Genomic DNA, 72,089 nt, shown 5'->3' with positions numbered 1-72,089 from the left:
GCCAAGCCATGCCTTCCCTGGACCGGAAACAAGCTTCCGAGGACCGGTTTCTGGCATTCCAGCCATCTTCAGCGTGGCTTGCTTGAATCCAGTGGCAAAGTGAGCAAGGGACTCACATCTGAGCATACCCTGCCACACTTATGGCGGCCAAAAGTGGTACAAAAGGGGGTGGTAATGTACGGAGCAGCTGAACCAATCAAACACTCACACCCAGTCAAAAGATCTTGGTTTACTCCATCACCGTTGTTTAGCCCACTCTGCCACCCCAGTTCAGACATGGCTATATGCAAATCAGTCTGACCCTGTGCCTCATGGGAACAGTCCAGCCCAGACTGCCAAGCCATGCCTTCCCTGGACAGGACACAAGCTTCCGAGGACCGGTTTCTGGCATTCCAGCCGTCTTCAGCCAGGCTTGCTTGAATCCAGTGGCAAAGTGAGCAAGGGACTCACGACTGAGCATTCCCTGCCACACTTATGGCGGCCAAAAGCGGTACAAAAGGGGGTGGTAATGGACGGAGCATCTGAACCAATCAAACACTCACACCCAGTCAAAAGATCTGGGTTTAATCCATCACAGTTCTTTAGCCCACTCTGCCACCCCAGTTCAGACATGGATATATGCAAATCAGTCTGACCTTGTGCCTCATGGGAACAGTCCAGCCGGAACTGCCAAGCCATGCCTTCCCTGGACCGGAAACAAGCTTCCGAGGACCGGTTTCTGGCATTCCAGGCGTCTTCAGCCTGGCTTGCTTGAATCCAGTGGCAAAGTGAGCAAGGGACTCACGTCTGAGCATACCCTGCCACACTTATGGCAGCCAAAAGCGGTACAAAAGGGGGTTGTAATGGAGGGAGCATCTGAACCAATCAACCACTCACACCCAGTCAAAAGATCTGGGTTTAATCCATCACCGTTCTTTAGCCCACTCTGCCACCCCAGTTCAGACATGTCTATATGCAAACCAGTCTAACCCTGTGCCTCATGGGAACAGTCCAGCCCGAACTGCCAAGCCATGCCTTCCCTGGACCGGAAACAAGCTTCCGAGGACCTGTTTCTGGCATTGCGGCCATCTTCAGCCCGGCTTGCTTGAATCCAGTGGCAAAGTGAGCAAGAGACTCACGTCTGAGCATACCCTGCCACACTTATGGCGGCCAAAAGCGGTACAAAAGTGGGTGGTAATGGATGGAGCATCTGAACCAATCAAATACTCTTTGGAGCCCACACAGAATAGCACTGTTTAAGATATTAACTAGTAATGTGCCCACAGTTCGGTAGTATTTTTGAACAGATCAATTAGCACCCCATGAGGCCCAGGCGCTTTGTTATTTGGGCATCTTGTGAGGGCTAGGATGACTTTGTCTAGTCCGATATGCGACTGACGATTCCCCAGCCCCCTGACCCTGTTATAATTAGTCATTAGTTAGCCCTAGTCTAGGTGATGGGGATCATTTAAAAAATGACTAACATCAGATACCAAGGTTTGAGCTAATATGGGAAAGACGGTGTTGCTGTTGCGATCTTGGGCAAAATACAGCAAATTAACAACTTTTACAAACATTGTTGAATCTTTCTCTATGCATTCCCATCTTTATGCTCACTTTTTTAGCGGTGGGCCTAGCCTTGTATATGCGCCTGCAGGAGAGAATAGTCTCCATGTCTCTAGGTGGAACTTTCAGTGCTTCTTTGAGTTGTCGGTGTACCAAAGTGCAGTGACTGTCAAACCACTTTGTGCACTTAGTTGGCTATTTGGGTGCTGTAAATGTTAGCAGCTCTGAAATTTGCCTGCAAAATTCTAAGTATGCCTCCACAACTCTTCATGAGGGAGCATCACAGCCTTAACAGATATCAATTTCACTCATGCAACTGGGAAACAACCTTTACAATGCAACTTTTACAACGCACTACCATTACAACAAAACTTTTAAAACGCAACATCCATTACATCGCATGCCATTACAACACAACCATTACAACGCATGACACTAAAACGCATACCACTACAACGCATGTCATTACAACGCAGTCATTACAACGCATACCATTACAACACATACCATCACAACGCATAGTACCCTTACACTATCCAACACTTACCCTACTGTTGCACCCCCTGGAGTTAGAATAGTAATTTTTACCCCTACACTATCCAACACTTACCTACTGTTGCACCCCCTGGAGTTAGAATAGTAATTTTTACCCCTACACTATCCAATACTTACCATACATGCAATTTAATGTTATGCATTGCAATGGTATGCGTTGTAAAGGTAGTATGCGTTGTAACGGAATGCGTTGTAAAGGTAGTTTTTAACAATGTGTTGTAATGGCATGTGTTGTAATGGAATGCGTTGTAATGGATGTTGCGTTGTAAAAAAATGCGTTGTAAAGGTATGCATTGTAAAAGTATGCGTTGTAACGTCATACATCCCATGCAACTTCCTAGCAACTGTCTTAGTAGCTCCCCTGAATTTACTTCTGACCACGTACGCGGGAGTCCCTGATTTTTTTTACTAATCTGCACTTAGTACAAGTTGTATAGTTGCACAGGGTGTTAGTGCCAATTTTAGATAAAGAGTTTTAGGAGTACGATCACTCATCTTGGTGGGTAAAATAACAATCTATGATGCTAGCTCTTATCTCTGATGAGACGGCAATATAGTCAGTTAGGCTTCTGGAGCCTCTTCCCGTAAAGGTGAGCTGTCTGTCGCTAGGACCACTTGACAAGTCAACGGCAAGCAGTAAATTATGTTTTAACATAAGTGTATTTAAAGCAGTAACACATGAATTGTAATTAAAATGTGTGAAGTCCGGGGAGTCAATCTCCCATAGTCCACAAACAAGATTACTCGTGAATTGGAACAATCTCAGGTTAAAATCACCCCCCCCAACAATATACAAAAATATCCTAGAAAACTTACAGTGACTTTGTTAAGTGCAGCTCCCAAGGAGTCTATGACTGTGCAATCATTTGCATCGAAATTGTTGTGATAAAAGATAATCAGAATTACCATGGGCAAGGACCCCATCTTAATACATACAATTTGTAAAAAGGCAAGTCGATGGCCATATCCATTATTTTCCTGGGAATAGTCGAGCTTATCAAAGTTAATAAACCCCAACTATTGTGACCATGAGGGGTTGAAACCGCAGGAGTTGAGATCGCATAAAAACCGTTCACGAATGTACGTTTGCAAGTCTAAATCTCTTGCAAACAGATGAACTGATAATCACCAATCATGTCGAGCCATTCTGTATCTGAGAGTTTATGTGCAATCCCAGTTATTTTCCAGAATGAGACCTTTGAGTCCCACCCTTTATTTATGATTTCAGGTATTGAATTAGCTGTAGGCAGGGACTCAGCACTGGGAGTATGATGGACAACTGCAATCGACAAGGACTCTTGGGCGGTGAGATTAAGTGAGGTATCGATGATAGGCAAGGCTACAATGTTAGACCTGATGTAGTGGTTCTTTTCAGGAACAACAATTTCCCGTCAGTCGACTTCAGCAAGTGCTAAAAAGCAGTTATAGGTTGAGAAAAATGGAATGGTAAATTGGTGACTAGAGGACGAAAGAATTTCCAGATCAGAATGTGAGTGTTTCGGATAATTGGATCTGTAGAAGTAACTGAGTGGAACCCCTTTCACTCATTGATTGTAAATCTTACATGGGAGTCTTGGCAGGATAAGGCCAGCTATCTGAGCCTTCCTAAAGATAACGATAATGCAATCGCCCTGCTCTCCTTTTAGCATAGTGCCTATCCATTGGACTCTTTGGACGGTAATAATGTTGTTTGAGGTATAATTACTGCTCATGTCTCCCAGAGATGTACATAGCCAATGGATGAACTTGTTTTTAGGTTGGGCTTCCGTTTCCATCTGGCCATTTATCAGGGTAAACATTAAGAAAAATGGGGTAACCCGTAAGGTATGGACCTGGGTATATTATGATATAGAAACACAATGGTCCTGAACCTATTGATTATAATGATTCACTTAATCAATTACAATCTCCAACATTTTTAGTATAGAAAAATAACAACAAGTCTGCTCTACTATACTCAGTTTTCTTAGTACATAGTGATAAATCTCCACCAAGGGTAAAGAAAATGCTTTTAATTCATTAGTTCAATTTTGGCAATTCATTTTTATACGCAATATATTATTTCAAAGTAGATAAAAACAAAGTGGTTGCCCAAGAGGAGCGTGCAAAGAAAAGGGGGTGATTGAAGTGTGAAGTAAGTGAGCAGAAAGGAAATTCACAATGGTAGACAAAAAACATTCACATTATTTAACAAGCAATATCGGACATATGATTTGCCGTATTGGGTCCCTGGCCAAACATAAAATTCTTTTTTAGATTATTGTAATCAAAACATTATTACATCCAGACATATATGCCCAAAGATTTTTGCACTATATGAAAACTAGGGTAATTGGTCCAAGGTAAATGAAGGTAGCGTCGATGTTTCGGCTCGTCTTATGCCCAATCGGTGATTTGAACCTGGGGAGTGCGAGTCTTCATCAGGACTGGAAAAACAGACGGGGGCAACCAAGGGATAATGATAACCCCTTCCAATGGAGAACAATGGGGAGGAGTCCTTAGGTACAACTTCCAATCAAGTCTCCTTAGTGTAAGGTTCTCTCCTCACTTATATAGGGAGGGCACAATACTTCATGTCTGTACCAAGACGAAGTGATACCTTGGTCAATCTTCACTATTCGAATTCTTATTGGGGAGCTCCTTCTGATAATGTCAGGTAGCTTCTTGCAGGATTCCAAGACATATAGATGAAAAGGCCTTAGTTTATTGCTTGTACCTCATACGAGGTAAGCTCCTACTAATGAATTCAGGTAGCTTATTGCCGAAATATCAGCCGGTACGCATAGCCAAGCCTCGGTTAAGCGAGGACGCCGCTGGTAAACGAGCCGCGCCGCTTACCGCGGCATCTTCGCTAAACCGAGGCTTGACTATGCGTACGGGCTGATATTTTGGCAATAAGCTACCTGAATTCATTAGTAGGAGCTTACCTCGTACGAGGTACAAGCAATAAACTAAGGCCTTTTCATCTATATGTCTTGGAATCCTTCAAGAAGCTACCTGACATTATCAGCAGGAGCTCCCCAATAAGAATTCGAATAGTGAAGATTGACTAAGGTATCACTTCGTCTTGGTACAGACATTAAGTATTGTGCCCTCCCTATATAAGTGAGGAGAGAACCTTACACTAAGGAGACTTGATTGGAAGTTGTACCTAAGGACTCCGCCCCTTGTTCTCCATTGAAGGGGTTATCATTATCCCTTGGTTGCCCCCGTCTGTTTTTCCAGTCCTGATGAAGACTTGCACTCCCCAGGTTCAAATAACCGATTGGGCATAAGACGAGTCGAAACGTCGACGCTACCTTCATTCACCTTGGACCAATTACCCTAGTTTTCATGTAGTACAAAAATCTTTGGGCATATATGTCTGGATGTAATAATGTTTTGATTACAATAATCTAAAACAGAATTTTATGTTTGGCCAGGGACCCAATACGGCAAATCATATGTCCGATATTGCTTGTTAAATAATGTGAATTTTTTTTGTCTACCATTGTGAATTTCCTTTCTGCTCACTTATTTCACACTCCAATCACCCCCCTTTTCTTTGCACGCTCCTCTTGGGCAACCACTTTGTTTTTATCTACTTTGAAATATTATATTGCGTATAAAAATGAATTGCCAAAGTTGAACTAATGAATTAAAAGCATTTTCTTTACCGTGGTGGAGATTTATCACTCTGTACTAAGAAAACTGAGTATAGTAGAGCAGACATGTCGTTATTGTTCTATACTAAAAACGTTGGAGATTGTAATTGACTAAGTGAATCATTATAATTAATAGGTTCAGGACCATTGTGTTTCTATATCATTTAACAGGGTAGGCACATTTCTCAAAACAATGACCAGTGGGGAGGTCTCCGGCAGTAATTGATTGATAGGGAGGGCAGGGGCGTGAGGGACAAACATGTAGCTTTGTTAGAGACCTGTACTTGGTACTGTATTAATGTTTGAGTCCGACGGCGGTAGCAGCTTTTATTTAGTGGATGTATCTGGCCGATGAAGCCTAAGGGCAGACTTGATTGTTGCCTCCTTGACATTAGCCGATTGAGTTCTAGAACGAGCCCTTTGAAGTCCTCCAGAAATGACTTGCTTGCATGCAGGACTATCATTACTGTTAGAACATGGCGTCCCCCGTTTTGAGTTACCATTGACTTTAACATTCAGATCACTTAATTGCTCTTTTATGTCTTTTAATTTTAACTAAATCCCTTTTAGGGCCGCAAGAAGTGGATTAAAAAGTTTAGCACAGATAGACTCTATAATGACAATCTGACCCTCCAAATCAGCCGTCAAGGTCTTTAATGATGTAGCTGCCTTATGTTTGTCCGCCTGATGGAGATTTCCAGCCTGTACTTCATAATCAACCAGTGTATTATCTCGAGGTAGGACTGTGGGTAATTCATAAAACCCAATTTAGATTGGTTTTTCAGTGGCTTATTCATTTTGACTGGTTGCAGAGAATTGCATGTTCAATCATGGTGGGCCACGTTCTTGGGGTCCTGTGTGATGCCCAACATGCTATTAAAGACACACAGATTGTTTGCCCCACTGCTACCCCCAGCTGAACTGGAAGGAATGGATCCTGTTCTTTACTCGTGGGTAAGCCTACATAGTAGCACAAGTTTATCAGTACTGATAGAGCACGCAGGGACCAACTAGCTCAATTTTACCATACTCACCTTGGGCCCATATAACATTCACACTTTGAACTAATAGTCCTGCCTAATCAATTTACTAATTTAATCACTCTATCAGTTTGCCCAGAGGTCCGTTTAGAACTTATACCTGTAAACCATGCCTTACCAATCCTCGTCACCTTACTCTAAGTCCTGTGAATCAGAGGGAGTTAGCATAAACAGGCAATATTTAAACACATTTACTTTATTATAATAACCACAGACTCTGGAAAGTTTTAAACCTTTATTTATGATAGATTTTCTGAGTCAAATAAAAAGGGCCACAATCTTGTGACCATAAATTTTACAAGCAAGAATATTACCAACAGGACATAAAGTTTGTAAGAAATCACAGTAACACCTTTAAACATTGGTACCAGGGAAGGGTGAGAAAGGGAAATAGCACAAGGACATACCACATTTTATATTTACCTGAAATGGTGCAATGACAAATCCTGGTCATGGACTGGGGCAAAAATATGAACCATGACCGGGTCCCGACTAATCAGGTGCCCACGAGACAAGACAGGTGCACATCAGGACAGGTGACCTCAGCTAAGTGCAACGCCAGTGTCACACCCCTCTCTCTTGGAAAGCCAATTAGTACCCCGATTGGGTAATCGATTCTTCTGACAGAGTGCTCGGCCAGCACCTCTGCTCTCGATCGCCTATTGAGTGCGTTGGTTCAGTGACAGGTCAGCTCTTCGAACAAGTCAGACAATTTCTCTATCTGAGCCTACCTTAGTTATACCATTTTGAGGGCAATGTACCACCCCTAAATGTTGCAAATCTATGTGTTCCCCTTCAGTGATTGGTTGGAAAGAGGAGGAGAGGTCATCACACCATACTAAGATGATGTAATTTCAATTCGAATAATATTGATGGAATCCACAACCACAATATGCTTTCCTATGATTTTATTCCGCCCAACAATATTGGTACACATTTTGAATACATTGTATTTGGTAGCTTCCTTTCTAGAGGTCAGATGATCAGGTTTCCAGGCACATCGTGGGTAAGAAGTGGGCTGGCGGGAATTCAATGACAGTGCTTCAGCAAATTCAGAGTCAGAGTGCGCATGTGCAGAATCGTCCAAGATGGAAGATGTGTCATTAACCAGGCCCAAAGTACGAGCTAGTAGCAAAGTCAAAAAGAAACATATTAGAATACAGAAATAAATTAATGCACTGTATACCACTTACCTCTACTTTATTCCCATTACTTTATTTTAACTTGTGCGTTAATGATTAAGCAGAACGAACAAGTTTAGTACAAGCTACAGCATTAGCATTAGCATGTGAAATTTAAAGCAGCCATTTCTGGCACTAGTGCAAAGAAGCTAAGTTTTCCCACCAAGCAGAGAGGTACGTCATGCCACGTAGAAGGTTTCCCGTGTTTTCAACGGGCATTTAAATGCATTAGAGTTACTGTTAGTAAAAGCACATAGGCAAGCTTCCCCTAAATGCTAGAAATGTTGTGTAATGCAAATATTAGTAAACAAAATATGTTGGTTAATATATTACAAGTTATTTAGAGAGGACTGAATACAAGCAAGTTTTGAAATATGTGAAACCTTGATCCATCAATCCCCTTTTTGATGATATTTATTTCATCACAAATTAAGGAACCACATGCCAACTTCAACTCTCTCCCAATTCAATTTCTTCAATTACTTGGGGAGTTTTCTTTTTACCATTATTCTGTTAAACTTTCATTCTCTTATATATGTCTCCCTTTAACTCTTCCATTAGAATGTCATCACGTTTGCGTTTCTTCGTTTTCTCATTAATAGTGTACTTTTTCTATTTCTGCAGCATTTGCACCAAATCATTATCACCAATATTATTAGTGATATTCCCATTATTGGCATCAGTACTTTACCTACAATACTTCTACCTACATTAGATATCCAAGTACCAATAGAGGATAGACCATTAGTAAGTCTCTTCCATGCACCATCAACTTCCAGTGGTTTCAGTTCTTCTTCCAGATGAATAATGTTCCTTACAAACCTTCCAATGTCAACGCTTTTATCAGGTATGTAAGTGCAACAATGTTGCACATTCAACATTCTACAGACTCCGCCCTCTTTTGCCAATAAGGTGTCAAGAGCAAGTTGATTTTGGAAAACCATTGAGCTGACCTCAACCAATTCGGTATTGATCAATAAGAATCCTCCAGCAGTGTCAGTCGATAAGCGATCCACCACTGTAGACTATTTGCAAATTCTTTGAGTATTCTGAATAATTGACACTGAAGGTATCAATGCACTAAATATATCACCTACAATTTCTGCAAAACTAGCTCTTTCATAACGTGTTAGCTCATTTTCGTGTTCATTGATTCCAGTGATTCTTTTTACGTGGTATACTTTTGGGAATACTATTCCAAAATAGCAACTCCCATACCAATGATCAGGTAGCTTAAAGTAAGCTTTATTCCCACAAATATAATACATTCCAGGAAATACTGGATCTGTTCCCCCTTTTAGTCCCCAACCCCCAATTATGAGGAAATTGTGTTCACATTCACTGGAACCAATAAATACATTGTTATACTCAGTTTTCTTTCTATGGAGACAGATTTTTCCCATCTTTTCAAAGTCGAAAGACATAGCATCTATTTCTTTCATTGTTAGGAAAAATTCACCAAAGAATTGGGTATCTTTAGCACTAAGGACAGGATTAATTCTCCTATGTATAGGAATTTCAGAAAAAATACATCTATGTTAGAATAATAATACTGCAACCTCACAGTCTTATAAAACAAACTACTTAATATGCTACAGGAAATTCGATAAGTAAGGGGTAAATGATGGTTTGTAACACCTTCAGCTACAGAAGTAGGTAATTTCATACAGATATAACAATTACTAATTTGCATAGTGTCTACATAGGGGTTGATTCCGATTTGGGTTGGAAATTCATACCCGGAATGGAGTCCGACCGACACCTACCGGCACCCTACGACCCGCACAGTATGATGCAAAGCCTGTGATTTACAACTGAGCCGTACAGAAACCAAGCCGTACGACTGAGCCGTACAAAATTCTGCCATCCGGCCAGAAACTGGACACGAGCCGCACTGACCGAACCAAACCCGGAATGAACCCGACCGATACGTACCCACGATGTCTGAGCCGCACAGTACGATGCCAAGCACATTAAATCTGACCGAATCACACGGAGCCCAAGCCTTACGACCGACCCGGACCGAAAACGTACCTGAAGCGAGAGAGACTACGGCGATAGACTTGCATGCAACACAGAAGACAATCAGCGTGAAAGACACGGAGCAGCCTGCACAAGCCAACATGAGAGTCGGACTTGGTCAGAAGAACGTCTCCTACATGCCCACCAAAAACAATGCCAAAAACACAAAAAAAGGACCAGTCAAGCCATGACAAAGTCAATAAATACACACAAAAAAATAAAAAGACACACCCACAACTCAGCCTATGAAAAGGCTAAACTACACTACCATGATCCTTTGCAAATACTACAGAGCAGCCAGCACAGAACAACTTGAGACACCAACCACAGACGCACACAACTCACCCTTCACACAACCTACACACTATCAGCACCCCTCCAAAAGCTCTCGCACATACACCTACCAAAACAGACACCCACTCACCCACGCTCACTTGCAGCACACACATCACTCCTCACCACCACCCATCACTATGCCCCCTAAGAAGAATCCACAGTTCACAGACATTGAGTTAGAAATATTGATAGATGAGATCCTCAGAGTGGAGCCACATTTGTTTCCCACATTGGTTAAAAGGACCCCCATGTCACAGAAAACCAAGATGTGGGAGAGGATTGTGGACAAGGTGAACGCACAAGCACCAATGTATCGCACAGAGACCGACATCCAGAACAGGTGGTATGACGTGCGCAGGAGGGTCAAGAAGCTCCTCCAGAAGGAACACACCTTGAGTCAGTGCACTGGCGGTGGCCCTCCTGCCAAACCAGTCTACTTCAGGTCCTGAGAGGAGAAGGTGCGGGACATCCTACCACCAGAGAGCGTCCATGGCCTAGCAGACATACCAGAGCCTGGTGAGTGCACAACCAATATACTCAAAATTGTGTCGCAATATACACACATCACCGTTAAGGGGACAGTGAAACCATGCACTGAAAGCAAAGGCATAGTAAATAAACGTTAATCAGCCCAAGAAGTGTATGCTAGTCCGACAAACACAATAATGGCCACATCATAGTGAATTGTAACTGTGTCATGACATGTACAAAGCTACCAACAAATAGGGCAAGGCAGTGGCTCTAATCCGAGTTAACACTGTCAGACATCCCTGCCACCACAACCAATATCTCACAGTAAAGCTGACAGACAGGAAGGAATAGTGGGTATGCTTGTGGAGTGAGTGTATACAAAAACATGATGGTGTTGTTTTCACAGATAATGAACTTCCTCACAATTGCACCATCAATACCTCTCTGAACAATGCTCACCTCACAGGGGCTGGAAATGCACTTGCAAGTACTCTGGAAGTGGGCTCTGTTGTGGGCAGCAGAAGGCCCTGCTGGGAATTGGCCACCAACTACAACAGAACTCCATTGTCAGCCATCTTGTCAGCACAGGCACACACCCTCACAGGGAAGCAGAGTAAGACGGAGGGAAGTGAGGGCATGCTGGGAAGGGGGTGTAGCCAAGAGCATGCTGGGACTTGTAGTCACTCACAATACCCACCTACCCAAATGGCCCAGCAAGCTCACACTGAACCATGCTCACCTCAGAGAGTGGAAATGGACTGACAAGATATATGACACTGGGTTCAGTTGTGGGGAGCACAAGGCCCTGCTGGGAATTGTGCACCAACAAACACCAGGACTGCACTGTCAGCCATCTTGTCAGCACAGGCACACCCCCTCACAGGGAAGCAGAGTCAGAAGGAGGGAAGTGAGGGCATGCTGGGAAGTTGGTGTAGGGAAGAGCATGCTGTGACGTGCAGTCACTCGCAATACCCACCCACCCAAATGGCCCAGGAAGCGCACACTGAACCATGCTCACCTCACAGGCGGTGAAATGGGGTGGCAGGTACCCTGGGACTGGGCTCTGTTGTGGGGAGCACAAGGCCCTGCTGGGACTTCACCACCACCAAACAACAGAACTCCACTGTCAGCCATATTGTCAGCACATGCACACCCCCTCACAGGGAAGCAGAGTCAGAAGGAGGGAAGTGAGAGCATGCTGGGAAGGGGGTGCAGGCAAGAGCATGATGGGACTTGCAGTCACTCACAATACCCACCCACCCAAATGGCCCAACAAGCTCACACTGAACCATGCTCACCTCACAGGGAGTGGACTGACAAGATGTCTGACACTGGGTTCTGTTGTGGGGAGCACAAGGCCCTGCTGGGAACTGTCCACCACCAAACACCAGGACAGTACTGTCACCCATCTTGTCAGCACAGGAACACACCCACACAGGGAAGCTGAGTCAAATGTTAACAGGGATCACACTCCTGTGTCAGCCACCTGATGGCCTTTGAGTAACAATTTCCATGTACATGGAAATCCATACATGATCTGGGTATGTGCACACATCAACATGCACATTGAAAGGCTCCATGTTGGCAGGACAAAAAGTGCTACCACAACATCAAACTCTGTCTGTGACATTTGAAGACAATGCAGTGTTCAGGCATGAATTCTGACGTCACGTTGCAAATGTCATGTATATCAAACATTGTTACAAAAATCAAGGAGGGGTGAAAGGTCTACTCCTCATGTGCAACCTGGTTCATAACTGATTGTGTTGCCTCCATTGAAAGCCACACATATGTACACATGCGTAAAGTGTGACATCATGTTTTTCAGCATCAGTGTACAGTAACAGCAGCATCATTTGCTCCCCCTTGTTGCAAATATGCTTTGCCTCCACCTGGAGGTAACTTGGCTGGTTCCCCAGTAGTGCCCAGAGGAGAAAACTGAGAGTGTGTGTTTCTGCTCAAGTGCTGTGAGTAAAAAGCACACACAACACCCAAAGGCAAAGGAAACGTGTTGAACATTGTGATGTATGAAGTTACAAACAAAGGTGTTGTGTGTGGATCCAGCTACTGATCCACCACACCAGGGTTAGTCAACATGTAGCAGCCCCATGTGATCCTAGACCTAATATCTCCTCTGGATACTACTGGGAAAGAAGCATGTCTACCTCCAGGTGGAGGCACATCATATTTGCTCTAAAGGTGATCCAAACTAAATGCAGTTACAGAACACTGATGCGGCAATCCAAGCAGCACGTCCCCATTCGTGCATACGTGTAGGAGAGAATTTACTAAGGAATGAAATCATGTACATATCATGGCTGCACAGGATAAGTGATCCACTGCCCCCTCCTTCATTGTTAGTACTACACATTGCAAGATGAATGTATCAGTACCTCTTCCCCCTCCCTGTTGCAATATACATAGGTCAACCATTGATGTCTATAGTAACATAAATAACAATGTCTGTCTCTTCCACACTCAAGTGCCAGTGGGGATTCAGCACCAAGTGAAGATGAGTACCTGGCCCAGACTCTGGTGGAGGATGCGCTCTCTGGTGTTGATCTGGTTCTGCCCTCTTCGGATGACGACAATCATCCTGGAACCTCGGGTGTGAGTCATCAGGCAGACCCACCATCAGAAACACCTGCACCCCCAGCAGCCATGTCAACACCATCTGGCCACAGACCTAATACCCCCGCTAACACGGACCGACCTAGGAGACCAAGTTCAAACAGCACAGGGGACCTGGCCAACCAGGATGCTACCAGCAGTGTCACCAGTGGCAACAGCCAAAGGGGCCCCGGGTCAACTGTGCCTGCCACCACAGGTACAGCCCGTGTAACTATGGGTGGTGGAAGTGGTGTTAGGCAGAGGTCACGGTCTGCAGAGGGGCCTGGACTGCCTTATGACCCCCAACTGGTAAGCATCATAGATGCGTACCAGGATAGCACTGGAGGATTCAGCCAGGTAGTGGGGGTCCACAAGGACATGCAACATGAGCAGGCTGCCCATCATGCCTGCATGGAAGCCAAGTGGGACAAACTTACGGCGGTGCATATGGACATATTGACCTGTCTCTGCCTGATCAGCACTAATCTGTCTATACCTCCCTGTGTGCCCACAACATCTCATTCAACAACATCTGCAAATACCGCAGGGAGGGAGGATGAATCTGGTGGAGGGTCCGATGCACCGTCGGCGCCTGCTCCTGAGGATCCCCCCCAGTAGAAGAGGAGGGGTCATCCGAAGAAGAACAAGTGAGCCACAGGTGTCCCTGCACATCCCCCAGGAACCCAGAACCTGTTTTGGATGTTGGCCTTTGTGTGCAAAGCGTTCACCTTGTTGCACATGGCACAAGTCCCCATCATGACATTGAGGTTCCATGTTGTACCAATGTAGAATATGAATGTGGACTTCACTCTGGACATTTCATCTACCAATACTTCTAACTCATGTGTGAACTTTAGATTCAAAACCTCGTGTACAGCACTATCTCCACACATGTATGTAAATAAAATCACTGTTACACTATACTTGCCTATGTTGTGATTCCAACTTGGTATGTGTCATGGAGAAGATGAAATGCTGAAGCACACAGTGCATGCCGACTACTACAGCAATGTCATTACTGTTCTGTAACTCATGTTGATGTGACCCCTATGAGTTAGACACACCAATTGGGCTCCACAACACATACTCACCATGGACATGTGACACATTGCCTACAAAGATGGTTGCCAGATATACGGTGGAATGCACAGACACCACACCTTTCCACAGTCACTGCCAACAATCCCACAGGAGAGGTAACCATATGTCAGTTAGATGTGTGAAGACACATTACTAAGTAAAGCACAGGTTCATTACAAATCATAAACAAGTTTATTACTAACCAATTACAAGGTGAATCCACATGACAGTGGGCACAGGGTCACCAAGTGTGGTCAAATGGTGCTTAAAGGGTGGATACTGGATGTCAGTGTCAAACTTGCCTCAGCAACTGGCAAAGTACCTTGGGAAGGACAGAAATGAGACACAGTCAGAAGGACACCAGAACAGGATGGAAATGCAATAAACATGTCACAAGAAACCTACACACTAACAACTTAGCATGTCAACACCATTGTGGACTACAGACCATCTGACAGGACACACCACTGCACGTTTCGAGTCAAGTACCACACAGACAAACTCTAACAGCAACTGAGCTGCACAAACACATCACTGGCTCACTCAAGACATTGACATGACAACCCTGTGAACTCATCTTCAGCTGAAGAAGTTGTTGATGAGCTGTGTGCGGATGTCAGCCTCATCATCCTCATCACTGGCCTCGTGGCCCATGCCAGGATCCTCCACAGGTGGTGGATGTTGGTCATCGTGGTCCTGGATGAGAGGCACCTCCTTCCGTACTGCCTTGTTGTGAAGCATGCAGCAGACAGTGATGATTTTAAAAACGTTTGCAGGCTCATATTGGAGGGCCCCTCCGGTCTTTTCCAGGCAGCGGAAGCTGCTTTTCAGGAGACCATAGGTGCGCTCGATGACTCGCCTGGTTCTGCCATGTGCCTGATTGTAGCGCATCTCGGATGCTGTCACAGGGTTCCTCAGGGGTGTCAGCAACCATGGCGTGTTGGGGTATCCAGAGTCACCTACATACAAAGAATCACACATTAGTTGAGTATTGTAAGGGGGTGGGAGACAACATTGCAAAACACATACATGGTAAACAGTACACACCAACAAGCCAGGCATGCTGGTTTGGCATCTGTGACATCAAATACAGTATGCAACTCCTCCTCAAGATGTAGGCATCATGGGCCAAACCAGGGAAACGTACACACTGATGTGTAATCACCATGTCCGCCAGGCATACCACCAGAGCATTGATAGAGTGGTAATGTTTGCGGTCGCGGTATGTCTGTTCCTGTGACCGTGGTGGTATCGGGCCACCTGTGTGCCATTGATTGAGCCAATCACGTTTGCCATCCTCCCCAGTACATAAAAGGCATCCTTGATCTCTGCAAGTTCACCGGGTGTAGGAAACTTGAAGTAGGAGTCCAGGTGAGTCAACATCCCCTCCAAGACATTTCGTAGCACACGGCTGAACATAGTTTGTGACATACCACCAACACTAGCCACAGTGTGTTGGAAGGTACCGGTGGCAAAGAAGTGCAGGGCTGCCATCACCTTCACCTTTGGTGTCAGTGATTTCGGGTATGTGCGGACAGGTAGCAGATTTTGCCAACTGCTCCGCCAACTCATCAATCATGCTCCTGGGGAAGCGGTACCGTTGGATGCTGTTGCGTTCCACCATGGCCTCGAGGTCATGGAACAGTCTATGGACTGCTGGGGCCCTGCAGTACAGAGATGAGCAAAGTCACATCATATATTCAGCTATCCATGTGGCACTCACCTTGCAAAAAATCACATTTTCATCATAGCTATTCACAATTAACTAAGGTGTGTGTGGTTGGTTAATGACACATATATCACCTTCATGCCCATCATCTCACATATAAATCACACATGTGTACATTAGTTCCTTGGGGTGCAATGGCACATCATTGGGCTGTGGCACAGTACCCATGGACTGCTGTCACGTTCAAAACACACAACACACTGACAAGGGAGGACTGATGCTTCACAGGCATCACAACTCCATGTCAGGGAAATAGCTGTGGTCCCTGTACTGCCACATGTGCACTGGAATTACATGTTGTATCATAGACATCAAACAATCAATAATGAGTCACATAGTTAGTAGCCCCTGTGGTCCCCGCACGCCATACATGGATGCCCCTTACACACACACAAAAAGCATGAAATTGCATGCACAAGGCACAGGGTGGGCCCTGTCTCACATTGGGCACATGGAAACACAATCATCAGAGACACAACATGCACACAGACTGTGGGTAGATCATGACTGTAGCCATGGGTCTGGCTGTGACGTACATGACATGCAACCCCGTACTCATTGTGTATGTGACAGGTCATACACATCTCAAAACTGGTACTGTGTTCATTACTCATGCCCATAATCCAACACTTTGAAATTACATTTGTGAGGTGCACCACACCAAAACTAATCTGTCCCCATGAACTCCTGCCCAGCCTGGGAGTGGCTTGACCTAAGTGCCATTCAAGAATAGAAATGTTGCCCCCCTTACACACACAGGTGATACAGCCTTACATACCATGGGATGCAGTATGGGACATGCTGTGGTGTTGAAGGTGTGGCCATGGGAATGAAATCTGTGTTTAAACTGCCTGCAAGTCACACCAATGTGATCCAACATGGCTTACTTGTATGCTGACGCGCCGTACATGCATGGACCGAGTCGTGCTCACAAGTTGTCCATTGACTGCACGATACGTATGCATTACAGTCACCTCATCTGAACACATTGATGTCAATGGGCAATGCGTGCGCACGGCTTGGTTCATGCATATTGAACGTGTATGCAATCTGACCCGACGCGGGTGACTTATAAGCAGACGCGTCGTACAGGCATGGACCGAGCTGTGCGCACGCATAGCCCATAGAATCGTATCCGGACGGATGCGTCTTGTTAAAAAAATTTGCGCCAGATAGTCAGTTTACCAAGCCTTGCGCCCTCATTGGCAATGGGCTGTCATGGAGACGAACGCGAATTCAAAAAACGTTGAGTCGTGCGCTGGAAATACAGTTGGATGGGTACAACAATGTTGCAATCCTAGGTTTCCTGAAGGTGAATGATTTGAACGATACAGAAGACGTGTAGGAGTCTTACATTTCCATGGATTGGACAGATTCATAGAATGCAACCATGTCTGGCCTATCAGTGAGGGGAAATGTCACAGAATCTGCCTCTGCAGCACTGATCTAAGGCTGACAGGCCCCCTGGGAGGGTAACAAGTATTGATTGGTAGGGCAAATGCACAGCTGTTTTAGTTTGTGTTTGTCGAACAATTTAGTAGTGTTTATTGGTGCTCCAAAGGTGGCGTCGAGAGTCCCACGACGTCTGAATTACATAAATTAGAAGTGAAGCTAGTGGGTCACTAGTTTCATCCCTTTAGACACACATCTTCGTCTTTTTATTAGAAGAAAGGCTTCCACTCAATTTTTCTTAGTTCATTGTGTTTATTTGTTCATTTATATTAACTTTCCTTTTGTTTGTTTTCAATCATGGTATTGGATTGACTGCACAGTGTACACCCTGCAGTAAGGCTACAGTCCAACTTAGGGGGGGAAAACATGGCGGCCTCTAGCTAGAGCGGTTTGCTCGTCCATGACGGAGCTCTCGCTGACATGTCCCTAAGGTAGATTGACGTTACCTTTTTGATCCTGCGCGAGAGGTGGCATTGAGCAGGTATACCGGGAAGAAGGTCGGCGGTTAGCGGCGTTGCAGTGCAGCGTGGAAAGCCTCTGAGAGGAGGCTGCAGTGGAGGCGGAGACGTGTGCAGTGGGCTGCGGCTCGAGTTCAGGACTTGGCGGGGAAGAGGAGCGTGTGAGCAGCTGGGCAGGCGGAGCTCCGCTGGGCCACAGTGTGGCGTGGTCTGTCAGCCGAGCCGCTTGGGAGCCGATCTGAACGTGTATTCAGCAATTGCAGAGGCTACACATTTGAGAAGTGTTAGCGGTAAGGTGGCTGATTTGAGGGGAGAAGCGAGCGCTGTGGGGGCGTGCTGAGAGGCACCGGGTGGAGAGACGGCAAGAAAGCCGAGCAAGTGAGTAAGCTCTGGATTTGGCCAAGGGTGGACGGAAGCGAGCAGCAGGTGGAGTCTCTACACACAGAGGATCCCAGAGAGAGAGAGAGAGGTTGAGCTGTCCCGTGAGTAATTAAATAAACAGAGCTCACAGCCTGACAATAAGAGTCAAGAGTCAAGAGTCAATAGTATCCACAAAAAACAGTAAAACTGCAGCAACCTGCTTGGTGGAAGATTCTTATGCAGGTTTATGCAGGTTTATGCTCAGGTTTAGGTCCGCCCAGGATATATACATGATATTAATGGCATATCTGGGTTCCTCAGAAAGTAACAGTGCTGCATAAATATAAGGGTGGCCGGAGCTGATCAGAGCTGCTAATGTGTCGGGGCAGACTCTTCTCCTCGCACCACACCGCTGGGGCGACGCAGCCGTGGAGCTTCGAAGAAGTAGGAGAGCTGCAGCATACAACATTTCTTCAAAAAGAGTGGCAACAACTAATGGGTGCGGTAAGGGGGTCCAGCAGAGGGGGAAGGTGAAGGCGCCTAGTTCCTTGGAAAGTGAGGTTAAGTCTATCGATAGCCAGGACCTCACAGATATACAAGGTTTTACTCTTCACAAAATTTAGATTCTGCACCCAGACTCTTCAGATTTAACGCACAATCTAAAACCACTTGTCAGTCACTGAGTGAGGCTTCACATCCAACTATCACCAGAACCCTGGGGAGGCGGAAGGCTAAGGGGAAAGGAAAGGGCAGCAATAAAGATAAAGAATTAGACACCCCTAAAGACCTTAATGATACAGGTCAAGTACAAGGCATAGAAAAAAAGCCAGGGGAGCAGTCTACCACTGAGTCCGAGCCAGATTTTGAGCCAGATTTTGAGCAAGAAGTAGCAGTTGATAAAGAACAACCCCCAGTTTCAAGGGTATTAAAAAGGGGCAAGGAACGACAGCTATGATACACTGCTCCGAAGGAGCTACCACATAAGGCTAGCCTGAGCAAGGGGGGTTTTAAAACAAAAGATAGTAAAACCTCCCGAATCACACCCTCGTTGAAGTCTTATTTTAAGGTCCTCCCCCAGGTCTTAAATGTAAACAAAGAGTCCCGAAAATTACATTATACACAAACTGTACTCGTATCAGTCGAAGATATTGGCGTCACTTCTACATCTCCCACAGCTGCACTGGGTAATCTTGGTAATCTGAAGGAAAAGATTGGAGAAGCAGTAGGGGCAGGAGACCTAGCCAGGGCTAAAGAGATGGGTGATCCAGTTGAACGAGTCGATAACAACACTTTGCCGCCAGAGCAGCAAGAGCAGCAAGCCTTGACTGCAGGAACAGCAAGTGAGGTAAAGAATTTGGAGCAAGGTAATGGGGACTGTGAAACCACCGGGAGGGATGATACCATCCAAGCCATTCTTCTTAGTGTGAGAGAAGAGATCAGAAACGGGTTTGAGGAGTCTAAGAGGTGTTTTGAGGAGTCCAGACACACTCAATCAGAGATCCGTACAATGTGCGAAAATCTAGAGTCTAAGGTAGATGGTCTCTCATTAAGAACTGGTGGTTTAGAGAACTGTGTTGAGGAGCTCAAGGCTAAACTGGAGTCTGCTGAAGTGAAGATTCTGAATTTACGAAGGGAAGGTGACTCAGTCAAAGAGAGGGTCGAGTCTCTCGAAAATTTTTCCAGAAGGAACAACTTGAGACTTTTAAAAGTACCAGAGGGAAGGGAAGGAAGCGAACTAAAAAAGTTTGTTGCAACTCTACTAAAAGACTCTCTAAACTTGGATGAATCTTTGTCTGAGATAGAAACAGATATTCAGAGGGTACATCGGGATCCGTTCCGTCTTAAACCGGGTAGGGATAAACCAAGGAAGATCCTAGTGAACTTCTTAACGTATTCCTTGAAAGAGAAGATCTTGACTGCAGTCCTGAAAACCAAGACTTCGAAAGCTTCTGATTACTCCTTGGAAGTGAGATCAGACCTTTCCAGAACAACGCTAGACAGGCAGTGGGAGTTAGGTCAACGGATGGAGAAGTTTAGAAGCCTAGGAGCTACCGTGCAATTGAGATTCCCTGCCTTTCTAAGGATTATGTATAATAATAAAATGTATAACGTCAAGTCACCCTTGGAAGCAGATGAGCTACTTGTCACTATTAGTGAACAGGCAAACCCCTCTGATTGTGGATGAAATTCTTGTAAATATATGTAAATGAGTAAAGGGTAAGATAGGTAAGATAGGAAAGATAGAAAGAATAAAAATAATGAATTAAAAAAATAAATAAATAATACAATAAAAAAAAGGGTAACATAATGAAGGGGGGGAAAAAAAAAAAAAAAAAAGAAAAAACACGTGAAATTATTAACACTTGGGTGAGGATGCACAAATCTGTTATTAAAAAAAAAAACACTATTAGGTGATATATCATAAAAGGTTGCGAACTGGGAATCTCACTACAGACTTCCACCCTAGTATACTCACATAAAAATCTCTGTGGTAACAAATTGTAATGATGCCTAGTCTTTTGACCCCCATACTATCGCTCAAAACCTATACTCGGACTTTAGAGTATTACTAATCGCAATATATATATAATAGAATAATAACAATTAGATAAGGGATTTACAACTCTGTTCTATGTTTCACCACTGTTTATATTTTAAATACAGTGACCGGTAAAATGATTCATACTATTGATAATAGGGCATGGAGTGAGAGCATGTCAGAGACGACAAGCTGGCAAACCATCATGCCAGAGTAATTTGGGTGGGGTTTTCCAGGGGAGGGAGGGGGGGGGGGGGGTAATGCAAAATACAAAAGTCCTCATAACCCGAACTTTATATTAACAAATAAGATAGATCCAAATGTGTCTCAAAGTGACCACTTGACCATAATAGTAAGAGAAATGGCAAACGATAGGTTGCCTCCCAGAAAAATCAATAGAGTTGAGGGCTGGGAAATTGAGTTAAACAACTTTATAATCTATGCCAGACATTAAATTCCTATCCTGGAACGTAAATGGTCTGCGCGTTAGAGCTAGAAGAAATAGAATCTTACAATACTTAAGAGACTCACCCGCGCAGATCATTGCGATCCAGGAAACACATCTGAACAAACAGGAGATTTCTGACATACTTAAAAAACTTAAATGGGTTGATAAATTTATAACCACGGATCACAATGCTAATATTCGTGGTACTGCCATCATCTTCAAAAAATCAGCAAAGGCCCAAATCACGGCTTGGAAAACAGATGCTAGCAGTAGAGGGCTAATAGTCAATGCTCAGTTACACTCAAAAGCGGTTACCATCATCAGTTACTATGGGCCAAACCAGGATGACCCCTCTTACTTAAACATTCTGCAAAATCAGCTGATTTCTTGCTCTGACCCCATAATATGGGTCGGAGACTTTAATCTGGTCTTAGATCCAAAATTAGACAAATCTACAACCTCCAGGGCCGTAGTACATAGCAATATGAGGAATACACTGCATAGATGTATGTCGAATCTTGGGATAATAGATATATGGAGACAAAGATCTGGGAACACTATGGGAGTCTCATACCATAACTATAAATACAGGCATAAATCACGTATTGATTATGCCCTATTTAGTTTCTCAATTAAGGATCAAATTAAAAGCATAACATATCTGCCTATACATCTCTCAGATCACTCTGCCATTTTTTTCACTATAGAATCAGAGCAGAGGTCCAGTCACCTATCCTGGTCTTTTGACCGAACAATCTTATTGGAGGACGTGGAGAAAGAGTATTTGAGGCAGGAAACTGTTTTCTTTCTAGAGCAAAACTTAGGCTCTGCTTCTTTGGTTACTGTATGGGAGACTTGGAAGGCTTTCATCAGGGGTTGTATTACTGGTAGAGCCTCATTCAGGAGAAAGGAATATGAAGAGGCTATTCGACATATAGAGCTAGAATTAACACAACTAGAATCATCAGACCAGTCCCTCACTGATAAGCAAGAGGAGAAAACAGAACTAAAGGCCAAGCTAGACACACTATTGCAGGAAAGGATAAATAAAAGATGGCAGGCAAGCAAACTTGCACATTTCGAATACGGTGAATCCGCTGGAAAATTGCTGGCTTGGAAAATCAAAGCTGATCAGTCCGGAAACTTCATCAAGGAAGTGAGGGTCGCTGGGGAAGCCAGTAGTAGGGTAACAGATACAGCCATTGGGGAAGCCTTTAATGAGTTCTTCCAGAATATCTATACAGAGGAACTTAATGTTAATTCAAACGAAAGGAATGAATGGATGAATAATATAACTCTCCCAGAATTGGAACACCATCAAACTGAAAAACTAAATAAAGCTATAACAGAGATGTAAGTTTCTAATACTATTAAACAATTAGCACAGGGTAAGGCTGCGGGACCAGACGGTCTCCCAGGAGAATTATACAGGATCCTTAATTCTAATCTTACCCCAGTCCTTACGAACCTTTTCAATAACATAATGATTAGAGGGGAGACACCACCAAGTTCTTGGGGGGAAGCCAATATAGCTTTAATATTAAAAACAGGTAACGACCCAGCTGAGTGTGGGTCATACCGCCCAATCTCGCTTCTCAATAATGATTACAAAATTTTCACCTCAATCTTGGCTGCGAGATTGGGAAGCGAGATTGGGTCAATTATCCACTCTGATCAAAAGGGGTTTATTAGGGGCCGGCAATTGGCCGACCTAACCTACGACTTGGTGGGTGCCGCGGATATTGCTTCAACTTTTGGACTACCACTGGCAATCATGACCCTGGACGCTACAAAAGCGTTCGATAGAGTTAATTGGGCATATTTAAATTTAATAATGGAAAAATATCATCTGGGTCCTAATTTTTGTAGGGCCATAGGGTTACTGTATAACAACCCTAGAGCATCTCTATTAATAAATGGCACGCGAACAACTCCTTTTAAAATTAGTCGAGGAACAAGGCAGGGCTGTCCCTTGTCCCCCCTTCTTTTTAATTTATATGTGGAACCATTTGCGCAGTCTATCAGAGAGGATACCAATATTCCAAACTTTACTTTTTCGGGCTGGGACAAGAAGATCGGTCTCTATGCAGATGATATAATCATTTATACAACTGATCCCGCGCTGGCATTCCCAATTATTATAAAGAAAGCGGAGACTTTTGGAAAATTTTCGGGATATGAAATAAACGCTGGGAAAACCGAAATTATGGTTTGGAACATTCATAACCTCCAGCTCCCAGTAAAATCTTCATTGAGGTACTTGGGTATTACAATTACTAAAGATTTAGAACAGTTGGCTCAAAATAACTTAGCCCGTATTTCTTGAGAATCCCAAACCTTGATGAAAGCTTGGTCCTTTCTCCCGCTTACCATCTATGGGAGAACCAGCTTGATAAAAATGAGTATCCTCCCGAAATTTACTTTTATTTTTAATTCCATCCCGTTTGTATTTGACACCAAAGAGCTCGCAAAATGTCAGCAAAACATTAATTCATTTGTTTGGGGGTATAAATCCAGCAGATTAGCCTGGAAAAAACTGAGAAGGAGAAGAGAAAAAGGGGGGCTCGCATTGCCAGATCTGGAATATTATGCTTGGGCATTTCATCTGACCCACTCAAGGATGTTACTTAAGACCCCTTGGGACAACGCAAATGGGTGTATGTACAAAGCAATGCTCACGGGTTCGGATCTACCAGTGAACGGATTTCTCTTTAAGTTCGGACACCAGAAGTTCTTTAAAAAAATTAGACTAAAGTCACTATTGGGTGCTTTAAAAGGATGGTCTCAAATAAAGTCTAAGATTGGGATAGGATATCTTTCCAAACATGCCCCGATTTGGGATTTACCGGGACTAGCGCCGCAAGAAGCCAACACAGTGTGGGGGCAATTGCAAACAAAACAGGTGATGGACAGAATGTGGATCAATGTCACACATTCACCCCAGTCCAAAGATCTGGGCCCAAATCCATCGTTTTTTGGCACTCCACACCACCCTGGGTTAGACAATGGCGATATGCAAATCAGCTCTGACCCTGTGCCCCATGGGAACAGTCCAGTCCAAACTACAAAAGCCATGTCCTTCCCAGAACGGAATCAAGCATCCGAGGACCGGACCGGTTTCGAGGTAACACCTCTCATCAGCTCGGCTAGCTTGACTCCAGTGGTGTGGAGTGCCTGGGACCCACGTCTGAGCATCCCCAGCGCACTTGTGGCGGCAATTGCAAACAAAACAGGTGATGGACAGAATGTGGATCAATGTCACACATTCACCCCAGTCCAAAGATCTGGGCCCAAATCCATCGTTTTTTTGCACTCCACACCACCCTGGGTTAGACAATGGCGATATGCAAATCAGCTCTGACCCTGTGCCCCATGGGGCCCTAAGTGCGCTGGGGATGCTCAGACGTGGGTCCCAGGCACTCCACACCACTGGAGTCAAGCTACCCGGGCTGATGAGAGGTGTTACCTCGAAACCGGTCCGATCCTCGGATGCTTGATTCCGTTCTGGGAAGGACATGGCTTTTGTAGTTCGGACTGGACTGTTCCCATGGGGCACAGGGTCAGAGCTGATTTGCATATCGCCATTGTCTAACCCAGGGTGGTGTGGAGTGCAAAAAAACGATGGATTTGGGCCCAGATCTTTGGACTGGGGTGAATGTGTGACATTGATCCACATTCTGTCCATCACCTGTTTTGTTTGCAAATGTCAGACATACAGCACAAATGCACATTCATATGGGCCCACTACCTGTGTACCTCTTTTACCTTTGTGATGACTACATGTATACTCAACTGTATGCAGCACAATTATGTGGCATGTGTGGTAATGTCCTCTTCACTTTATCATCCTCACAGGTTGATGTCCACCAGAAGCAAGAAATCTGGCTGACCATCGCCCGGGCAGTGTGATCAGTGGGGGTCTACAAGTGCCGGATCCGGAACTGCCAGAAGAGGTGGCAGGACCTACATGGTTGGACCCGCAGGATCGCGAGGGGCCAGCTGATGCTGTCGCCTCCTCGCCGTAGGGGCGTACACCGGACCCTGACCCCCACATGCTCAGGATCCTGGCGGTGGTCTTCCCAGACATGGATGGGCAACTGAAGGCCAGACAGGAGCAAGGAGGGGGTAAGTCCATGCCTGATCTGTTAACATTTCTGACATGCCATTTGCAGTCTTTTGGCCTGGTAATACTCCCACATTATGTTGATCTTGGAGTCCAGGACTCATCTTCCTCAATTGTGTCAGTCACACTCCTCATCTGATCCACAGTCGTGGCCCCTACAGTCTGTGAGTTTTTTAACTTGGGCACTTTGTCCCTTCATTCTGCTATGCCGATGGTCCTGTACAGCATATGTTACTGGGACTCTGATGTGTGCATCGTGGGCGGGTCTATTCTTTGCATTATGCCTGGTCTCGGACATGTGTTCTGTGTGTGCCTTTCATATGTGTTCAAATTGCTGGTCTGGGTCACAACATATGTGATGGGGGTCTTAAAACATGAACATGCAACAGGTGAGTCCATATAATATCCTCAGGAGTATGTTTAGGAAGTTTGTCACACTTGCCCAGACACCTGCCCACTATCCAGGACAATACACTGTTTTAGGTTTACCTGGTCAGTCTTGCCCACTCCAGAGCCTATGGGAGAGGCCGTACTCACACTCACGTGTATGGACCAACTGGTTGTGCTTCCTGAAATGTGCCATCAGGTGTCTGACACAATGTTGGGGATTTTAGTGTCAGCAGGACATCTGAGTTGTGACAATGGTAATCATACCTGTGCAACATATAGGGGTGTGGTCAGTTGAATGTGCACAATACTGTATGCAAGAGTGACTTTCACCCAGCTGTGTGTCATTCATTGTCAGCAGACTGTGAGGTGCTCATATTCATGTAGTTGTATTTGCAGTCACTCATATGTAAAATTTGAGTGATGTAGGCTCATCGCAGTCCAAGAACAGTGTGTGGCAGGGGACAGAGTGGTGCACTTGTCAGCTGCAGAGTTCGGTATGGACCTGACCTATGAATGTGACGCAGTGCAGACTGATGTTGTCCGGATGCATTGCCCCATGACATGTGACAGTGAAGACTGACTTACCATGCATGTCTGTGCCAGGCCATTGACTTGAGATGAGGGATCCTGCATTGGAGTCAGAGGTGCTCCATGCACCCCATTGTGTCATTAACTTTCAGGACGTAAGGAAATCATTGTGGGATGTGCTGCTAGGCACAGCAAGATTGGGAAATGTGAGTCTGGGCATACATTCATCCAGACCCCTGTACTGAGTCATTGACATTTGATGTGATGTTTGTCTATAGTACTGTACTTCTACATGGTCATTTGCATTCTCAACAACTGTGTATGTGGTGCATGTGTGCACTTTCGGGTATCATCAGCCAGGATGCACCAGATATATGGGTCCAGGTCCAGGAGGTATTTGTGTGCCATGGTTGGTGTTCAGACTGGGTATTGCCCTATGTACACCTATGTGTGCATTATGAGCACATATCAGCTAAGGATACCAGTGCATGGCCTGTGATGTGGTGTATTTACAGTGTTGTGTGCAGTCAGTGCAGGCAACTAATGTGGTAGTTCTTTTTCTACTTATGTGCAGATGCATCCACGGGCACAGGACACAGCGCCATGGAACAGGAGGAGCTGCGGAGTCAGCCTGGGCCAGCGACTGAGGAGTTGGAGGGACCCAGTGGCACAGAGGGTGAGGGGAGCCACACCGAGGAGTCCTCAGCACCATCCACCTAAGCTGAGGACCACAGCAGCTCAGAGGATGACTCCCTTGTGGCGGCGGGTGTCAACAGCCAGGAAACAACTGATAGGAAGGTCCCTGCCAACGCCGCCACCACCACCACCACCACCACCCCCTCCCCTCAGCTCCCATCCCAAAGGTCCGTGGCAGCTCCGCTGTTCGGGAGCATGTCTCCTTCCTGCCAGGCACTGCACCCCCTGTATCCCCTGCTGCCCTTAGTGTGGAGTCTGTGGACCTACTTAAACAGATCCATGTAGGGCAGACATCAATGCTGAGTGTCCTCCATGCACACACCGGTCTGTTGACACAACTGGTGTCATTCATGGAGGGCATCTCATCTGGCATGTCTGCCTTACAGAGTATCAATCAGTCCATGGCCTCCTCACTGATAGCAGCAGTATCCCTCCTACAGCAGTCTGTGACCCCTTCAGCCTCAGCCCAAACAACTACTCCTAGCACCCTACCTGTCCCCAGCACACACAAACCTGCACGGTCATCCAAACACACACAGCACACAATCACTCCAACATAGGTCTAAACGTGCACACAAGCTAACTCAGGGGACTGATACCACACACACACAGGGGATGGGTCGCATACACACACACACACAGGCATCCACAAACACTCTGCAGACCTCAGATCACTCTCCCTCCAAGAGCCCTTCCCTTGCCTCACCTGCAACCCCATCTCCTAAGAAGCTCTTCCTGTGTGGCCTAGGTCTCTTCACCTCAGATCCTGCAGATCCTGACTACAGGGGGAAGGGGAAGACCCCACACACAGAGAAGAGTGCCCCTCACACCCAGACACACTCCCCCAAGCGCAGGCAGACGAAGGCCCCCACGCTCAAGTCACCCCGTACCCGGAAGAGCAAGACCTCACCCCCATCCTTCAGCTCCACTGCAGAGTCTCTTTCCTCCATCCTGAGGTCAGCACACCACAGGTTCCCCCACCAATCCTTGTCCCAGGTTCCTGAAAATGCTCAGGCCCTCCCCAACTCCCACTTGCTCTTCCACTGACACTACCACCAGTCTGTCTGTTGCTGCAACTACTGTGGGGAGCGTGTCCCCCCAGCTGTCCTGCCAGCCTCACCTGCACCTCTTTCCACTCCCATGGTGTTAGTCACTGCAGTGGAGTTCACGCCCACCCAGTCTGACATGGGCAATGCAGTGGGGACCATGTCCACTTCACCTGACCTGCCCACTGCAGTGGTTTCAGCACCCACCCCATCAGACTTGTGCCCCACAGTTGTGAAGGCACAACCCATGTCAGACCCCTCCACTGTAGTTGCCACTGACTCTCCTGCACCCAGCACCCCTTCACAACCTCCTTCTGCTGAGCCCTGATCCTGTCCCTGCAGTGCCTGGCCTGCCCCATGTATGCCCCTCGGAGTGGATTTCCCCAGTCCTTATCAGTGCAGGCAATCAATGGGTGACAGGTGTCACTCACACCATCATTGGACTTTGGATTTTCAAAGGGACATTGGACTACGTTTCTTTGTTGATTTTCCCTTATAGATGGCAGATTGCTGATTAAAGCATGTTTTGTTATCCTCGTGCATTTGATTGAGCTGTAGATTTTGTTAATGCTGTTTAGCCTGACCTTGTTGTGATGATGCAGGATTTTCAAATGTCTGTTACTGAGGTGTTGATGTGGTGTACTCCATGTGGTCCATGAGATGTGTTTCATGTTCAGGTTGGTTTCCATGTCATCCTTTGCAGCTGAGTGGGTGTGTCATGGTTAACTAATTTAGCACAGGGATGGTAACATTTCATTGGCATGGCCACATCTGTGGCTTGCACCCATGCACGTATGATGTGCTTAACCATGTCCAATTTGACATTTTCCCTGACTGTTGTGCCATCTCCCCTGTACATGCAGGTGTGGTCATCATTGGTGTAAAGTCAACTGTGTCCTCGGTGCAACTTGGTATATATATGTATTGTCTATGTGCAGGTGACTTAAGGGGCACTACCGTACCCAGGAGTATGTCACCAGTGCCGACATTGGGTGGTAGATGAAGGTTGAGTGTACAGGTGTTGTGCTGATATGCCTAGGAATCTTACCTACTGTTTGGCATGTGCTGCTATTTCCATGATGACACCTACCTTGTGCTCACTGTGATGATAGGTGATTTTCACCCTTTGCAACAGTGATCAACTTTAGCTGCAGTTTTTGCCCACACATTTTACATGGGAAGTACACACTGATGGGTGGTTTTGACACATTGGCCCAGTGCTATTTCAAAGCTTGACGTGTGTGGCCCACACTCTGGTGTTGTTCACACATGTGATGGTAGTTACTTTGTGTGTCATGAATCCCAATCACTGTTGGGGGTATTTGTCGGGCACTACACACTGTTGGCATGATGTTGTTGTGAAATGTATTTGGCTGACATGCCTGTGGTTGATGTTTGATGATGTGTGTAAGCATGGGCAAATTTTGCGAATCTCGCGTTCGCAAATTTTGCGGATTTGCGAACTCGCAATCCGCAAAATCCGTGAATTCCCGCGAATTTGCGGATTTTTTATTTTTTTTGTGTTTGCGCGTGTTTCTGCCAGTTCGCGAGGGTTTTTACAATTTCGCAATTTGCGAACTTACCTGTCGGGTCGCAAGTTTTGCGAACTTGTTGATTCTACGTGTCCAGCCTGTTTGGGACACTCTTCTTCATCACTGCCACTCTCTGTCACCACTGCCACTCTCTGACTACTCATGCCACCCTCTGGCCCACCCATGCCACCCTCTGTTTCATCACCACACCCTCTGGTGGTCCAGTGTACATTATTTTTGGCAAAGCAAAGCACACCTTCCCTGCCTCAAGTGACCTGAATTAATTTGGGGCTGATTAATGTGTCACAGAATATTTTTTTAGCTGGCACCTGCTTCCTTAGTGCTTCCTGATTAGTGATCTTTTGCACTTGCTAAGTGCTTTCATTGTTGCAAAATTAGTTACAACACCTGCCCTGCCCCAACTGACAATAATGAATTAGGGGCTGATTAATGGATTTTAACTTCCAGCCTGGCTCCTGCTTGTCTCCCTTAGCTGTAATTCAGGACCTTTGTGGCATATGTGTAACTATTCTGAGGTTCAGAGCAGGGTCACATAATAGTTGCAACTGGCAACTGAACTCTGGAGGGGCCCCTCAGGAAGCACTACAGGAAATGGCTACTAATGATGAGCCTGAACTTTTGAACCTGGTAAGTAGTTTCAGTTTTGCTAAGATCGTATTTCTGCAATTTAGCACTTACTTGCGGATTGCGAAGTTGTACTGGCAAGCCGCGAACTCACGCGAACAGTGCGAGCAAGCCATAAAATCCGCTGCTCGCGGATTTGCGGATTTTGCGGGAGATTCGCGGATCTCGCGGATTGCGAATTTACCGAAAATCCGCAAAATCCGCGAGCGAAACGGATTTTCCGCCCATGCTTAGATGTGTGTCACATCATCCTCCCTATGGGTGGGGGTGTCAATATTGTCTGCCAAACTGACCCCTATGGGTGGCTGAGACAGTATTGATAGGTAACATGACACATATGAGTGGGGTGGCATCAGTGATAGGTAACATGGCCCTATGGGTGGGGTGGCACCAGTGATAGGTAACATGCCAGTATGGGTGGGGTTTTGTAGAGTATAACAGGGTTTTGACCCGTAAACCGAGTTGGGATTAGGGTGAACAATCTGAGTAACAAACACAATATCCCAACTGGTATTGTTCAAGAAAGACAATTACGCAAACAGAAACAAGGAAACTCATTTGTTTACGAAGTGTGCTCATGGCATCATATAATTAGGAAGAAAAAAGGGGGAAAAAAGACAATACAAATTGTACAGTTGTATCAGCACTGTACTTAAATTAATAACAAAACAACCTGAATTGTACTGGGTGCTCGAAATTGCGGTAGAAGGAATAGTGCTGAATGAAAAAGCGGGACTAGATATAGATGTTGGAGACCGGTAGACTATCGTGGTAAGATGTCTTGTACGTCTGGAGGATTCACCTCGGGGTGTGTGTATAAAGATGAGTGGAGGCAGCGAACTCGGTGGAGGTTCCAGGGACGAAGCCTGTGTGTCGGAACCTAGGCTAAATGAAGCAGCATGGATCGGCTGAATGAAGCAGCATGGATAAGTCTAGCATGGATCTAGTCCCGCTTTTATATTCAGCACTATTCCTTCTACCTCAACCCGGTCCTGAAGATGATCCTAACTAAGACGGATCAAAACGTCGTTGACTATTCAGCGCAATAAAAGGCGCATATCCAAGTGTGGATCTTCCAAATAACTACTGCAAACCAAAAACTTTTGCATTGCAATTTATTTAGAGCCACGTTGTGTCCTTCTAATTCACTGTATATATTTAACACTGTTTTACCTTGCGCCGTTCTTGCTGATCACAATTGTCACTTGTGTCGCCACCTCTATGTCACTTGCACATTTCGAGCACCAGTACAATTCGGGTTGTTTCGTTATTAATTTAAGTAATAAAAGATGCCATTAGCACACTTCGTAAACAATGAGTCTCCTTGTTTCTGTTTGCATGATGCCTTTCGCATACATGTTTAATTGTCTTTCTTGAACAATACCAGTTAGGATATTGTGTTTGTTACTCCTATGGTGGGGTGGCATCAGTGATAGGGCACATGACACATATGGGTGGGGTGGCATCAGTGATAGAGCACATGACACAAATGGGTTTGGTGGCATCGGTGATAGGTAACATGCCCCTATGGGTTGGGTGGCAGTTGGGGTGGGTAACATGCCCCTATGGGTGGGGTGGCATCAGTGACAGAGCACATGACACATATGGGTGGGGTGGCATCAGTGATAGAGCACATGACACATATGGGTGGGGTGGCTTTAGTGATAGGGCACATGACACATATGGGTGGGGTGGCATCAGTGATAGATAACATGCCCCTATGGGTGGGGTGGCATCAGTTATAGGTAACATGCCCCTATGGGTGGGTGACATCTGTGATAGGTAACATGCCCCTATTGGTGGGTCTGCAGTGGGGGTGGGTAACATGCCCCTATGGGTGGGGTGGCATCAGTGAAAGGTAACATGCCCCTATGGGTGGGGTGGCAGTGGGGGTGGGTAACATGTCCCTATGGGTAGGGTGGCATCAGTGATAGAGCACATGACACATATGGGTGGGGTGGCACCAGTGATAGGGCACATGACACATATGGGTGGGGTGGCATCAGTGATAGGTAACATACCCCTATGGGTGGGGTGGCATCAGTGATAGGTAGCATGCCCCTATGGGTGGGGGTGTCAATATTGGAGGGAAATTGATGATGGAGTCGGAGCGTGCGGATCGGTCAGTAATTTGGCACTTTTCCGCATCGTACTTCCTCGCCCGGACGGTCCTGCTTCTGGTACGGTTCGGCCATAAGGTAAGGCTACTAACACGTCTCGAAGGGCTGACCGACTGAGATCATAATCAGCCCCATAAGGTGTTAAAAGACTATCAAATACATTCATTTCAGTTTCAATTCTACTTCTAATGTGATGTAATTCTATCTCATCTGATGCTTCTAAATCTACTCTATCTTGTTTGTGGTGCGCTATGTTTCTGTGCATACTAGTGTAATTTTGCTAAGCAGCCATCAAGTACGGTATTGCTGTTGTCAGTCCTAGCCATACTATAAGTACTGTCAATACACTATATATGCATATCCTACAGCATGTCTTTATACAACTTATTTTTGAGTTTGCAGTAACTCTTTTATCAGCCATTTTTGACTAAGAAGGCTTAACCCCTCTTTGAGAATTTACACAGAATACACCTATGATTTGTCTCAAGTTGGCCTCACTTCTTCAATATCTTGATCAACAATCAATTCTTCATCACTGTCATCACTGATTTCTAGATTTTCGAAATCTTCAAGGATGATGTATGTTCATTCAGGGCCTTTGAATTTATTGTTCAGCTTTTTCAGACGTGGACTTCTCCTTCTTTGTTTGCTTATGGATGGTTCAGTTTGACTAGTTACTTCATTTACCTGTTCAGGTTCTTCGTCTATTGTCACTAGGCGATATTTCAGTCTTTTAACAAAACCTGGCCATTTAGCACCTTTTCTGTGTCTTTTGGCTCGCACTGTGCTTTCTGAATCTTCAAATGTTCTTTTATTTTCTTTAAGTTGTGGCACAACTTGATTTTCGTCAGATTCAGGTTTCTTTTTTAACTCACTTACCCGAGGGCTTATTGCAGTTGACTCTTCTGACTGTACTGATCCTGCTATCCTAATCTGACCTGACTCAGGATATGACTTTGTTGGGCCTGGAATTTTTTCATCGTCCTCAATCCTTTTGACTAATCCTGTATGGTCCTGCACAGGTCTTGCAGACTCTTGATTGTTTTGACTAGTACCTATCTGTCCCTTCTCAGACAATGGAATTCTGGTAGGATTATCGTTGGTCTGAGTATATTGCTCTTTCCTTATCTGTTCCTCCTCATGATTACTATTGGCTTGGGTTTCTGGAATCTGAGTACATTCTTCTATGCCTATCTCTTCCTCACAATCAGTCTGACTATCTAAGTATTTTTGGCATCTTGTTCTCACTCCATTCATCCTGACTGGTGCTCGGTTGCTCTTCGTCAACTACTTCAGGATAAACTTCTTGAGAGCCTTCAGCTGCACAACCGTCAGCCTCAACTTCATCACGTTCTGGTATCCGCTTGGTATGGCTTGCATGGATCCAGTTTGGGATTCCCTTGTACTTTACAACTGTGGTAGTAACCAATATCACCTGCTCTGGCTTTCCCCACCTTTTGCACTGTAGATCCCTACAAAAAATTTTGCAAAGTAAATCCCTTCCTAGCAAGTTTACAGGGCTAGAATCGCACACTACAAATTTGTGCATTTCTCAGAAGTTACCAATACAAACTTTCATAGGTTCTGTGACAGGGGTCCTCATTTGTTTATTAGAAATGCCCACTACTTGGATCGCTTCTAATGAGAGGGATGGGTTTGGGATGTCTGCTGTTCTCACAGTAGAACAGGTAGCACCAGTGTCCAACAGAAAGGTAACATCATTTGCCTCCACTTTCCCTTCAATGTAAGGACCTGACTGATATCGGTAAGGATGCGCCAAGTACGCAATGCTCTTCCCCCCCTCTCAGGCACAGTCAGTATGTATCATCCTCCATCCCAAAAAATGTGTCCTGTAAAAGAAACTGTGGTGTTACTGTATTTTGTTTACCACTTCCCTCCCGAAATTCAGTGTCCACACTGTATTTGTGTTGACTTACAAAATATGGCACAGGGGCTTGAGGCAACTGATTCTGTATTACCTGTTGCGGCTGTCTCCTTGACACCTCATTCGGTGTCTTTCGATTTAAATGTTTTGTTTGGACATTATTATTCTGTATTAAATTACACTTATTTCTCCAATGCCCTAATTTTCCTCACCCATGACAAGGAAACTTTTTTCCTCTTCTTTACTCATTTTCACTCTGGGTTTGCCCCACTTCCTTCACTTTAGCCTTCCCCTCTTTTCTGACTATTTGCTTGCTGAGTTCCTGTTGCTCTGCCATTTTAACTTGAGCCCACATTACTTTTTCTTCTAATTTCTTTTGTTTATTGTCAATTTCATCCTCACAGTATTTTGTGTACTTGAGAATTTCATCGACAGGCTTTGCTTGCCAACACAATTTATGCTCTCTAATTGTTTGGGAAATGTCAGGTTTTAGTCCAGACACAAAATGATAAATAAAATGTGTCATGTCCTTATTATCAATGTTTTCTAAACCAATGTACTGTTTAAATACCTGCAAGAGGCGTTCATAATAGGCATGCACAGATTCATCCTTATTTTGGGTAGTTTTGTCTATTTTAGTCCAATCAGTTTCTTTAGTTGGAATTTTCCCCTTTAAGTAAGTAATCACCTGATTATATTTCTTTATTACCTCCCCAGAAGGAGCTCCTGTCTTTTGGTCTCTAGGGTATTCCTCACTAGGCCAATCCACAGTGATCTTGCACTCAGACCACAAATCAGCTGGAAAAACAATGTCAAATAAACCATCTAAATCCTTTAACAATACTTTCGACACATTCAGGAACCTTTCGACTTGTTGGTACCATTCTACAGGTTTTTCTTGAAGCTTTGGGAAATCATTAGTAAATGATAAAACATCCTGTCGGGACCAATGGACATGTACATAACCTCCTCCTGGCACTTCTCTCATCGGACACAACCTTTCGACCTTTTCTGCTTCTTTTAATTTTAATAAGTATTCAGAAGACGTTTTATTTGCCTGTGCCTCTTCCTTTTTCTTTGTCCATCTAACTTACCATTGTCTATATTTCCCCATTTTTGCAACATCAACAATTCCTTTAACTGCAATTTACGACCTAACACTTTCATGTTTTCCAAATCTTTGTCAGAAAATTCAGCTCTATTTGGTGTCTGCAATACTTTTGATTTGCCAATATCAATTCCCATTTCCTAAGCCAAATTCATTAGTTTTTTATGATATATTTTTGTATTGCGAGTAATACTTCTGCATATAAACAACAATCATCTTCATCAAATAAGTTCAATCTGTCCAATCCCACATTTCCTGCTACCATTTCTTCTAATTCCACCCTCAATTTGAATATGTCCAATACCTTTGATTGCAATTTAGGCTTTTCTGTGTTTCGAGTCCATCTGTCTAATTCTTCTAGACCTATTACAGTTGCATGCCTCATTCCCGAGGATGTTTCAATCTGTTCCTCTTTTGAACATGGGGATGTAACTTTTCTGATCACTTACTGGTTATCGTATAGGTAAATCCATTAAGGAAATTACAGACTCGCACTCACTTGCTTGATCATCAACTAATAGGGTTTCTTTTCTTGGCTGTACAATGGGTGTTATCAAAATGGGAGCTTTAGGATTAGCTTGCTAATCTCGATACAAAGGAACTACGGGACCTATTGTTACAGGTATTGTCAGGGCTTCAGGACTTGTATTTCATTGGGAAATTTTCTGAATTAATTCACTACGCTGTTTATTTAATGCTTCCTTTTCTCTCTCTTGAAGTACCTTGTCTAATGAGGTTTCATGTATAATTTGCGGAACTAAAGGTAGTTGTAAAAACCGAGCACTAGGAATAACTCTCTGAGTTTCTTCTTGATAAGGTTGCGGATTTTTCATTAACAAGTCATCTAATAACTCATCATCTGCATCACCACTAGTCATTACATTTTTCGGTTTTCCTGTACTTTTTACCTCCTGATGGGTTCTCTGTGGTAAAAACAGGATATAATCCTTCCACTAGCATGGACTGTCTTCACCTTTTAATTTGCTTATCTCGTGTCTCCTTTGGCAATCTGGGATAAAACTTTCTCCAATTACTGTCACTTCTGGACCTGTCTCGCTCAAACATCTCCGTCTCCGATTCTTCTAGAGCTTCATATTGCGTTAATCTTGGTCTGAGATCTAATTTATTCATACGATTTCCCAAGTTGTACAATATTCTACTGTTAAAGGTACCATATTCTGGAAATGCCAAAATCCTGTCTTCCTTAGTATACTCTATCCAGTTTTCTAACCACACAAAGGTGTGGTAGCCCCTTTCTACCATCATGTATGATGCAGGCATTTTAAGTGGTGGAATAACTATCCCTTCCCTAGTTTGAATAATTTTGTCTTTTCTGAAATAATTCTTTATTCTTTCGAAAAGCAACATCTTTCTTCTTTCTCCGTACATGATATAAGGTCTCCCTCTAATTTGATGTTGTCTCGCAAATCCTAAATATTTTCTATCAGGACGGTTTCCTATAACTGCTGGATCTAAATTTGCATATACTTCTAATTTTTGTATAAATGTGAATGAGTTCAATTTATTCAGTTTGTTTATTTTGCAGAAATATTTTTTCAATGCCAGTGCATCTCTTATTTTAAATGCCCAATGAGGTTTAGGCTTACAAGCAGCATTAACCAATAATTGAACAGCTTTTCTGTGACGTGAATCTCACTCTCTGCACTTACCCATCCTTTACAATTTTCTCACGGCTACACATCCACTGTTTCTACCAATCCCAGCGCGGCTCTCTTTGACGTCAGTGCAGCACTGTGACTGACTTCCTCCTTAGCAAGGTAATACGACAATTTAATTTCTTTCAACATTTAATCATACATTTCATTAATTGACAAACATGAAAACATTCACTACTGTGCCTGATTGACTAAAAAGAAAAGATAAATTATTTCACAACGAGTAAACCTAATTCCTCCTACTCTTCATACACTGCGAGTAAACCAACCTTCCATTTACTCTTCACTTAAGCAAAAAGAACCTGCTACTTCTTCAGAATGACCCTTTCTAGGTGAAATAAGACTAAAGTTTTCACCAGCGAACTCCTTGCTACCAATCACTCTAACTTTTATACTTAAAAAAAATAAACCCCAACTTTTGCTTCACGTTTTACCTAACTTTAAAAACCTATTCCTGTTATGTTATGTTAGGTTATGTTAAAGGGGGTACTTTTATAGCGCACGGCTACTCCGAAGAGTGTCCCGGCGCTGAAAGAACCTCACTGACCCAGAGCAGAGGAAGAACAAGGGAGAGAGCATAAATCAGAATAGAATGGGTTATTGCGTGAAAAAAAACAGGGTCTTCAGATCCTTCCTAAATGCCAGCAGATTGGTGTTGGATCTGAGAGACAGAGGAAGAGCGTTCCGTAGCCGGGGGGCAAGATGTTTGAAAGAACGCCCCCCACAGCGTGCACGTCGGATCACAGGGGCGACTTCCCAGGCCTGAGTAGAGGAGCGCAGGGATCTGGAAGGCAAATAGAAGCTGACAATTTCCGAAGATAGCAGGCACCTGTACCATGAAGGGCTTTAAAGGCAATGGTCAAGGCCTTGAAATTGATCCGCTTCTTAATGGGCAGCCAGTGAAGGGTTCTAAGAAGTTCACTGGCCCTGGCTCTCCTAGTGAGGCCAAAAATGGCCCGGGCCGCAGAGTTTTGCACAACCTGGAGACGCGCAAGGAGGAAGTCCGGGAGACCAAGGTACAGTATGTTGGAGTATTCCAGGCGAGAGCCTATCAAGGTCTGCACCGTGATCTTTCTATGCTCTACGGATAAGAGAGGCAGAAACTTCCTCAGCATCTTCAGGATCGCAAAACACCTGCCGGCCAGACCAGACACCTGGGCCCTGAACGAGAGGCTGTTGTCAATCTGGATGCCCAGATTTTTAGCAGCCCCTGAATCGCTGGCAGGAGGGAACATGGCAGCCGGCCACCATTCCTTCCATCTGGGGTCCGCGGGGCAGCCGAAAAAAAGCACTTCGGACTAATTGGAGTTGCACTTGAGGCCCTTGTGACTAAACCAGTCAAACGCGGCCCCAAGGCAACCCAAAATAGACGCCCCATCAAAATCGAGGCCCCTGTCGCAGGTGAACAGGAGTTGTGAGTCGTCCATATACGACACGATCTGGGCCCCAAAATCTTCCGCCAGTGCCGCCAGAGGGGTCATATAGATGTTAATGAGCGAAGGGCTCAAAATTGAGCCCTGCGGGACTCCGACCTTCAAAGGCGGCATAGCGGCAGAAAAAGGTGGGGCCCAGATTGTTTGCTGGCGATTCGAGAGGAAAGACCTAAACCATCGGAACACCATCCCCCTCAGACCAACCTCCCAGAGTCTAGAAAGGAGGCGGTCATGGGGGACGGTGTCGAAAGACGCGGAGAGGTCAAGCGTCACCAACATGACTTTACCTCCCCTGTCCAAGGTTTCCTTAATAGCCTCGGTGACCTCGAGCAAAGCTGTTTCAGTGCTCAGATTGGACCGGAAACCGGACTGCGATTTATGGAGTATGTCGTTCGTCTCAAGAAAGTGGGACAGGATGGTATGGACATTTGTCTCTACCACTTTCGCAAGTGCTGGCAAGAGGAAGATTGGTCTATAATTGGCATGGGATTCGGGGTTCAGGGTGGTTTTCGTAAGCAGTGACAGAATGAGTGCCTGTTTCCAAGGCAGGGGGACCTCACCCGCGCTGAGAGAGAGATTGAGAATCGGGTTAATAAGATGGTTGAGAGTAGGGGCCATTTGCACGAGGAATTTAGCAGGGCACAGGTCTAGCGGGGAACCAGATTTCAGTTTGGAGAGGAGATCTAAAGAGGCCTGAAAGGTCAAAGAAGGAAAGTTCCAAAAAGCAGGGCCCGCAGGTCAGGCAGGGAAGAGGGGATCGCGATTTAAGAGTGGTAAGAGTGTTAGTAGTCCCGAAGGAGCCCTGGATAGTCCGAATTTTGCTGGCAATAAATTCAGCGAGTTCGGAGATCCAGGACTCCGAATGCGTGGCTCTAGGGGAGCACCACGAAGGGGAAATAAAGTCCTTGACTATCCTGAAAATTTCTTTACAGGAGCTGGAAGCTTCATCAATCCTACTAGCCAGATAGGACTTTTTACCAGGTGATAGTCTCTAACCATAGCCCTATAGGTTTCCTTCAAGCTGGCATCATAGTGCTTACGCCATTCCCTTTCGGCTTTTTTCCATTGCCGTCGCTTGTCAGCAAGTGCAGGGGAAAACCAAGGGGCAGATGATTTCACAGATAATGTCCTAGGGGGCAGGGGAGGGGCTAGGTCGGCAAGCCGTTGAGTCAGCCATCCCTGCAAATGCTCGAGATCTGTATCCAGAGTGCCTGTCAACAGGCATGGGTAGGTGTCTAAAGCCTGCGTCAGCATAGTCGAGGAAACCCGATGGAATGCTCTGGAGGGATGCACTTCACGCCACTGTCCACTATAGACGCTCTTCTCTTTAAGAGGGATCTCAAAGTCCGCTAAGAAGTGGTCAGACCACAGAACAGGAGCGAGAGAGACCAGGACTACAGGGACAGTGGAGAAAATTTGGTCCAATGTATGACCTTTACAGTGTGTAAGGGACCGTAGATATGGGATAAGCCCTAAGGATGTGGTGATACCATTGAGCTTAATGCTGTCAGGGTCATCCACATTGTCCATGTGAATATTAAAGTCACCTAGGAGCAGACAGTGATTAGACCTGAGGCATAGCGTGGAAATAGTCGAGTGGAGTTCTTCAAAAAAGGTACCCATTGGGCCCGGGGGCCTATAGACCAAGAGCCCTATACATGATTGCTGGGGTGAAAAGGAGAGGGAGAAGGCAAGAACTTCACACCCAGTGATGTTGTCCAAGGGAAGAATAGAGCATGTGATGCGCCTGTCAACGACTAGGGCGACACTGCCCCCCTTCCCGCTGGCTCTGTCCTTTCTGAAGATAACGTGGCTCGGGGGGATGGCAGTGGCAATATCGGGTCCTGCACTCTCGCCCAGCCATGTCTCTGTCAAGAACAGACAGTCTGCTTTAGAGTCTGTCAATAGATTATAAACGTCAAGTGCATGCTTGCCCAAAGACCTAGTGTTGAGCAGTAAACACCTTCTACTTTTGGGAGGAGGACTGAGGGAGGAGACGAGTCCCTGGCCTGGTAGCCAGCCACAGGCGGATCACCTGTTATTGTTCCGGGGACGTTTGAGGAAAACCTTAACACAGTTGTTATTAGTGTGCTTAAGGGAGAGCAGTTCATCCCTTGTGTATTTTATCATCCTAATTTCACCAGCCCAGCCGGGCCCGCACCTGGACGCCTCCGGGACGCTGACGGGCACAGACGGGCTTTCCTTCGGCGCTCCTTAGGCGCCTCTGCAGCGCACGTCCGCTGTGCGGAGAGAAAGGCACCTAGATTTAAAGCGTTGCGGGCAGCGCGAATCTGCACCACTAGACAGCCGCCTCGTGAGCCAGCCTACCCCCAAGATAGCCGCCACAGAACTGCGCGAATATTCTTCAGCAACTCGATGTGCCGGCTGAATGGGAAGGTAGACTGCGGGCCGAGCAGCGCGTCACATGCAAGGTGAGTAGGAAAAGGGAGAAAATATTAAAGATCAAAGAGGCCTAAGGACACCCGGCTTTCTGCCTCAGGTGCCTGGGAGGAGGTTAAAGTGCAAAGTGCAGGAAACAGCAGAAGAGCAGTGAGCTAGTAGTCAGCTCCAAAGTGAATAGATAGTTAGCAGCAAAAATTAGGACGATACAACAGATTATTAAAATGAGGATAAAAACAGGATAAAAATGATGCTTTCAAATTCGCAAGCTAATCGCTCGTAATCAGCGCAATATTCACACTCTCCCCACCCGGCATCCGACTCGAGTGGTATTAGGGAAGTGAGGATCTAACCAGGAATGCAATGATGCACAGTTTTAAAGCGTCGCGGGCGGCGCGAATCTGCAACACTAGACTTCCGCCTCGCGATCCAGCCTACCCCCAAGATGGCTGCCACAGAACTGCGCGCCTGCAGGTCCCCGAATACCCTTCAGCAGCTCGATGTGCCGGCTGAATGGGAAGGGAGACTGCGGGCCAAGCAGCGCGTCACATGCAAGGTGAGTAGGAAAAGGGAGAAAATATTAAAGATCAAAGAGGCCTAAGGACACCCGGCTTTCCGCCTCAGGTGCCTGGGAGGAGGTTAAAGTGCAAAGTGCAGGAAACAGCAGCAGAGCAGTGAGCTAGTAGTTAGCTCCAAAGTGAATAGATAGTTAGCAGCAACAATTAGGACGATACAACAGATTATTAAAATGAGGATAAAAACAGGATAAAAATTATGCTTTCAAATTCGCAAGCTAATCGCTCGTAATCAGCGCAATATTCACACTCTCCCCACCCGGCATCCGCCTCGAGTGGTATTAGGGAAGTGAGGATCTCAAGGCAAGTAACCTCACAACAGTATGACTTCTATTTACCAACTGTTTTCTTTATCCCAGGATATTCCAAACAACAGTTAACAACACGAAAACAGTTTTGGTTAGCACATAAAATCAATAAACAATCAATAATCAAATAATTTAACAATCAATACACAACTAACTACCTATTATTAACTAATCCCTAACCATCCTCTGCTACCAAGAAAAGTATACTGATAGAGCGCGCAGGGACCAACTAGCTCAATTTTACCATACTCACCTTGGGCCCATATAACATTCACACTTTGAACTAGTAGTCCTGCCTAACCAATTTAATAATTTAATCACTCAGTTAGCCTAGAGGTCCGTTTAGGACTTAAACCTGTAAACCATGACTTACCAATCCTTGTTACCTTACTATAAGTCCAGTGAATCAGAGGGAGTTAACATAAACAGGCAATATTTAAACACATTTACTTTCTTATAATAACCACAGACTCGGGGAAAGTTTTAAACCTTTATCTATGATAGATTTTCTGAGTCAAGTACAAAAGGGCCACAACCTCATGATCAATAATTTTACAAGCAAGAATGTAACCAGCAGGACATACAGTTTGTAAGAAATCACAGTACAAACCTTTAAACATTGGTACCAGGGAAGGTTGAGAAAGGGAAATAGCAAAAGGGCATACCACATAGATTATATTTACCTAGAATGGTGCAATGACCAATCCTGGCCGTGGGCTACGGCATAAATATGGACCAGGACCAGGCTCCCGACTAATTTGGTGACCATGAGACAAGACAGGTGCAGATCAGGACAGGTGACCTCAGCTAAGTGCAACGTCAGCATCACACCCCTCTCTCTAGGAAATCAAATTAGTACCCCGATTGGTTAATCGATTCTTCTGACAGGGTTCTCTGCCAGCCACACTGCTCTTGATCGCCTATTGAGTGCGTTGAGTCAGTGACAGGTCAGCTATTCGGACAAGTTGGACAATTTCTCTATCTGAGCCTACCTTAGTTATACTATTTCGAGGGCAATGCACCACCCCTAAATGTTGCAAACCTATGTGTTCCCCTTCAGTGCTTGGTTGGAAAGACGAGGAGAGGTCATCACACCATACTAAGATGATGTATTTTTGTTTATTTATTTTGAAAATGTTGTGTAGCGCGAACAAGACCCTTGCGGGTATCAGAGCGCTTTCCAAGGCATAAAAAGGTGATATGATAAATACATACGAACATAGTGACTTAAGCAAATACATTCCTGGTAAAAGTTAGCGACTAACACATAGCAACAAGCATACATCTCAAAGAGTTCAGGTGAATCTCGCTAAGAGGATCGCTTTCACTTCTTTTTTGAAGAAAGGAGCGGACGGAATCAGTCTAGTTTCAGCGGGTAAGGCATTCAAAATCCTGGGGGCCATTCCTGAGAAGGTACGATTGTAGGTTTTTTTCTTGGGGAAACGTTGTGGTTTAAGTAGAAGGTTCTCAGAACTCCTAGTTGTTTTGCTACCACCCGATAGTACTAGTTTCTCCGCTAGGTATCTTGGTGTTTTTTGGTGCATTGCTTTATGAATCACACAGGCGATTGTCAGGTGGATTCTGGCCTCAAAAGGTAACCAGTTGAGGGCACGAAGGTCGGGAGAAATATGGAATTTTCTTCTGGAGCCTGTGATGAGCCTAGCGGCTGTATTGATTGACGCTCTTACCGGAGCGGTTGTAGATCTGGGAAGGCCGCAGAGCGCGGCACTTCCATAATCCACTCTGGGAATTACTAGCGCTTGGACTGCCTGTTTAAAGTCCTTCGCTGGTATGAATGGTTTTATTTTTCTCAGGGTGTTCATCTGAAAATTGGCTCCTTTAGTTGCAGCGCTGATGTGTTTCTGCATGTTTAGATTATTGTCCAGAGTTATTCCTAAGGATTTCGCAGAATCACCAATGCGGGGTTGACCATCTGGTGCAGTTAGGTGCCGCATCCAATCATGGATCGTGTCTGTTTTTTTGGAGTAGGCGATGAGGAGGAATTCTGTTTTTAGTGTATTACGTTTTAGATGGTTGTTTGCCAGCCAAATCTGTGTTTTTTGCAGCATTGATTTAAGGGATTTGATGTCTTCAGAGTGTCGACCTTAATGTAGAGCTGTGTGTCGTCAGCGTACATGTGATATTGGATGTTTGAGGAGTTGAGAAGCTCAGTGAGTGGTTCTATAAACAAATTGAAGAGTGTAGGGGAGAGGGAAGATCCCTGGGGAACTCCCAAAGAGACTGGGGTGGGGTTAGATAATGGTTGATTGATCTTGAAACTCTGCATTCTATCTTGAAGGAAGGAAGCGAACCGGTTTAACACTGTTCCAGATAAGCCCATTCTATGTTTTAGGAGTTCTAGTAGGTTGCTGTGTTTGACTGTATTGAAGGCTGAGGATAAATCAAGTAGGATTAGCAAACAGGCTTTATTTTGGTCCAGTATTTGTAGGGCGTCATCTTCGATGTGGGTCATAGCTGATTCGGTACTATGCCCAGATCGAAAGCCTGATTGAAATTGATCTAGCAGATTGAAGTGGCCGATATGGTTACTGAGCTGTATGTGGATGCATTTTTCGAGTAATTTCGCCAGAGTCGAAATGTTGGAAATGGGGCAATGGTTGTTCAGGTCTGACAGGTCAGCTGTAACTTTCTTTAGAATGGGGGTTACCAGGCCAGTTTTGAGGATGTTGGGAATGGTTCCTTGCAAAAGGGAGACGTTTATAATCCTGGTCCATAAGGGCACTAGCTGTGGCATGAAGGTCTTTAAGTGGGTAGCTGGGAGAGGGTCTGTGAAAGGGTTAGAGGGCGATCTGTTGTGGGTTTTGGGGTGTGCAGGGATGGGGCACTCAAGCAGTGTGGTTCAATGTATTGGGTGATGGATAAAATTGCGTATTGATAGGATAGTGCTACCAGTATCGAGGAGAACCCTACAACTTCTACAGGTGCTAGGCGGGAGAGGCCTCTGCACCATACAAATTCAAAGCACATACTGGGCACACGTATGGTCAATGGTTCTGATAATACAGTAGTTAAAGACAAAAGGCGATTGACACAGGTAGTGTGTTGAAACCAATATGTTAGCTTTATGTAGTTCTTTTCTTTCAAGTTCTAAAAACGCCAGCCGGCACGTGTATCATCAACATGGTGATGCCTGTGACTCATCAGGGCTGTAGAGGGCATGGTGGTGGATCGGGGAACTGGTGATGTTCTCGATCCAGTCAGAGTGGATGGTGTGATCGTAGGTATGGGTCAAAAAAGGGGTAACCTATGGGAGACGCAGTCGGGTACAACTGTGTGGCGGCAACCTCCGGGTAACGGGCTGCTGCGAGGATGTGGTGTGGGTGCGGGTGCATCTACCGTTAGAGGGATTCAGAGCCATGAGTGTATTAAAGATAGCTTCTTCACTGTAGAGGTTGAAGGTGGCCCAGGAAGCATTGTTCTTGAGGTCCAGCTTTGAAGAACAGTTAGTCAGTGTCACAGGTGTGGTCAGCGTGATAATAGAGTGCGTGTGGGTGTGGGATATTGGGTCGTTACGTAGGTCTGTCTTTAAATTCTCAGTCGTTGTGGTGAAAAAGGCGGCAAGCTCCTCGCAGTTGGGGAGTGTTTCCAGACTGGCTTGGGGGGAGTGTGACACCCCTTTTGATTGAGTTTTGATTATATCAAAAAGTTTTTGGGGCGATTCTTAGCTTGGTCTAATTGTTTACATATGTAGTCAGCTTTTGAGCGTCTAATCTTTCTGTAGTATGAGTTTCTGATGCTCCTTAGTAATTTGAGGTGGGCAGCTGATGGATCGGATCTCCATTGTCTTTCAATTACTCTCAGCGATCTTCGGTCTTCATTTAGCCTACCATCGTACCAAGGGTTTGAATCTTTAGTGGTTACTCTTTTCAATTGAAGGGCTGCTATGTTGTCGAGTATCATGTTCATAGACTTAAAGTAGTGAATGGTTAACTCCTGTACATTATCTATTCCTTCCAGCGGTGGTGAGAGGATGTGGCTAGCGGCTGTGAGCTGTGGAAGGATTGATGTTATCTAGGCTTCTCCCCCAGATTTTTGTTCTCTTAGGCTGGAAGAGAGTAATTTTGCTACTTCCTTGATATGGAAAGTAATTATGTGATGGTCGGACCAGTCGCAAGGGAGAATCGATTCAAGCCGAATAGAGTCAGCTTTGGAGATCACAAGATCAAGTGTTGAGCCCTTATCGTGAGTGGGACTATCACAAATTTGGGACAGGTTGAGATCAGACAGGAAAGGTTTGAGGCAATTGACCTAAGGGTCGTTTAGATCGTTCCAGTGGTGCACAGTCAATATATCGATTCCAAATTATCGACCAACATTAATATTGAGTTAAAATTATTGAAGGTGTAGAATATCAAGGTCAAGAATATCATTGGACAGAATATTGACCCTAAGGTAAGTAATATCGATTTTTTTTATATCGATGTAAGTAATATCGAAGTTAGTAATATTGATATCAAATATATCGATGTTAATAATATCGATGTTACTAATATCGATATTTGTTTGTTGTTATGCATTTTATTATGTATTTTATATGTATGTGTTATATGTTTTTGGTTAAGTTTTTTATTTGTTTTAAATTATATGTGTACTATTTTTTATATATTAAAAATTTTATATTTAACTTAATTTTATGTTTTAGTACTGGAGTGGGTTGTGGGTTTATAGGGGAATAGGGTGGGAAGTAATTTAATTATAGTAAATTAAATATTATTTTTTAGTAATTGTAAATTAATTTTAATTCATTTTTGCAGTTAAGTTCTGTAGCGGGTTGTGGGTTTATAGGGGAATTGGGTGGGAAGTAATTTCATTGTAATTAAGTAATTATTTATTTTTAATTGATATTGATAATTATTTTATTTATAATTAAATATTAATTGGCCATTAACTATTTTAATTGCTAATTACTTTTTTAATTGGTAATTAAGGTTTGTTATTGGTAATTACATTTTTTAATTGGCAATTACATTTTTTATTTGGTAATTAAGGTTTGTTATTGGTAGTTACATTTTTTAATTGGCAATTCATTTTTTTAATTCGTAATTAGGGTTTGTAATTGGTAATTATATTTTTAATTGGCAATTATATTTTTTAATTGGTAATTAATTTTTTCAAATTGGTAATTGATATTTTCAATTGTTAATTTTGATTAATTGGAAATTCATTTTATGAATTGGCAAATATTGTTTCATTAAAATATTTTTTATTAAAAACATTTTTTTGTTTACTATTTTTTAATTGTTAATCAATTTTTAATTATTAATATGTTTTTTGTTTTGAAAAATATTTTAGTGTTCAATATTTATTATTTTTAATTGTAATTATGTTTTTAATAATTATTAATGGGTATTTTCAAATGATGTAGAGTTATTTAAAAATTAAATGTATAATTATTTTATTTGCAACAATTATTTATAAGCATGTTATATTTAACTTCTACGCTATCCAATACTTTCCCTACTGTTGCACTCTCTGGAGTTAGAATAGTAATTTTTACCCGTACGCTATCCAACGCTTTCCCTACTATTGCACTCTCAGGAGTTGGAATAGTAATTTTTCCCACCTAAGCTATCCAACGCTTTCCCTACTGTTGCACTATCTGGAGTTGGAATAGTAATTTTTACCCCTACCCTATCCAACGTTTTCCCTACTGTTGCACTCTCTGGAGTGGGAATAATAATTTTTACCCCTACGCAATCCAACACTTTCGCTACTGTTGCACTCTCTGGAGTTGGAATAGTAATTTTTGCCTCTACGCTATCTAATATTTTCCCTACTGTTGCACTCTCTGGAGTGGGAATAGTAATTTTTACACCTATGCTATCCAATGCTTTCCCTACTGTTGCACTCTCTGGAGCTGGAATAGTAATTTTTACCCCTACGCTATCCAATGTTTTCTCTACTGTTGCACTCTCTGGATTGGGGATAGTAATTTTTACCCCTACGCTATCCAATGTTTGCCCTACTGTTGCACTCACTGGAGTGGGAATAGTAATTTTAACCCACCCGCTATCCAACACTTTCCCCACTGCTTTACTCTCTGGAGTTGGAATAGTAATTTTTACCCCTAAGCTATCCAACGTTTACCCTACTGTTGCACTGTTTGGAGTTGTAATAGTAATTTTTACCCCTACGCTATCCAACGTTTTCTCTACTGTTGCACTCTTTGGAGTTGGAATAGTAATTTTTACTCCTACGCTATTCAATGTTTCCCTACTGTTGCACTCTCTGCAGTGGGAAAAGTAATTTTTACCTCTACGCTTATACAACGGTTTCTCTACTATTGTGCTCTCTGGAGTGGGAATGGTAATTTTAAGTTCTATGCTATCCAACATTTTTATTAATGTATTTTTTTTACTTATGGATTTTGAATAGTTGTTTTATGTATTTAGTTATTTTTTGTATCAATTTAGATAATTTAGTATGAAATTAATTGTAAAAATATTAAAGGTATATTTAGTTTTTTAAATTTATTAAACATAATTCTATACTTTTTATTTATGTTTATGTTTTATGTTTGTAAATGTATTTGTAATTTATAATATTTTTTATTAATGTATAAATTATTAAAATAATTATTACAACGTATTGTTAAGTGTGTATATATTATATATTTTCTGTATATGTTTAGTTAATGTATTATTATTATAAATGTATTATGTATTAATTTTAAACATTATTAGATATGTTTAACTATGTTTATTTTATTTATTAGTGTTATTTACTTTATTTTACATTTATATTTTTACAGAAAAAAATTGATATTTTAAACATCGATATTTTTAACATCTATATTTGTTTTCGATATTTTTGTACTTACCATGTTGTAGATAGGATGTCGATATTCTTGCCTTCGATATTTCTGCATCGATATTCCTGTAGGTCAATATTTTCAACGTCGATATTTTGTCCGTGATTCCGTTCCAGTGGAGGTTAAAGTCCCCTAGGAAGATCTGGGTCATCTGTTGACCAACATTTGTTGCTAAAATATCCATGATGTGCTCAATGAAGGTAGGGTTGTCACCAGGAGGGTGGTAGAAAGAGTGGAGTGAACATATTGGTTTGTTATTGCTTGAGATGTTAAGGCAGAGGTATTCACATGAGTACCGGGGAGTTGGAGCGGTTAACAGCAAGGTTGTTTCTATGAATGCAGGCGATGCCACCCCCTAGCCTGTCCGAGCGATCAAGTCTTGTGATGAAATAAATTGGGGGAACTAAAATGTCTAAGATGGGTGAGGATGGCATGGCACGATGCTGATCTATAGTTAAGTAGGATACATTTTAGCTGGGCCTTGGTCAGAGAGGTGCTCTGGTCATGGGAGATGGGTATTCGCTTGAGGTTATTTTCGTTAATACCTCTGGGGGCCTGTCTTACATTTCTAGAAGCATTGGGCTGGATGGGTTGGATTAGGGACGGTGTCTGTGTGTCTTCTGTGTGTGTTGGCAAAGAGGGAAGGGAAAGGAGTTCGTAGGAATGAAGCAGGGAAGTGAACTCACTCGTACAAAGGGTTCGCTTTTCTCTGATCGGGCTGGATGAGGCATTAGGGTAAGGAACTGTATTCCATTCGGGGAGTTGCGGTGGCGAGCTAGAGCATTTCCGGTGCGCAGGGTTAGTTAATGGACTGGGCTGAAGCCGGATCAGGTCGTGCAGCGTTTGGGTGTCCTCTTTTATTTGTTGAAGAGATAAAAGTATCTCATTGATTCTAGGGTCAGGTGTTGGAGTTACCATGCTGGTGGCCAGAGCTGTGTTACAAAGAGGAGGGGTTATTGCTAGTGTGGTGTACTGGGGCGAGAGGTGAGCTGGTTCGCAGCGTGTGGGTTTCTCCTTGTGGTAGTCTATGGCGGAGGGCTGGCAGGAGAATGGATGTGAGGGGGTGTTGCTGTGTACTTTGGTGGGATCTAGTTCAGTGTGTTTCATATTTGTGGAGTGGTGATAGCTAGGGAGAGGGGAGGTGAGGAGGGGATGAGAGGGGTTATTGGTATGAGCTATGTGAGGAGGGACACTGAGATTTGTAGTGCAGGGAAAGGGAGAAGAGAGGCCCTTGGATGGATCTAGAGTGAGAGTGTGGGAGGAATAATTGGGGTAGCGCCTGCAGTGAGGTGGGTGGCGATGCAGTTGCTGAGAGGGATAGGGGTAGTGGGGGCCGCAGGGCATAAGGGAAAACTGGGGGCGACGTGATGTGAGTGATAGGCAAGGTGGATATAGAGGAGATTGTAAAGAGTCTAGGGAAGGGGCGTCAGGTGAAGACTCTGACGGAGTGGTCGGAGAATGGTTTGCAGGGGGAACGGAATAGGATCTTGCAACCTTCGCTTTGATGCTAGGGAAGATGTTGTCCAGTAGATTCAAGTTATGGTCTGTTGCCTGCATGAGGATAATCCCAGTGTGATAATTGGTAAAAGTAGAAGTTGCTTTGTAGAACCTGGAAGGAGTGATAGTTAGTGTGAAGCCGTGCGCGTTTATTTTGGTTGATGCAATAGAGAAAAGGGCGAGAAAGGCTTTCCGCCATTGTGCCCTCCTTTTGGTGTAGAAGATGATGTCGTTAGTTATGTGTTCTGTGATATTTGAGAAGTAAGGGTCAGAAATTGGGGTTTCTGGGTGCAGTTTTAGTCGACGATGTTTGAAGCTTTTGGCCGCCTTTTTTGTAAGGTTGGGAGGGTATTTGATGGAATAAGCGTGTGGGCCCCTAGGCTCCATAATATGGTATGAGAGTTGTGGAAAGGCGAAGCTGAAGGCCTCCCTTAATGTAATGGGTTAAATATTATCAATTAATTTGTGGGTTAGTGTGTTGTGAATCGAGAGCAGTGGATAGGCTCTGTGAAGGTTGAATAATGAATCTATTGTTCCAAGATAGCTGCTTCTTTAACTAGTGCTGAAAAGGAACAGAGAATTAGTCCTACTACTCTTTCCATGCTACAAAACTAACCAGGGATGGTCCTTTGTCCGTTTCTATGAACATTATGGTGCATTCTTTCTGTCTGAGGATATGCTGAGTGCTATAGGTCCTGTGTTTAGGAGTGTCTAGTGGTCCTTTCTTTATGTTTTGCAGTGGCTTGAGGTGAGTGGTCCTTTCTCTGTGTTACCACTACAACCAATTAGATAGTTTGAGGTGCCATAGTTAGATGATGGAATGAGAATGGTGGAGATTTTTTGATCCCCTACTTCAGTTTATTTCATAGCGCTACGCTGGGTGCCCCTCCCCTGCCAGTTCATCAGTGAAGTTCATGGCACTAAACCGATGATAATGTGCAGTGCGAAAGTTGAATGAACCGAGTGATTCACCGCATCGGTTATTCAGCGTGTGTTTGTCTCCTCGTGCAAGCATGGGCATAGCAGGTCAATATATGCAGCTCAGACCTGCTAAGACGTATGCGTGTGGGCAGGGAATGGGAGGGTTCGCTGGAGCGGTGACATTCGTGCCGGTAGCCCACACTCTCTCGGTTACCTTGAGGTTGCCGCGGGGGTCTTCTCGGGGAAATTCGGGCTCCCAGGCGCCAGTGGAGACCGCTCCAATGTTGCATGCAGCTGGGTCCACGGAGATGTTCGGGACTGCTCCTGCTTTAGTATCCTCTATGCAGGGGTCCGGGTGCTCCATGTATTCCGGCGTACGGGGTCAACAGGAGACTCTGGACCCTCCCGATCACCATTTCCTCCTGATGCCGTTTCCTCTCGATCCGCTGTTTTAAGTCCTCGTTGTTGAAGGGGCTCGCCCTGCTGCTCTGGCTGTTGGTGATCGGCACTCGTTGTTTGGCCGCTCAAGCACGACTGTGTCCCCCTCAGATCAGCCTCCTAACTTTCAATTCGAATCATATTGATTGAGTCCCCACCCACAATTTACTTTCCCATGATTTCATTCCGCCAACCAATATTAGTACACATTTTGAATACATTGTATTTGGTAGCTTCCTTTCTAGAGGTCAGATGATCAGGTTCCCAGGCACATTTTGGGTAAGAAGTGGGCTCGTGGGAGTTCAATGCCAGTGCCTCAGCAAATTCAGAGTCAGAGTGCGCATGTACAGAATCATCCAAGATGGAAGATGTGTCAGTAATCAGGCCCAAATTACGAGCTAGTAGCAAAGTCAAAAAGAAACATATTAGAATACAGAAATAAATGAAAGCACTGTATACCACTTATCTCTACTCTATTCCCATTACTTTATTTTAACTTGTACGTTAATGAATTAGCAGATTTAACAAGTTTAGTGCAAGCTGCAGCATAAGCATTAGCATGTGAAATTTAAAGCAGCCATTTCTGGCCCTAGTGCGCAGAAGCAAAGTTTTCTCACCAAGCAGAGAGGTACGTCATGACACGTAGATGTGACAGACGCATGTGCAGAAGATTTCCCGCGTTAGTAAAAGCACATAGGCAAGCTTCCCCTAGATGCTAGAAATGTTGTGTAATGCAAAAAATAGTAAACAAAACATGTTGGTTAATATATTACAAGTTATTTAGAGAGGGCTGAATACAAGCAAGTTTCGAAATATGAGAAACCTTGCTCCACTAGTACTGCCAGTGTTACTGTCCTGGGTAAGGCCTGATGTAGGAGAGTTGCCTATTTTTGCTTTAGGCAAAACTTTTTCTGTGGATCCCAACCTGTATTCTACAATTTCAATTTCGTTAATATTTGCCCCCATGGCATCAGTCAGACAGCGTGAAAGAGCAATAGATGCAATTCTTTTCTTACTTGCTGCTCCATGCGCCAAGGATGCATCGGATTTTCTCTTCCCCATTACAGCAGCACAAGTATCAGCCGCTCTGTCTTTTCCCATATACTTCTGCCCAGGTTCCAAAAATCAAAGCCAAGAGGGGTTTCCCAGCTAGACCTCTGTCAGCCTCTGACGGGTGCAGATGGGCCCGCACTTGGCCTGGGCTTTGCCAGGGTGTGGCCTGAGCACGCCCACGCTGGCACCACCTCCTGCACCACAGTTGGAATGCTGGGGGACCTACTTCCACCCCAGCCTGCTGCCAGCATGAATCAGGTGAGCACCAGGGCGTTGGTGGGTCCTTTAATGGAATCCCACCCTGCAGGAGTGCAGAGAAGCCTTTAAGGAACCAGAAGAACTGGCACTGCCTCCCGCGCCACAGACGGAATGCTGTGGGATCGAGTCCCACCCCAGCCAGCTGCCAGCAGGAAAAAGGTGAGCACACAGGCCTCTGACAGCCCTTCAATGGAAAGTAGTTATCCTCATTGTCCTACTTCTCCCCCTGTTCCATTCGACACAAACGTCAAAGCAGTATATTTGTGTGCTTAGATCTCTGCCACTGTGGAACTCTCTATAAAGAAAAGATAGTAGAGGCAGAGGTCTCCGACCGTAGGTTTGTTAATTCAATTTGTGAGTGCTCTGTAGTGCCACTTTACATACTACAAAATGTAATTTGTGAATCTCGCCCATAATTTCCTAAAATGTTGAAACTACTTAGTAGCTCTGTGCTACAATCACAACACTGATTTATTATTTTAATTATTCCTGATTTTAGGCAATATCTAATTTAGCCTAGTGTTATCATTGAGCACTGGGTGGGTGAGAATAATTTCCTATAGCCACCTGCACCTCAGATGAGCCCTAAGTTGGTGAGGAACTTTTCCTTTGAATGTTATTTAATGTTTGGTCACTGTCATTTCTTTGTTAGCCTTTGCAAAGCAGCTGTTTTTGATTTTTGCTATGCACACCTTTGGGTAGAGCTGTGGAAAAACGTATTTCAAAGAAAAAAGGGATATTGTTGCTCCTGATGAAAACAGGGTGACCCACCGGGCAATATATAACCAGATGATAAAAATTGAACCATGGGTATTGGAGAAATTACCAATCCAGTGCATCCCATACCCTGCTTTTACCTGTCAAGAGTGCCCTGAGAATAAAGATTTCAAACCTGGGTACACTCTTCGGTATTTTAAGTTTGATCAGGATCCCAAAAAAGAGCGAAGTAACAACACCAAAGTCCTCCATCCTAAAAAGGGATTGATTCACTCTGCTGGGCGAGGACTTCATGAGCATAGGTGTCACATCGAAATATGGGGATAACCAGCCTTTAAAATAGGAATAGCTTCTTCGATTGGATTTGGACATAAGATTGGATAGGTGTAATTTGGGAGGCGTCCTCTTAATTACAGTTGTTTTGTTGGATTGCTTTTCAGTTCCCTTCACTTAACTTATAATGGCAGATTTAATTTACTTTGCTTGTATACCACTACCCCCTGTGCAATCACATATTTAGGTGAGCTTTAAAAAGAGCTCAAGGATGTGCAAGACACTGATGATGGCTTTTTTTGTATATGCAAAAGAATGTGGGTCTGAGTCACAAAGGTAAACCTAGACTGTTGTGTAAGTTTCGATTGTTTGGTGTTAACAAAGGTATTTTACGAACAGTGGGGCATATTATCAAGAAAGATCGATACATTATCGCCGCTTTTATCGGCAGGAAACTGCCGATAAAGCGGCGATAATGGGCTTGATAATATGCTCTATGGAGTTCCAATCGAAGCCCATGTTAGATGTCTTCACATCTAACATGGGCTTCGATTGGAATTCCATAGAGCATATTATCAAGCTCATTATCGCCAGTTTCCTGTCGATAAAAGCGGCGATAATGTATCGAGCTTTCTTGATAATATGCCCTAGTATCTTTACAACTGTGGAATCTACGCATATAAAAACCAATAGGAAAGCGCTATTTTTTATGTGTGGAAACTCCTCTGTCGTAAAAGTGCCACTAGTAAAATACCTCTCTAGTTACCCATCAATCGAAAACTAACACAAAAGTGTAAGTTTACTTTGTGAATCAGGCCATGTGTGTCTTTGCAGCTTAAAGTATATGATAAGCCTGTACGACTTAGAGATGGTTGTCAAATGAGATCTCACTTCAGTTAGTCAACCTCTGAAATGCCACCCTATAAAATAGTGTCTTGTGGCTAATTTAATCGTTTGTAAGAATCTTAAGAGTCCTATATTTATTGTTTGGCTCTGCAGTCACAACCTGCACCCAAGTTCAAATGATGCAGAAGAATAGCCAGTCAGTCAAAAAGCTTTTATTATCGGTTAAAACCCATAAAAGAACTATGTACAATTTTACAAATAAGTTAAATAAATAATTTAAGACATATAACATGAAGAATAGCACTTCTCCGTCACTGAGCTATCTTACAGGAGTCCGGCAGCCTCAAGACACATCCAAGTTCTCAAAAATGGTGCCTGTTTGCTTTGGAATCCTCCCAAATACATCTGTAAACGTCACTTCACAGATACAGGTGCAGCCAAACTTCATGGGTTCTCATCTCATCCCAGTGACCCGATATCAAGGTCCTGGAGGAGGGCAAGCAGAAGATGCAGAGTTATATAATGCTATTTTTTGTAATGTTAGCATTGCTGCAATCTCTATTACTTTGTTCCTATATGCATTGGGGATAGTTTATCTCCATGCATACAGTTCCCCTCAAGGTCCTGCTTTAAGTTAGCCTTACTCCCCTCCTCACTTAGGGCCCCATTAGGATGGCGGGCGGATTGCCCCCGCCAGCCTGGCGGGGGAAATCTGCCCGCCATCCTTCCCTGTATTCCCCCCGCCATATTAGAATGGCGGGGGGGACCACGGCGGAGCAAAACACCACCCGCCACTTTTCCGCCCCGGTTGCCTTGCAGCCGGGGCGGAAAACGAGTAACATGCAGGCGGTGTCTGTCAGACACCGCCCGCAATATTACAATGGACATTTTACAATGCCTTTCCGTGGCGGCATTGCCGCCACGGAAAGGCATGCGGTGTTCACTCTGGGGGCCCCCTGTGGGCCCTCAGAGTGAAGGCCAAAGGGGGGTTGGCACACGGGGGGTACCTGTGGTACCTCCCTGCATTTACATAATCAAAGCAGTAGGCACCGCGCGGTGCCTGCCGCTTTGATTATGTAAATGCTGCACAGCATTTTTAGTATTGTGGCGGGCGGAGCACAAAGCTCCGCCCGCCACAATACTAAAAATACAGGATGTGCCCGCCACAGTGGGGGGCACATCCTAATGGTGCGTGCGGGACCCCCGCCCTTAGGGCGGGCGGTCCCGATTTCCGATAGGATGGCGGGCGGGCAAAGCCCGCCCGCCATCCTAATGGGGCCCTTAATGTTCACCTTTTGGATAAATAAAATACGAATTATTTCAGTCTAAAAGGCAGAAAAGGAACCAAGGGCCTCATATTAGAGTTTGGTGGAGAGGAAGACTCACCATAAACCAACAGGGTTCTCCCTCTGCCAAGCTTTAGAGGTGGGATGAGCACCAGGTTTACCCCAGCAGTCTCTGCTGCTACCAACCAGCTTGTCAGCCACTCGCTCCTCAGGCCATTATCATAGTCCGTGCAATGTAGGCAGTCTCGGGTGGGCAAATTAAAGAATTAATAACTCACCATGGAGAAAAGTTCTGGTGTGTCAGGGCCAATGCTTTTTGTTTTCAAGAACCACATTCCTGCTTTGAGAGATTGTTTCTTGAAAACATATTAAAAAAACTTTTCAGATCGGGTACAACAAACATGATGGCAATCAGTAAAATCATTCCCTTCAGCGGAGCCCACGCACTTGCCTGGCTGGGATCTCTGAATTTGGTGGGCAGTCCTTCAAGGGAGTAGCAGGTAATATGTCTGCTGACCCGGCAGGTGTGCCTAAATACAGGATATTTAGGAGCATATTAGCAGGGGGTTTATCGCAGCTTTAGCGGCACTTTTTGCCGGTAAAGTGGCGATTTTTTTATTGCCCTCTCAGCAAGCTGTCGCTAACAGGCGTTAGCGACAGCTTTCTGGCGATAGCGGCAGGTTTTCCTATCGCCTTGCATGCCAGCGATGATTATCGCTAATGACATGCAAGGTAGGCGTTCCCAAATAGAAGCGACTGAAAACAGTCGCTAACACTACTTCCCCCTATTACCAACGCAGGCGAAGCTAAAAAAAAAGTCGAGCTAAGCGCGATTATCGCTAGTATTTAACACCTGCTGAAAACCTGACTCACCTGTATTCCTCAAAGGGAGGTGGATTTTCAGGCTTAAGTCCACCATGGTGTTAATGCGTGAATATCGCTGGATTTCCAGCGCTATTCAGGCATTTCGCCGCTCGCTGGATATTTTACCACAGTGGGGATAAACGTTGCTAATAGCATCTTTCTCCACTAAAATATCCAGCGAAAGGCAGCGATAAAAATAAACGCGCTAAGCATGTTTTGCGATAAATATCGCAAGTTCTTGCTAATATGCCCCTAGGTTAATAATTAGCTAGTTTATTTATTTAACGAAGATTATTGAAGGGCAATATGTTTCCTTTGCCACAAACTTACCCACATACATATTTAACAAAAGGTGCGGAATTTTGACTGCAAGCGTTTCATAATCTATTTCTTCCTTATTCGCCTATGTACAGATATCTTTATTTAATATGCTCCCAGGCGAAATCGATTTCTGCATTCACTATTACACAAGCAGAAAAAACGGAGCAAAAGGGGATTTTCTTTATATTTGGACTAATGCAAAATATTGTTAATTTGGTTAGCCAGAGTAATTATCAAAGGTTCCTACGAGCACTGAGGTGACCTTTCAAAGCTCTCTGTTTTTCGATTCATCTAGTCCGCATATTTTAGTGTTAGTGTTTGTATCATTAGCTTACAGTGCTTGCTCCCTGTGATTAAACAGGGCCACAATATTGAACTAAGTGCCCACAAATATAGAATAAAGTGCAGTTTATTGAATACGGTGTGGGTGATTCCTCTCACGTGTCAAATCTGTAAGCGATTAAATTTTAATGAACACCTACATTCTCTTTTCACATCTTAATCTGAAGAGAAAAAAGCTTAGTGCGATGTCAAAAAATGAGGATTACAGCTCCGGATCTGAAGAGTGCCTTAATGCAAGGCCCAGAGCTCACTAGCAAGCAAGGCGATCCTAATACATATTGTTTCTTGCCATATTCTATATGCTTGTTGCCATGCCTCCAACATTTTAATGAGAGGGGGGAAGCATACAATGCTATCATCTGAAGATTTAGAAGGCTGATTAAGTAGATACGAAAGACTACACTTCTACGAAGCATGCATTATGGATGAATTACGAACTATTATCAAAAAAGTACTTTCAGGCTCAGAAAATGTAAATGAGCTAAATGCAAATTTTGCTGTAGGCTCCACGTAGCCATGTTAAACGATATATAAAATAGTATTGAAGCAATTTCTCTTTCAGTCGTTGTGGCGCGTTATAAATTGGAGTAGTTCTGAGAAAATTGCATTAGCAAGCAATTAAAATAACGCGCCAAGATTCGCTCCAGAGGCGGTATGGTGATAGCCCATAACTGCTGAAAAAAGGGGAGGAGGCGATATAAACCGCTAAAGATTCGATTTAAATTGTTCTTGTAAGCCTATGATGCCCTTTCTGAGACTTTCTGCTTCCACTAGTAAACAGAAATGTAATTCTGCAATCCCCAAAGAAATATTTTTGCCAGAAGTAGTATATTGGTCGGCCATGCATCATTTAGAGTCTCAAAACGAGATACAAAGGCACGTACAGCCCAACAGGACTCGCTTAAGGGTAGTGCCGCTGTTGCCACCGCAGAGGTGAGGAGATCGCGAGAGCGCGGTTTTAAAAAACATTATATTTGTTTGAAAACACATGATACAGAGGGGCATATTACCTAGAAGTGCGTTAGAAAACGCACAACGCACATTCCCATATCGCCGGATTTTTTCACAGTGATAACGCGCAATTATCAATGCGCATCACGTAGGCGAAATGAAATCCGGTGATAGTTGGAGATATGGCACATTAGCGCATGAAAACAAACATTGTTTTCATGCGCTAATGTGTGCATTGATAATATGGGGGGTGGAATCAGAGTTATGATCCACACCCCCATGTTATCAATGCCCTAACACCTGGTCAGAACTCGTTTATCGCAGGTCTCCCTCTCCCAATGCCTGCCTTGGTAATAGGGTGTTCCCACCTCCAACCACATTTTACATGTGGTTGGACATGGGAACGCCCACTTTGCATGTCATTAGCGATGTTTGTCACCGACATGCAAAATGGGCTTGAGCCAGGCTTTAAAAATGCCCTTGTGGCTAGGGGTCTAGAAGTATCGCCACTTTCTCGGCACAATTCGCCGAAAAAGCGGCGATCCTTCCCCTTACTAATCTGCCCCAGAGTTCCTTGCTTGTGCAGCAATTCTTAGGCAACGACAAAAATGTCGAGATACCTCTGGTGATTAATATACCTTCGGGGGAGAGATGGAGTTTTGTCTAGTGGCAGTTTTGAATCAAAACCATGTAGTGCTGGGGGTTAACGTGCCTGCTGTAAAGCAGGTGTACCATACAGATTAAAGAATTGTATTTGAAATAGTTGGCCCAATGTGTTACTGCTTTTGTCACAAAGTGCTTCCTGTTACTTGCAATCTATAAATCCCCATTCTTATATAGCACAGTGAGCTGTGAAATGTCATCAATGAGCTGCAAGGCATAGCTTAAAATATCAAAATTATTTTTCAAACTTTAATTATCCTAATTTTGTTAAAAAGGATTCGTCTGGGTATAGAGGTATTCTTCTTAATAAAGCCAACCCCAACCACTGTGTTTAAATCCTGAGTTTGAGCTTCTCAACATCAAGAACACATAAAATAAACAGCTCCAGTATGGATAACATGTGACTCCTACACGTTATAGTCCTCATTGTCTTAAGTTACCTTTCCTATACACTGATGAACACACATGTGATTCAGTGTCTCTGTATAATGTGTGTGTGTGATATAAAAGTGCTATGACACCCTACTCAGGTATGAGTAGCTCTTTAAAGCTAATGAAATACACGTGAGAGCGGTGCTATGGAGACATGAGGGCACAGTTGAAATGTGCAGTTTGGGAATCTGTGAAGAAGGAGGCCCTTGGGCTTGACAAAGGCTGTGAAATAAATTCACAAATGTTGGTGTAAAAACATAAGACAGAATGTTACATGGCAGCTTTTGTCTGCATACAGTTTCTTATCTTTTCATTTTCAATGCGTTACAAAAACATGCAGCACAAGCAATAGAAAATGATAGATATATCTTCAAGTTTCAGACATCATACCCAATTTCTGTTCAAATACATTTTATTGTTTGATTAATAGAAAAAAATAGAAAAAAAGATAAAAAATAAGCATACTTGGATAAAATTAGTACATTACATTTCAAACCATAGGAGCAACTGAAAAAATCTAAAAAGGCTGCTAAAATAAATAAATCAACAATGCCACGTGTTTCCCAGTCCAATGTGAGAATAAACCATTTTTTTCTAAACAATATTGCATGTTATTTAAATAGTTCACCCACAACCCCATAGAGTTGAGGGAAGCGTGTGTGAGGGGTCAAATGACTAGGAGTAATACCAATATCAAAGGAACTAAGAACTGATTACATCTCATGACTTAAACCAAGATTAAACCCAACAATTGGCTGATGCTTCCCAAACCTTCCAAATTCTTGGCTGTAATCCCGAGACTTCCTTGGCCCTCAGGGGAAATTAAATCTCCCCCAGCCTTAAAATAGATTATTTAAACATCTTAGTGCTATTATAGCTGATACAATTTACAAGGCTATAAAATATGCCATTCCAGCCCTTAAAATACATTATTAAAGTGTAATAGTTCTGCATGTACCATGCATTGAACAATGTGATGAAACATGGCTAAATCTCTCTTAACTCCTATAATGTAACTGAAATTTCAAAGTGAAGGAGCACTTAAGGCAAAATGAACCAATGAGCCTGCTGTTGATATCCTTGTCCTGGAAGAGGAGACACACAACACTTTTGCATATGCTCTACGGTGTGGTGGGCTGGAGTAGGCAACGATGAACTGAGCATTAGTAGGAAAATCGAAGTTCCCACCTTTTATTAGTTTCAGTAGTTTGGCCCCGAAGGATCGTGATTTATCATTCCTAATTTCTGTAGCTCAGTTACCACTGTACCTTAAGAGAAGGGTTGTTAGTTGAACATCAGATCCCTGCAGACATACCCTTTTTTGCTGCCTCTACTTTTCTTACTACAAGTTTGCTAAAGGAACGTTGCAGGTACTTTTTCCTTATAATCATAAAGCACAGACACAAACAGTTTATGTGTGGCAATGACGCTATACGATAGCCACATCTGCAGCAGCATTCGCAGGGTCCAAGTTTTCTCCAAAAATCTAAAGTTTTGAGAGGAAGTGGCAGAAATCCTAATCAAATACATTTAATTCATACATCTTGTTTCATATTTGGCATTAAATACAGCTGAGATGATGGAAATTCATAGGAAAATAGCAATAGGTTCGATCTAAGTAGTTTTCCAAATAACTCAAAATTGTTCTTGGGTGAGAGCTGCCTTGTCGCTGTCTTGACTTCAGCTTTAAAAAGATTGCATTTAATCTGTTCTTCCCGATACTCCATTAGTCCTAGATCATGCAGTATCTTGGTTAACTTTTTAATACTGTTAGTTATTGTTAGAACCGGCTGTCTCTAGTTGGCAGAGGTATACACTTCTGACAAATAGGGACACACCTTTTCTAGTCAGGGCAAGGGGATCACACCCTTTGATAACCCCTGCTCACCCCCTTGGTAGCTTGGCAGAGCAGACAGGCTTATCTCAGAGGCTGTGTGTTAAGCATTTATGACCACATACAGTAATAAAGTGAATACACTACAAATGGACACGACACAGTAGTATTATAAAAATAAGGATTTTTATATAAGGCTTAGCACAAGACCAAATAACGACAAAAATATACACAATCTTAATAAATACTCTTGGAAGGGAAAATAGTTCAAATGTAGTTTCTTCTTTAGCACAAAGTCTTTCGTAACAAAGCAACTCTTCTTCCTGGAAACACAGTTCTTGGCAACAAGGTAACCCACACGGGAGTTACACGACGTCAAGGCAAAGTTAATCCAAAGGTTCGGCGTCGACCGCGAGGAGCGCTACGTCGAGCCCGGAGTCACACAGACCCCCAACAACACAGTACCTTGGAAAATGAAGCACGCGATGATCAGCGGCGTCGAGCAATCCGGCGTCGCGTCTTCGGTGTCGATCAGGCCTCAGCAGTCGTCGATGTCGAGGATGCTGTTGCAAGAGTGAGCATCGCTCACGGCGTCGAGAGGGCACGAAGTCGATGCGATCAGCAGCGGTGCAGACACGAGGTCCCTTGGAGCTGGAGCCGAACTCACTACTCACTGGCGTTGCTGCTGGCGTCGATCAGGCCCGGCGGCCGGCGTCGAGGAAGCGGGACACTGGAGCCGTTACTCACTATGTCGAGCTGGATTCGGCGACGTCCGTCGGCGTCGAGATTGCTGGTTCTTTCAGAGGTGCTGGATTCACAGGTTCCAGCAATTAGCACTTTAGCAGATGAAGTCCTTTAGCACTGTGACTTCAACAGGAGACTAGCACTCTTCCAGTCCTTGGAGATTTTCTTAGCAAGCGTAAGAGTACACACACAGTTCCTCTCTACTGGTTCCTTGGCAAAAATAAAGAAGCACTGCAGGATTCCCCCCAGCAAACAGCACACTGGCAGAAGGCGTAGGCAAGTCCTTAGATCAGCAGGCTTCTTGTCCTTGGTTTCAGGGTTCCTTGTCAGAAGTGATCTGATTTCTTGGTTCAGGGGTCCTTCTCTTATACCCCTTTTCGGCTTTGATCCCTTTGTCCATGCAGGGGAATTTCCCAACATCCTGGGTCTGTTGTGGGTGGAGCCAGGCAGAAGCACCTGGCCTATTCACTGAGCAGGGCTGGGTCCTCAGGCGCCCAGCAGGAGGTGGAGCGAGCATTGTATCAGGCAGGGCAGGCTATCAGCAACTACTCTCACCCTATTCTCAACGCAAATGTCCCACTCATCCCACACTGACTCACTCAGACCTCTGGAGCCACCCAGCTCCTGTCACACACATGCAAGACCAGCAGAAACCAGAAATGGTTAGACAAGAAAATAGACACTTTCTAAAAGTGCTATTTTCAATCCCAGAGTCCAAAAACCATCCACACCAATGGATGCGTAATTAAACCCCGAGTTCAGGGATACCAAACTCGACATTGCACCATGCTCCCCGAGCCAGCTAGGATCATAGCATTAATAATCCCGGCGGCCCATTCTAACTAACGAGAGCAGGTTACCTCGCAATAGTGAAGAACGAAGATGGCTGTCATTCACTGTTTAGAACATGCCAACTTGGTCAGGCTTGTCCTACCTTATACTTACAATGCACCCTGCCCGCGGGCCTACCATAGGGGTGACTAACATGAAGTTAAGGGAAGGTTTGGGGGACTGGCAAGTAGGTATACTTGCGCAGCCCGCGTGACAGTACCAGACTGCACGTAAATCTCGCAATGACCGACCCGTAGACATTCTTTTACGAGGCCGCTCTTGTGGGTGGCACAACACGTGCTGCAAGCCCACGAGCGGCATTTGTATTTACAAGCCCCGGCACTCCTGGTGCACTAGACTAGGGACTGACAGTAAACCAAATAAGCCAAACATGGAATATAATCGATACATCAATTTAACATAGGGAGCACTTGCGCTGTGGCACTGATCAGCAGTGGCACAGCGCCCAAAGCATATACCAGCAAAACATCGTAAAACAGTGGAGGCAAACAGAAAAAATGGAGGAGAGACTCAAGCCAATGATGTCAGGTCTAACACGTGTCCCCTCCAGCTGAAATGTAGGGAGAACTACCCTTGACCTAGGGAGTCCTCATCACTAAGGTGGAAAAATCTGGACAGACCATCAGCATTGGCGTGATCTGTACCAGGGCGGTGTTCCACCGTAAAGTCCATCCCCTGTAGGGAAATGGACCACCTCAACAGTTTCGGATTCTCACCTCTCATCTGCATCAACCATCTGAGGGGCCTGTGGTGTGTCTGAACCCGGAAGTGAGTCCCAAACAGGTAGGGTCTTAGCTTCTTCAGCGCCCAGACCACCGCAAATGCTGGGAAGTAACCTCCGACTGATGAAGGCTACAGGCAAGTCTCGGCCCTCTTCATTCAACTGAGCTAGAACAGTCCCCACACCATGCTCTGAAGTGTCCGTCTGGACAATAAATTCTTTCCAGAAGTCGGGTGCCTGGAGTATAGGTGCTGTGCACATTGCAGTTTTCAGGGTGTCAAAGGCGGTTTGACAGGCATCAGTCCAGATCACATTTCGTGGCTGCTTCCTGGAAGTCAGCGAAGTCAAGGGGTGCACAATGTTACCGTAATCCTTGACAAACCTCCTGTAGTAACCCGTGAGACCTAAGAAGGCTCTCACCTGAGTTTGGGTTTTGGGCGGCGCCCAAGCCAGGATGGTATCAATCTTGGGTTGCAGGGGGGCAACCTTGCCGCTCCCTACTTGGTGCCCCAAGTACACCACAGAACCCTGCCTAATCTGGCACTTACTGGCTTTGATTGTGAGGCCGCTCCGCGCAGGGCCAACAACACTTCCTGGAGGTGGCGCAAGTGTTCCTCCCAGCTGGCGCTGAACACTGCGATGTCGTCTAGGTAGGCGGCACTGAAATCCTCCAGTCCAGCCAAGACCTGGTTGACCAACCTCTGGAAGGTGGCAGGGGCATTCTTCATCCCAAAGGGCATTACCCGGAACTGGTATAGCCCATCTGGTGTGGAGAATGCGGACCTCTCCTTTGCCCCATCGGTTAAGGCGATCTGCCAGTACCCAGACGTCAAATCAAACGTGCTAAGGTACTGGGCAGCCCCCAACCGATCTATGAACTCATCAGCTCTGGGGATGGGGTGCGCGTCAGTCTTCGTGACTGAATTCAGTCCTCGGTAATCCACACAGAACCGAAGTTCCGGTGAAGCACCAGGCGCTGCAGCCTTCGGGACCAAGACCACTGGGCTGGCCCAAGGACTGCTAGAGGACTCAACCACCTCTAACGCAAACATTTTGGAGACCTCCTCCTTAATGTATGCTCGGACCTTATCAGTCACCCTGTAAGCCTTGTGCTTCACAGGAGGGCTGTCTCTGGTGTCAACGTCATGGACACACCAATGAGTGACACCCGGAACCAAGGAAAACAGATCCGGGAATTGTCCCAACAGTTGGCGACAATCCTGTTTCTGCTCAAGGGTCAGTGTGTCAGAGAGGAAAACACCATCCACTGACCCATCTTGCTCTTTAGCACACAGGAGGTCAGGAAGAGGCTCACTCTCCTCCTCCATTCCAGCATCTGTAGCTAGGAGCATGCCCACTTCGGACCTTTCTAAGTGGGGCTTCAAACGGTTGACATGCAGGAACCTCAAGGGGTTCCTGGGAGATTTCAAGTCCACCAGGTAGGTGACATCGCTCTTCTTCTCCACAACCTTAAACGGTCCAGTCCACCTGTCCTTGAGCGCACAAGGTTCCACAGGGGACATGACCCACACTTCTTGACCAGGCTGAAGCTCTACCAGAGTGGCATTCCGGTCGTACCAACGCTTCATCTCCTCCTGGCTGGCCTCCAGATTTGCCTGAGCAAGTTCTCTGAAGCGCCGAGTCTGGTTCCGAAAGGCCAGCATGTAACTGTATACATCTTGGGGAGGTTTCCTGGGAGATTGCTCCCAGCCTTCTTTGACCAGACTCAAAGGCCCTCTTACCGGGTGACCGTACAAAAGCTCAAAGGGGCTGAACCCTAGAGATTTCTGTGGCACCTCACGGTAAGCAAACAATAGGCATGGCAAGAGGACGTCCCATTTCCGCCTCATTGGTTCTTCAAGACCTATGATCATGCCTTTAAGGGTCCGGTTGAATCTTTCAACCAGCCCATTTCCTTGAGGGTGGTAAGGGGTGGTGAACTTGTAGGTTACCCCATACTCCTTCCACAGAGACTTCATGTAATTGGAAATGAAGTTGGTGCCCCGGTCTGACACCACCTGTCTGGGGAACCCCATTCGGGAGAAAACACCCATCAGTGCCTGTCCCACCATGGGGGCCGTCACTGTTCTGAGAGGGATGGCTTCCAGGTACCGTGTGGCATGGCCCACCAAGACCAGGATAAACCTGTTGCCCAGGGCTGTCTTGGGGTCGAGGGGCCCAACAATGTCAATCTCCACCCGGTGAAAGGGTGTACTGACCACTGGAAAAGGTTGGAGGGGAGCCTTCTGCTTCCTTCCACTTTTCCCACTTGCCTGGCAAGTGTGACAAGTCTTACAATGGATGTCTACATCCCTTCGCATCTGAGGCCAATAAAAATGGATGACAAGCCTGTCATAGGTCTTGTCCTGCTCCAGATGTCCAGCAAACGGAACGTCATGAGCCAAACCCAGTAGGAAGGCTCTAAAGCGCTGGGGTACCACCAGCACACGGGCTGACCCAGGCTCAGCAGCCTTAGGCTCGCTATACAGGAAGTCGTTCTCCCAGTACACAAAATGTGACCCTGACTGATCACCTGAGGATTGGGCTGAGGCCTGCTGCCTCATACCCACAAGAGAAGGGCACACTTTCTGTTCGGCACAGAATTCTTCCCTGGAGGGACCACCATCCTGCTGCCAATGGGTCAGCTCGGGCAGGTCTCCCAGATTGGCAATTTGTTCCCCTGTGGGCTCCAGGGCATCCCCGTCAGGGTCTACCTCCTCCTGGACCACGGGAACTACGGGGGCCGGTTTCCCGCACCTCCTGCCCCTTCTCTTCACAGCTGGGTCCTGGGCTGTACTTTCAGGCTCCGGGACCCCATCAACACCCTTACTGGCTGTCATCGATCGAGTGGTTGCACACACCCACTCTGGCACACCCAACATTCTCAAATGTGTCTCCCTCTCCACCTTAGCCCAAGGGGAGTCTTCTAAATCATTGCCCAGGAGACAATCGACAGGCATGGCGGGCCTCACAGCAACCTGAAGAGTACCTGAAACTCCCCCCATTCAAAGGAAACCTGAGCTACCTCACACTCTTTCTGGGAGTTGTCGGCAGCTATCACAGGGTAGAATGCGTGGGGAACCACCTGCTCTCTGGACACCAAGTGACACTTGACAGCTGTCACACTCGCTCCGGTGTCCCGGAGAGCTTCCACTCTATGGCCATTAATGGTCACCCACTGCCTATATTTAGTAATGTTACTAGGCAGAGGGGGTGGAGGGACCATTTGCATGTCTCCTAGCGAGACCAGGGACATTTCTGCGGGACCCCTCCCACCAGGGACAACCATCTCCTCCCCTCCCAGGGCTACACTCGCCAACTGACGGGGAGGGGGGGGGTGCACGCGGCGGTGCATTCGAATTCTTCATGGGACACTGGGGGTCATATTACCGGTGTCCCACCTGCCCACAAACGTAGCAGGTTAGGGGGCCCCTATGAACAGGTTTACCCGTCGGGGCCCCTGGCTTCTTCTCAGGGGGAGGCTGGGAACCTTTCCCTTGGTTCCCTTGGGGATTACTTTGGGGCCATTTCTGGGACTCCTTCTGTTTACCCTTGTCCCCCCCACTCTTCTGCTGGGCACCCTGCCCACCTTTGGCTGAGTCTCCCACTGGACCCTTGTGGACCCTGGTACTGACCCAGCGGTCCGCCTCCTCAGCAAGTTTTCTAGGGTTAGATATCTTGCTATCAATAAGGTGCTGGCGCAGCTCTGGAAAACAGTTATTAGACAAATGCTCCCAAGCAAACAAATCATAAAGAGCTTCATAACTTTCCACATTGCTGCCCTTTACCCAACCATCCATGGCTCTGCAAAAATAAGACACATATTCAACCCACGTCGTACCAGGCAATTTCTTGCATTCTCTAAAAGCTTGTCTGTACTTCTCGGGGGTTAGGCCATACCGCAACATTAAAGCATTCTTCATATGAGCATACGACATCCTATCCTCAACAGGCATGTCTAACAGGGTATCTCTCCCCTCATTCACAAAGCGACCCCACAACCCCGCTCCCCAATCCTTCTCAGGGACCCGGTGGGCCAACAATGCTAACTCATACGCTTTAAACCACTGACCAATATCTTCGTTCCTATGATAATCTTTTATCACATCTTTGGGAAAATAAAACCTACTTTCTGCAGGCCCAGATGGGATGCTGCCACCAGAGGGATTCAACTCTAACTTCTTAGCTTGGATGTCTAACTCCCTCAACTTGGTATCACGCTCCAAAGCTAACTTCTCTCTTTCAAAATCCAACCTTTTGGCCTCCAAATCAGCTTCTCTCCTACCTCTTGCATTTTCTAACTCCAACTGCCCATTTATCTTTAGCCTTGCCATTTCCATGTTGTATGCACGCTCCTTCGCCCTTTCTTCTCTTTCTTCAGGGGAAAGACCTTTGGAGGAAACACTGCTACCGGGAGAGGACACAGGCCCATTCACTGGCGCCTCCTCATCCCCTTCCCCTGGCGGTACCACCACCGCATCAGAGGGATCTCTGGACTCCAACCAGGCCTCCAAAGCTTTGCAAAAATCGTCTTTAATTTCGAGGCCTGTGGTAGGAACTTTAAATTGCTCGCAAAAGTGTTGCAGCTGCTTCTTCCTGTATTCCTTATCTTTGCTCTTTCAAATCCCTCCACAGCAACAACAGGGGTAGTGACTCCGGTGTTACTCATGGTCAAAACTGGCAGTGTTAAAAAAATCAAGCTTCAGAAAAGCGGAGAACCAAAAATGGAATCCTTCCAAGTAGATTGTGGCTGCGCTATGGTCTGCTTTCACTATGTAGCGCACACTAATCACTGCACATGGGTCATAAATGCAAGGTTCAAATCCTCACCGCTGCGTCCAATGTTAGAACCGGCTGTCTCTAGTTGGCAGAGGTATACACTTCTGACAAATAGGGACACACCTTTTCTAGTCAGGGCAAGGGGATCACACCCTTTGATAACCCCTGCTCACCCCCTTGGTAGCTTGGCAGAGCAGACAGGCTTATCTCAGAGGCTGTGTGTTAAGCATTTATGACCACATACAGTAATAAAGTGAATACACTACAAATGGACACGACACAGTAGTATTATAAAAAATAAGGATTTTTATATAAGGCTTAGCACAAGACCAAATAAAGAGAAAAATATACACAATCTTAATAAATACTCTTGGAAGGGAAAATAGTTCAAATGTAGTTTCTTCTTTAGCACAAAGTCTTTCGTAACAAAGCAACTCTTCTTCCTGGAAACACAGTTCTTGACAACAAGGCAGCCCACACGGGAGTTACACGACGTCAAGGCAAAGTTAATCCAAAGGTTCGGCGTCGACCGCGAGGAGCGCTACGTCGAGCCCGGAGTCACACGGACCCCCAACAACACAGTACCTTGGAAAATGAAGCACGCAATGATCAGCGGCGTCGAGCAATCTGGCGTCGCGTCTTCGGTGTCAATCAGGCCTCAGCAGTCGTCGATGTCAAGGATGCTGTTGCAAGAGTGAGCAGCGCTCACAGCGTCAAGAGGGCACGAAGTCGATGCGATCAGCAGCGGTGCAGACACGAGGTCCCTTGGAGCTGGAGCCGAACTCACTACTCACTGGCGTTGCTGCTGGCGTCGATCAGGCCCGGCGGCCGGCATCGAGGAAGCGGGACACTGGAGCCGTTACTCACTATGTCGAGCTGGATTTGGCGACGTCCGTCGGCGTCGAGATTGCTGGTTCTTTCAGAGGTGCTGGATTCACAGGTTCCAGCAATTAGCACTTGTAGCAGATGAAGTCCTTTAGCCCTGTGACTTCAACAGGAGACTAGCACTCTTCCAGTCCTTGGAGATTTTCTTAGCAAGCGTGAGAGTACACACACAGTTCCTCTCTCCTGGTTCCTTGGCAAAAATAAAGAAGCACTGCAGGATTCCCCCCAGCAAACAGCACACTGGCAGAAGGGGTAGGCAAGTCCTTAGATCAGCAGGCTTCTTGTCCTTGGTTTCAGGGTTCCTTGTCAGAAGTGATCTGATTTCTTGGTTCAGGGGTCCTTCTCTTATACCCCTTTTCGGCTTTGATCCCTTTGTCCATGCAGGGGAATTTCCCAACATCCTGGGTCTGTTGTGGGTGGAGCCAGGCAGAAGCACCTGGCCTATTCACTGAGCAAGGCTGGGTCCTCAGACGCCCAGCAGGAGGTGGAGCCAGCATTGTATCAGGCAGGGCAGGCTATCAGCAACTACTCTCCCCCTACTCTCAACGCAAATGTCCCACTCATCCCACACTGACTCACTCAGACCTCTGGAGCCACCCAGCTCCTGTCACACACACGCAAGACCAGCAGAAACCAGAAATGGTTAGACAAGAAAATAGACATTTTCTAAAAGTGCTATTTTCAAACCCAGAGTCCAAAAACCATCCACACCAACGGATGCGTAATTAAACCCCGAGTTCAGGGATACCAAACTCGACATTGCACCATGCTCCCCGAGCCAGCTAGGATCATAGCATTAATAATCCCGGCGGCCCATTCTAACTAACGGAGAGCAGGTTACCTCGCAATAGTGAAGAACGAAGATGGCTGTCATTCACTATTTAGGACATGCCAACTTGGTCAGGCTTGTCCTACCTTATACTTACAATGCACCCTGCCCGCGGGCCTACCATAGGGGTGACTAACATGAAGTTAAGGGAAGGTTTGGGGGACTGGCAAGTAGGTATACTTGCGCAGCCCGCGTGACAGTACCAGACTGCACGTAGGTCTCGCAATGACCGACCCATAGACATTCTTTTACGAGGCCGCTCTTGTGGGTGGCACAACACGTGCTGCAAGCCCACGAGCGGCATTTGTATTTACAAGCCCCGGCACTCCTGGTGCACTAGACTAGGGACTGACAGTAAACCAAATAAGCCAAACATGGAATATAATTGATACATCAATTTAACATAGGGAGCACTTGCGCTGTGGCACTGACCAGCAGTGGCACAGCGCCCAAAGCATATACCAGCAAAACATCGTAAAACAGTGGAGGCAAACAGAAAAAATGGAAGAGAGACTCAAGCCAATGATGTCAGGTCTAACAGTTATATATATATATTTGAGTGTTGTTGCTACTTCTTCCAGATCAAGCTTTTCAATTTTCTTTTTTTTGGTGCACATCTCAATTGATAGCAATGTTTGATAAATTGAGCAGCTGCGTGGATGGACAAATTCACAATACCCAACTCCAGTCTCAATGGAGATACCTGGATTCTTTTGAGCAGTCAAAAAACGGTCCTTAAAAACTCCCTCAAAATCATCATTTCGCTGTGCAGTTTTGAACCTCATGTTTTGACCCACATAATAATCTTGGTGTCCTTTGATTATTTCACACATCGGTGTCCCTGTCAGACTTATTTGTCTGCAGTTGACTTTACTTAACTGGTTTTAAAGTTTGATAGCTTGAATATGCATTGATTTTATCTGACCGTTACAGGTTAATTGTAAATCTATCCCCACTGCAAGGGATACGTTTTTTATCGTAAGAGATCTTTTTTGCCCATTTATCGTCCATCTGGACTTTAATATGGATACTCGAACCTTCAATTTTTTAATTTTTTTCAGAATTCATTTCAATTTCTTCAGAACATTAATTAATTAAAAGCCATATAACAAACTTTGTAGTTCAATTGCATTCTGGTCTAGTAGTGCTGTATCATCTGCACACTGCAGAAGTGGCAGAGACTGCATTTCTAATTTGGGGGGCATAACATTTCAGGTTAGTCAGTGCCGACATTAGATCTGCAGTGTATACATTGAAAACAGGTGGGGCTGGCACACAACCCTGCTTCAGCTCTTGATTTCTTGAAATATTTTTAGAAATGGTGCAGCAATCTGATGGCAGTAAAAAGTTTGTCCGGGATTGCCCGTGCCTTCAGTTTTTGCCACAGTGTGCACCGGTTGACTCTTTCGAATGCTACTCTCTAGGCCAGATATCATACGTTCAGGGATGATCTCTGTTCAATTGCTTTATTTGCCAAAATGTTGATTGTTAGGATGTTGTCCAATGTTTTGTTGCCTTTCTTGAAACCGGTCTGTAGCATGGGTAGAATGTTTTTCCTGTGGGCCCAGTCTTGCAGATCAGTTAGAACTCATTTTGCAAATGCCTTTGATTCGTTATCTAATAGAGCAACGGTTCAATTCAATTCAAGGGCCATACAATCACTGTATAAAAATAGTAAAAACCACTTTAAAACAGCTAAAATCACCGAGTGGTACAGGCCTAGGGGGAAAAGCAGCATATTTAAAAATACATAAACAGTGCCTAAAATTCTTGTGCAAATGAGTACATAAAAGCAAACTCCATTTGATAATAAAAT

The sequence above is a fragment of the Lissotriton vulgaris genome, chromosome 4_1, assembly GCF_964263255.1.
Source record: "Lissotriton vulgaris chromosome 4_1, aLisVul1.2, whole genome shotgun sequence".
Classification (NCBI taxonomy): domain Eukaryota; kingdom Metazoa; phylum Chordata; class Amphibia; order Caudata; family Salamandridae; genus Lissotriton; species Lissotriton vulgaris.
Note: the sequence above shows the minus strand (reverse complement) of the source record.